Source organism: Lampetra fluviatilis, chromosome 24 (genome assembly GCF_964198595.1).
Source record: "Lampetra fluviatilis chromosome 24, kcLamFluv1.1, whole genome shotgun sequence".
In the NCBI taxonomy this organism is placed as follows: Eukaryota; Metazoa; Chordata; class Hyperoartia; order Petromyzontiformes; family Petromyzontidae; genus Lampetra; species Lampetra fluviatilis.
This window is the reverse complement of record NC_136298.1, coordinates 6,115,517-6,187,605: the sequence shown is the minus strand read 5'-3', so window position 1 is coordinate 6,187,605 and position 72,089 is coordinate 6,115,517. Positions and strand designations below refer to the sequence as shown.

The window sequence follows — 72,089 nt, the reverse complement described above, 5'->3', positions numbered from 1 at the left end:
GTTGGGGTCGCCGCACGCTGTGGTTGTTGGGGGGCGCCGCAGGCTGCGATTGTTCAGAGCCGCCTCAGGCTGGGGTTTGTTCGGGGCCGCCGCAGGCTGTGGTTGTTGGGGAGCGCCATAGGCGCCCCCCAACAACCACAGCCTAGTTATGATATAGTTTGCATCGAACGACGACTCATATCTAATAGAGGGTCCTTGTCTATACTGTACGTATACATCTGGCAGATCACCAGCTTGGTTTAAGAAATCCTGGCTCTGCTGATGAGACCTTAAATGTCGAAACTGGTCCGGAGCTTGCGTGTATCAAACCAATGGTTCTGAAAAAAAAAACTCCAAGAAGGCTCTGTTGCTGTTGGACACACATTGGAGGGAGGCGTTATTTGTCTGCTGATTTATTTTACATGGCATGGGTGGCCACTAGGCCTCGGCAAGGTAAGGTAAACGTGAAAAGGTAAAAACGAGCCTACCTTTACCTTACCTTTTACCTTACCACAATACAATCACTCTATCCTACCCTTTAGCAGGTAAGGTAAAAGGTAAAAAGCAACGAGCCTACCTTTACCCTACCTTTTACCCTTACCCCATACAAATTACCCGATTACAGGGTAATTACTGGGGTACTACTACACATGAAAAAGGTTTATAACGGTAAATGCTAGGTAGAGCGCTTTATTCATATAGAATACTCTCTATTATTCCAATTTTACACGCTTTTTTTAACTCACTCTGTCTGTTGTTGTTGTCGTTGTTGTGTCCTCAAATCTTTTTTTTTTCAAATATTGTAACTCAATTTTAACGCACTTCCCAATGTGGTATCGACTGCAAACTTGGTATACTTATGTCATACTGATGACAACACTATGTTCTATCATAAAAAATAGAAAACATTTTAAAACATTACTTGTTTATATGTTATGTTTCGGCTTGGGTCTAATTGTCCACAGTCAACTGACGTTGGCTGTAATTGGCCACAGTCCCACACGTTATGGCAAGCTTCGGGGCCACTTCCTGGAGTCGTGGAGTTTTGCCACTACTCGTACATTTAATAAAAGCGTGTTTTTAAAAAGTTTTTTTTATATTACTTGTTAAATGGAGGCCACGGACTGCGCCATGGAGCTTTTAGCGGTGAACAAGGTACTGTAGTTACCGGGTAAAACTTCGCGCTACCTTTACCCTACCGGGTAATTCTTCCGAGTTACCTTTACCCTACCCTTTACCTTACCACTTGGCATGTCGACACCTTTATCCTTTACCCTTTTACCCGGTAAAAAGGGTAAATTACCTCACCTTGCCGAGGCCTAGTGGCCACAACGCAGCTCCAGAGTTGCATGCAGCTCCCGGGCAGTTCAAGTGTGGCTTTATGAAATCACAGCTTGATTTCTAACGTTTCAATGAAAAAAAATATGATGCATGGGAAAATAAATCTGCGGAAATGGCAGTAGCCATGGCCACTTACCCCTCACAGCAGAACCAGACATGTGGTACCTCCCGTGGTGCTGCCACTGTCGACGTGCAGTTTGCCAGGCAAGGCAAGTAAAAAAAATCTATGTAAAGTAATGAATATCATGTGTGCATTGTAGAATGCATTCTCAGCAGACATTGTTGATTCCTTCTGATGACTATATAACACATAACAAAATACAATTCTCAACATTTTGAATGAGCCTTTTTTTACACGAACAAAGACAAGATAAAACGCGTGATCATAATATTGGTCGTAAAATCTTACGTATAAACTAATTGATTTGGCTTGATAATCAGTACTGTTGCCTTTCCATGAATTTACAAGTCATTCAACGCAAACACTGGCCGCCAACAATTCCAATTAAATGATAAGGTGAACAAAACATCGATAGTATAGTACCAATGCATTCGCTCAACAAGCAGCTTCCATGGGGGTCTTAATTTTCCATTTGTTGGCAATGCCGACCACAACAAATTTATCGCATGAAGACTACAACAGGCTAAATGGCTGCGTTGGGGATTTCAAAACACACCACGTTGTTACACAAAAAAAACACAAGATCTATTGAGAATAAGAATGCATTTGGTTTTGAAATAAACCGAACATTTTTATTCCGCATGAAAAAAATTTAACTGTACACTTAGCAATCATCTCAGAACGATTCCGCATTCAAATAAATAATAGGCAATTGCGAATATATAAATACGCTTTAAAAATATCACTAATATATACCCCGAAATTAAATTCAACAACAAAGCCTCTCCGTTTTGGATAATAGACTGTCCATACGAGATCATCTCTCCACACACACATATATATCATACGAACCGACATACGCGCACTCCTGTTTACCATACACATCATATCACTTTAATCATACCTGGGGGCCAATTCCATTTTCTCCAGTTTCCTGCCACTGCTGTTTGTGCAGCGATGATGGAGATTTCAACCAAGAGCCCCAGCGAAATGCTGATTCCGTTGCCGCTCGCAAGTGCAATGACAGAAAACATTGCCTGCCACCGTGGCATCTCAGCAAACCGTTGAACAGCCATGAACTCGGCAAACCGAAGGTGAGAAGCGTCCCTTTTGTAGGAGCATACCACTCATAAAATATCTTCATCAAAAATAATTCTGCAAAATGTATTTTTTAATCGTAATATAGATACTGCAATCATTACATACTGTTCATCCCGCAGACACCGACCTCCAAGACCTGCCTTGCAGTTGCAGACCATGCAGCACTTGCATCTCTATAACAACTGACACACTTCATCAGAACACCCCAAAGGCATTGTTTGGCATATCATGAGTGTGTATGCTTTCACCAATCCGCATTGTACAATGTGGTGAAGTATGATCCCACGAGGCATCTGAAGCGAAGCAAGATTTGAGCCTGGATATTCCTCAGACTGGTGACCGCCATGCACACACCACAGGTGTGGTGGGCGTTGTGAGCAGCAGAGGACAGTGCAGACACATCCATTGCTGTTCTGTATTACCCCCACCCCACACACACACCAAATCACACGACCAGTATGGTGAAGAATGGTCAAATATCCAGCAATATAGTAAATGTCTTTTGAGAAAAAAAACGTGCTATGTATTCAGACATATATAGTATACTCATTTATATATAGGTTTGCACACAAATCAACGACGGTAATGTATTGCATCACCTTCAAATACTGTCATCTATTGCATTGGGCAGCGGGGGCTGGTAAACACCTTGGCGACAGATTTTCTCGATGTTTACCATTTGCTTACCAAGGTGGCTGTTTAAAGCAGTTGCTCGTCACTGCAACAGTGGTGGTCATGAACCCCCAAGGACGTGCCTGTGAACGGCGTTACACCGGTATCAGGTAGGAAGGGAGCTTGGCAAATTGTTGTGAGCATATTAATGCATACGATTCAAGCAAACAGGTTACTGACATCAATGCCGTAATTATAATATATATTGGGGGGGACACATCCTCCCCAAAATTCAAATATGCTCAAAATGTCCCCGCCCAATATATTGCTATAATTATTTTTGTAATGCTCTGCAAATTAAAACAACAATTGCTGAACCTTAGCTATGTAAATCAATGCACAGGTTTCTGTTTATATGATTGTGGTTATGGTTGTACTTTATTAATCCCTAATCTCTGCCATTACATATAATGAAACAAGAAATGGTAAAAAAAATAAAAACAGAGCAATGTAGTACAATACACCATTATACATTATTGTAAAAAATAAATAAAAAGTCCATCCCACGTGTTAGTGAATGTTTTTAATATTTTAGGCAGGAAATGAGTTTTCAAATGTAGATATTTTTTCTGGGTTGGAACCCCCAGACACCCTGGAAGATTTGGTCTCCCCCAGTGTTGACTCCATGGCTACAGCCTTGACTGACATGCTAATCCTTACCCAAAGGATGTGCATTCAAAACAACCGCGTTACTTTCTATGCATCTGTAATAAATGACTTCGTCAGGCACTGCTGGTCTCCGTTGGTCTTTTATTTAGTTACTTTCTCCGCACCCCGCTGGTCCTGACTGCGGACCAGCGTCTCCTCGCGTGCGCCCCGCACGCGCTCCCTCGTCAGCTTCTCTCCTCGCGCGTGCCCCGCACGCGCTACCTCGTCAACTCCTCCGCTCTTCCTCACACCCCGCTGGTCCTGACAGCGGACCAGCGTCTCCTCGCGCGTGCTCCCACGCGCTCTTCCAATAGCTCCTCCACTCCCTCACTCCGCACACCGCTGGCCGACGGCGTGCTGAAGGTCCTTCGGCCACGTGGTCGATGGCGCGGATCCCGTCCGGCCACCCAACGTGGCTCAGTCTCTTTACTCCCGCAACTGACCCCGATCCCTTCCGGGCTCCCCCTTATATCCTGTTTCCCACGTGATTTTGACTCCTCCCCTTCCGGATTGTCAGATCCGGCCTTCCCATACTGGCTCTGCTCCCCAATACCCCGGGCCGTGTGATTGGGCCAGAGCCCAGCAGCAAACCCCATTTACGCTCGCATTACACATCCTATGCCTCAATTAAATATTTTAAAAAAATTAAGGATACATAGCACGTTTGCTTTCTCAGGAAAATAGACGGTAAATACGAAATTATTTAAGGGTGAAGCTTCAACGGTAAAGGTGTAGCCCTGCAATTTCTCGCTCACGCCACTGCTGCTGGAAGGATCTCAAATAGAAGGGAGCTCTATAGAGCCCCTCTAGATGCCATCTTGGCTATCTCTGCCATGCTGTATAGACATCTCGGAAGAGGTTGGAGTACCTACACTTTACACCACCGCACGTAGCCAGGTAGCTTTTGAAAAATAAGTGAATACCTCAGTGGGCTTTACCTGAAAATAAAAAAGATGTTTCAATATATTTATAAGTGATTTGATTACCTTTCCCATACTTTGCACTCCAATTGTGGTTTTGTATTGTTTGTTCTTCTAACGTTCTGACGCGCCTCCAGTGTACATTTATACTGGAGGAAGCTGATCAGATTCCTCCAGTATAAATAGTCTGATTCTGATTCTGACTGCGGTGTACTCATTTATACTGCCGAGTGGACAAATTCCGTGGGGGGGGGGGGGGGCAGGGGGGGGGTTAATGAACTTTCACCATTGTTTCAACTGCCGTGCCAGGGAATAAACTGGCAATTGCTGCATTGCAAGTCCAGCGTGCTACCCATGACAACACGGCGGCTTAAGTGACTGCAAATAGACTAATCGATACCTCCAACAATTGTAACAATATGCGCAGCCGAACACAGTTTTCGTTTGTGCGGCGGTGTTGTGGTCCTTCGCGTGCAACTGTCAAAGCAGTTATTCAAATTTTCGTTTATGACGCCATACGTTATTATGCGTTATTACATTTTGTTTGAGGGATGCTGCCGTGGTGCCAACGATTAGCACACTAGAAAACCTCCACGCGTCTGTCCATCCGCCAGAATACATGGGGACATTATATGTGGTGGCTTGAGGTGTGGGTGCTCCCAACTCTTCAGAGATATATGGCCAGCGTTGAAGAGTCTGATAAATTACTACCCAGAGCAGGGGGTCGACAACCTGCGGCTCTGGAGCGGCTCTTTAAGGACTGCTTCGTGATGTTATTTAATAAGGACCAATGTCTCGTTTTCACATGCATCGCGGCTCTTGAAATATTGATGGGTTTTATTTTTACCGAATTCAAAAACTTGGCTCTTCTTGTTATTTTGGTTGCCGACCCCCTGATCTCGAGGGGCTCTTTTGAGCTCTCTCTTGTGGATGCTCGTCTTCTCCGCAGTGGCATGAGAAAGTAGTTGAAGGGCTGCGCCTTTTACTTTTTCTAAAATCATGTTCGAGTTAATTTAAATATGTGCCAGTGACTGCGACATGAAAGTTATGGGCAGCGAAGCAGGTGTGTGTTTTTTAATGAGTTGTTTGGGCAGATGCGGTCCAAGTATTTTCACGTAATTATGTTAATAAAATTGGTGTCCTGCTGCTTGTCTTTTGTAAACAAAATCACGTGTGTTTGTCAATCAGCGTAACGTTGGATATTTTGTAAATACCTCAATTTATTTGCTTGATAGTACTGTATTTAAGGCATCAAACACGTTTGCATCGCTCTACGTCAAAGGCAATGTGGAAAACATTCATATTGGGATGAAGTTGTTTTTATTACGATTGCAAGAGAATGCACACATATAAAATGTAAATTAATTACAATAACATTGCAATTAATTACAATAACATTGCAATTAATTCTTCATGAAAGCCACATTGTCACAATATCGGGTTTAATTTTTCACATCGAGATATATGCATGGTCAAAAGAAGACCTTACCATTTACGTTTCCATCAACAACTGTTATGTAATTTCATCGCAGGCACATGGAGTGTAAAATGCAAGTGTGTAGGCAATAATTAATGATTCATCTGAGAAATGTGGTCTTCTTGGTAATGTTCAATGCTTATTCTCATTCTCAAAGGTTACTGTGGATACTCTTGGTTGTGAACTTTGTAGGCACTCGCATTGCCTGAATGCTGTCACTTTAAGCTTAGCTCATTATAGCTACTGGACTTGAAATGAATAGCAATGAATGCAACCCATTCGAGAAAATGCTGAATTGACATAATTAACATAAACAGCATGTTGGAAATCGTTAATTAGTTTTATTATTTACAAAGATATGTCCTACATGTAGTGCTTAAAGTTGGGGTACAATTTATCAAGCGTTCAAATGTTTAATATAGACAGCTCGTCTCAGTAAGAATAATGAGAGAAAGAAAAGTTAGTCCTCTTGGACATGTCACGAGAAAACAAAAGACTGAATATAATGTTTTTAGTAGGATAGGTGCAAGAAGACGGGGAAGACAGCGAATTAAGTACACAAGCAATTTGAACAATCGGATCCAACTGGGAGTATCTTATGCTAAGTTTTCCCACCTGGTGACGGACGCTTGTGTTGCGCCCGAAACGTCGTGATTTATTTTATACCTACGTGATAATTACCGAAAGAACCAAAGAGTATGGATTCCTGCAGTCACGATAGCTTCAAATCAAGATTATGCTAAGTTGTTGAGTAAATATCAAGAGCATAGCCCAATTTGAGGACATTTTTTAATGTGCTTTGTAACCGTCATCATCATCGTTACCACTTACATTTCTAACAATAAAATATTGCCTGATTGAAAAAATATATATATAAAGCTAGAAGGGATGATAGCCTATGGACGAGGCTGTGACAGAATGGCAGGCAAAGGAGAGAGAGCGTACCCAAGAGGATGACCATCGCAGAAGATGGAGCGATGAGATCAGTTGATGTGCAGAAGTGAGAGGGACGATAGCAATACTGTGCCGTGAGAGATGGTAACAGCATGGGATGCCTTCATCCAGCAGCGTATCGACAATGGCTGTTCATAACGATCGTGGTTATTAAAGCTATGAAGCTCAAGTCGGTGTTAAGTCGAGAGGGAATTATTTGCCTATTTCTTCAAATATTGTAAAACTGTTCATTCATATGCAAATTCTTAGGTTTTTTTTTCTGACGGAGACTTGTGTTGCCTCCGAAACGTCGTGATTTTTGTTTTTATTTTATTTTATTTTCATTAATTTTGATGTTTTACCTACGTGACTTTACCGAAAAAACCTAAGAATATGATTCCTTGCAGTCACGAAAGCTTCAAATCTAGAATCATATGCAAATGTGTGAATGGAATTTTAAAGGGAATACTCTTGGTGTTTTAATTGTTATTATAACAATATGTGAGATATGGAAATAACATGATTCATAAACGTTGGGTTGGGAACATTTTAACACACTTTAATAAGTATTAATGTGGACATAATACAATGAAATGTAAATATGTTCATATCGCTGGTTTGGGTAAAGTGTGGCAAAGAAACAGATATACAAAACGCAAAGGGCACATATCTGTTCATATTCAACCCCTCATGTTATGGTTTCTTTACTTCATATCTACAGAATGTACATTTGCTATTCTACAACTTAGATCACAATTATAAAAAATAATAATTAAGCCATTATCAATCCACCAATGGATGAAGGTCTCCTTCCATGCGATGTGGGTCATGGGGTTTATTTGACCATACTTCACCATGATGGTCAGTGCATGAGATTGGTGGAGTGGAGGGGGTGCAGGATGCACTGATTCATTAAATGTAATCCTATTAGGTTTCACAGAGCTGCAACACTTCTGCTATCTATTTCAGGTCAACAAGTATCGTCATCAGCCATGCCCTATCCACTGCTGGAATGAAGGCCTCTGCACTCCATCACCATGCCTCAGTCCTACAATGCCATAAGCCATCTTGTTTCCACACGTGATTTAATCCCGTCACTCCATCTCTGCTCTCGTTGTCCCGTTTGCTGTGTGTCCTCCTTTTCGTCCCCTTATTTGTAAAATTCTTCGATGATTATTTAATATATTTGATACATAATTAACATTGAATATATTGATTGTTATTTATGTATTTTAGAGATTTCTAAAGCAAACCGCAGAGACGTTTCAAAGCGATGTACGGTAGAACAAAACAACTTTCAATGAACGTCACAAAGACACGTAAGCAAGAAATAACACAGTGTAAAATATCAATGATACGGAATATTAATGGTACCTTCTTCAACATGCTCAACATACATGCCAATCTCATCGCTCCCTAATTATACAGGATGGTTAATTGTACCGAGAATAGTAACAACTACTGCTTAGTCAACAAAGTGATTGATTGCTCAAATGAGCATTGAGGCGATGTTTACAGCCTTGAGCCAGTGGTAGAGTACCGTACGGTGCTTCAGCCTGGCCCAGAAAATCATGCACAACACCGCTAGATGCACAATTTTAAACAACGCGATTCACATCATAACCGGAATACTGGAACCGACGCCAGTCTCCTGGTTCCCTCTTCTGGTGAATATTCTGTCACCAAATGTCCGCAGAGACATGCAACCTGCAAAGACGTTGACACGAATTTTTGCAAACGAGTACCACAACCATCATCATCATCATCAACCAAGACCTCAACAATGTACATCGCTGCCAACTCAAGTCCCGATCCTCCTTCTGGGTTCATGCTGTCACCATTCTAGAATCTCACCTAGATCCGGAAGGAAAATTCTCTGGAACATACAACCCCATATAAGAGCCAAACATCGCACCTCCTGGGTTTGACATTTCCCAAAGACACTGGTGTAAACATCAACCACATCAGAACATCAACAATCTGATGCGCATGCCTCCTTTATATAAATATAAAACGTTAAAGCAAGCCACAGTAGTGCGACTGTGGCCATGCAACCCAACCTATGGACCATGCAGTAATCCACTTTAGTCTGCACTCCTTCAATTGTGTAATAGCAAAATAAAATCAAACACTCCCCTGAAGCCCTCTTGCGACTAGCAGACATTCGCATTTAGCTCCTGAATAAATTGCCAAACTCGAGAATAAAATGGAATGGCTTATTAAGCTCTATTTTTTAAATTGGAATTACATTGATTAAAATTAATAAGTTTTCAGTATATATGTAATATATTTAATATCAATTATATAAATAGCGTGCATGAATCACAACACTGGTCAACAAAAAAAAATCTCTGGCCTGGACTTTTGCAGCTGTTTTAGACTCATTTCAGTTGCGAGTCAGTGACTGCTTTAGTGTTAAAATATGGTGCTGTATTTTTAGGATAGTGTGTTTATAATATAATTTTATGTAGATATCCACATTTATTTAATATTTTTCTTCTGCAGGGCGTGATTTAACAATGGCTATAACATCCAAAAGAAGGAAATGCAGTAATGACCCAGATATCTTGTGCTACATCTGTGGCAGCTTCACTTTGCAGGATCAAAGGCGCAACTTCAATACATTTGTCAAGAAGGTTTATCTTGCCTACTTTAAAGTACGACTTGGAGACCAAGACAAAAATTGGGCTCCTCACAAAGTGTGTAAAATCTGTATTGAAACTTTGCGATCATGGTCTAAAGGAAAGAATGCTAAGCTGAAGTTTGGTGTGCCAATGGTTTGGAGAGAACCTACAAACCATTTGGATAACTGCTACTTCTGCCTTGTCAATGTAAAATGTTTCAATAAGAAAAACAAACAACACTTACAATACCCAGATATCCCATCTGCCAGACGACCAGTTGAGCACTGTGAGGAAATACCTGTGCCTGTATTTACTGATCTACCAGATATTGATGTTGAATCCCTCAGTTTACCTGCTTCTACAGATGATGATGATGATGATGCTCAGATCGAATATACGCCATCTGATGCAGATTCTGATAAAATGTCTCTGTTTAGTCAGCCTGAATTGAATGATCTTGTAAGAGATTTGTATTTGCCAAAGCAGTCTGCTGAATTGTTGGCTTCCAGGCTGCAAGAGAAAGGACTACTCAGACCTGGCACTAGTGTATCCTTTTATCGTAACAGAGAAGCAGCACTGCAAAAGTACTTCCATTCAGATGGTCAGCTTGTTTATTGTAATGATGTTGAAGGGCTTCTTCTCAATATGGGACTGCCCGCATATGATTCAAGTGAATGGAGACTTTTTATTTACAGTAGTAAAAGGAGTTTGAAATGTGTGTTACTTCACTACAAAAATATATATGGTTCAAAACCAATAGGACACTCTGTAAAAATAAATGAAGAGTATGCCAACATCAAGTTTGTTCTGGATAGATTGGAATACCATGTTAATGGATGGCTAATTTGTGTTGATTTGAAAATGGTTAATTTTCTGCTGGGTCAGCAAGGAGGTCACACCAAATACCCTTGTTTCCTGTGCTACTGGGACATTAGGGCTACATTAGAACACTGGGTTAAAAAGAAATGGCCACCAAGAATCAGTTTGATGCCTGGTGACAAGAACATCAAGAATGAGTATCTGGTTGATAGGAATAAAATTGTATTTCCCCCACTGCACATAATACTTGGGTTTATGAAGCAATTCGTCAAAGCTCTTGATCACACTGGAGACTGCTTCAGCTATATATGTTCAACCTTTTCAAGTCTCAGTGCCGAGAAGAAAAAGGCAGGAATATTTGATGGCCCTCAAATAAGAATAATCATCAGGGATTCACACTTTGTTACAACAATGATTGCGGCCGAGGCTAGAGCTTGGAATGCATTATCTGATGTGGTGCATAATTTCCTTGGGAACAGGAAAGAGGACAACTATCGAGAGTACTAATAGGGATTTTCCCCTTTTTTCTGGCAACAAAACTGACACCTTTTGCAAGGAATCATGCTTACATTAACCACAATACTTGCAGTCAAATGCAAACAAAAATCAATACTCTGATAATTTATGCATTGTCTTAGAAACTGATTGGTCCACACCAGAGACAGCTTTCTTTAGAGCCTAGTCTCATATGGTGTTCGACCAGATGACGCCAAAAGGCGCACAGTTCAAAGACAACGCACTACCAGAGTAATGAGAGCTCGGGGTGAGCAGCTACATCATGGGACCTCCTTTGCCAGTACCAAAATAAACTAGTAGGGTTTTCCCCTTTTTCTGGCAACAAAACTGACACCTTTTGCAAGGTATCATATTTACATTAACCACAGTATTGTTTATTGTTTGCATTTGACTGCAAGTATTGTGGGGGTCGAGTACCTCACACGGTGGCCTATGGCATGGCCGCAAGCGGACCATTCGGCAGGATCGATCGTGGAGGCCTTCCTGCAGGGTTACGTTTTTGACAAAGGTGCCCCGGAGCACCTGCTTACGGACCAGGGTAAGAATTTTTCATCCCGCCTATTTAAGGAAGTGTGTGACGCATTGGGTACAAGGAAAATTCAGACATCCCCATACCACCCGCAAACCGACGGGATGGTCAAGCGTCTTCATCGAACATTGACGTCTATGTTGTGCCAACAGGTTAATTCGACTCAGACAGACTGGGATCTCGATATCCCGGCGGCCTTGGCTGCTTATAGATTAGCCCCACACGCTTCAACAGGGTATTCACCCTTCTATTTGATGTATGGTTGTGAACCAGAAGCCCCGGCCTTGGTCAGGCTGGGGGTGAAATCTAAAGGAAAGTCACCAACGGTGCCTGTCGCCATGCGTGAGGCATTGGATCGGTTGAAAGAGGCCAGGGAGGCCTCGCTGGGAAATACGGAACGAAGGCAGGCGGCTAATGAGTGCCTGCACGGTACACAGCCTCTACGTTAACCATGGCAGGTGGGGGACAAGGCCTGGTTACATTGTCCGATGGTGCCGATAGGCACATCACCGAAATTCCATCGGCCCTGGCAGGGGCCCGTTGAGATTGTGGAAGTTCGTCGGGATCAGAGTGTGAGGATTCGATACGGTCGCCGATTATGGCATATTCACCCGTCGCGCTTAAAGAGATATGTGGTGCCTTATGATGCGTCATCTCCTATCCCGGAACGGCCTGTATTGGATGTGTCCGACGAGCGCACTGTGCGGCGACGGAAGGACGCACCTCAGCAGTCTACCCCCCGTGTGTCTGCAGGATCGCCATTTTTGAGTCAGGGGACACACCGGGACACACGAGGCCACTTTGGGGTCTCATCGGGGAATGGCCGGTGTAACGACGAGGGGCGCACATTTCGGGCAGGACGCTGCCACGCACCCACGGACAGAGATGCCCTGCCCCCTGTTCAGTCGAGCCGGGGTGACGAACCGGCTGCGGGAACCTGCTCAAGACAATTGACTTTTTCTTAAAACTTTGGGAGTTGGGGATTGTGTACCTTCTGTTGTATATTGTGTTTTCCTTGTATGTTGTGGTTCCGCGCGACGCATTGCGTTTAGCTGGGATGGCTAACTTTTTTCAACAGGGGGGGGGTGATGTAGGACTTGAAATCACGCGCCACGCGTTCTGTTGCTAGGCAAGCGAGCAGAGTACAGTGGGAGCATCTGAGGACACGGTTGTTGTTGTCGTGGCATTAAGGGGGGGGGGGTCGTTAAGAGACACGACAGGTGTTAGGGGTGACTGAGGACGCAGGCCGGTGATTGGTCAGGAGGGTGAGTGGTTAATGACCGACGCCGGCCTGGCGGCAATAACATGGTCACGTGAGGCTGGGGGCCTCGGGGCGAGTAGCAAAGCGGGGGATGGAGTAATTGATTGGGACTGATTGGTGCGGGGATATAGGCCACAGCGTAACAGAGAGACGGGAGTCTTGGTTGGGATTGGAGCTGGAGCGGTTGGTGCCCGGGAGAGAGACGGAGCAGCAGTGAGCAGGGATAGGTACGATAAGGATAGAGAGGACACAGTGTACGGTAGAGTAGATAGAGAGAACACAGTGTACGGTAGCAGTGGATAGAGAGAACGCAGTGTACGGTAGTAGTGGATAGAGAGAACGCAGTGTTGTTAATGGCGAGTTGTGCATCGGAGCGAACGGAGAGACACGGGGCGATGATGAGGAGGTGTGAGCTCTACACGTGAATAAACGAGACGAGAAAGACAACGAGAGTACGAGTCCTACACTTGCTAAAGGTGTCAGTTTTGTTGCCAGAAAAACGGGGAAAACCCCTATTAGTATATTTTGGTACTGGCAAAGGAGGTCCCATGATGAACTATCGAGAGATTGTGGAGGAGCTGCTCTTGAGTTTCCAAGCACTTGGATGTAGAATGAGCATCAAGGTTCACTACTTACATAGTCACTTGGCCCAGTTTCCAGAGAACATGGGTCACGTGAGCGAAGAGCCAGGTGAACGCTTTCATCAAGACATTAAAGTTATGGAAGAACGTTACCAAGGCCAATGGGACTCAAACATGATGACAGATTACTGATGAGAAACATTCCACAAGCTGTACATCGGAGATCGTCAAAGAAGAGGTCGTTTATGCAGATGTAACATCACTATTGTGAATGACTTTTTGCACATATTGTTCTTATCTTCACAATTCAATTCTTACACGGTAATATGCATTCACTCACATTGATATGCAGTCACTCTCACAACTTTGTGCTACGGCTCATTAAATGTTTGTTTCATTATTATTGTATATTGTATCTTATCTTATTCTTGTATGGATGTCTGTTTAGCTATTCGTATATGAGCATAAATGTGCTGTTTTTATTGAAAATGCAATATTTGATATCTCAAAAACCTGATGTGATCGACAAAAACTGATGCCAGATTTGGAATCAGCTCGGCAAGATGACCTTAAAACCGTTGGAATACCTTATGCAAAAAAAGTGTGTTGGCCAGTGCAATCAACAAAAGAATATTAAATAAATTTTCTTCATATTTTCTTTGAAAAAAATCACACGTGAAAATAAAGATGAGTGTAATATCGGCGGTGCACCTTTTGTCCCTTATATTGCACGACTATTTTATGTAAATGACTCCTCAAAAACAAAGGCCACTTTGTTACGTTGGAACAGATCGTTAAGACCAGTGTTAGTTTTCGTTGCAGGTATGGAGGACGACGCTCTGGTACACAACACGTGCCCTGCCTCGATTCTTTCAGCCCAAGAGCGGAACTCCACCGTCTCCGTCACAGCACCGTCCGGTCCGCCGTCCCAGGGACTCGTGGCTTGGTCAGATCTGTCGTGACACCGCCCTTGCCTTGCAGATGACGCCCTCTACAATACGGTGGAACGTGGACATTCTGTTTGGTCCAAAAGAGCCTTGGTTGTCTGCACGTTTCTGATTATGATGAACAATAGCATTATTAAGTACGTCCCTCTTCTGGTATTTATACGCCTCAAAAAAAGCCTGCAAGGCAGAAATATATTTTATCCATGTTGTAGTTTTCAATCTGTTATTTCCCCCTGCTGGGCGAATGCCTCCCTCATGTTATTCCATTCCTATCCTTAGTTGCTTCTGTCCAGTAGTGGTCAATGAACACTGTGATTTTGTGTAACTGCTGTCTCCTCCGATCTCTTCCTCTGCTTTTTTTTCCTTCTCTCCCTATCCACTCTTTATCTTTCATCTCACGTCAGCTGTTCTTAGGACATAGCCTGCGCATTGCCACTTGATTTATTTTACTTTAAACGACTGGCTGCCTCAATATTTAGGTTAATATGCTGTTATTTTCCATACATTCTATTCCAAAATAAAGCAACTACAAAATGATGAATAATGAAGCATGCTTCATATTACTGTAATTTTCAGAATGCGTTTAATTTCTGCTGATTATGCCATGCTGTGACAATAGAAGAAGAATCATATGATTGATAATATAAGTATTCACTGATTTCTCAACAACTGATTGCATATTGTGAATACAATGGCTCCGTCAAAGTCAAAAGTCAAAAGTCACTTTATTGTCAAGTGTGTTACATGCATGACATACAACACAGATGAAATTACAGTCCTCTCTCTTGGTCCCACGGTGCAACCAAGCAATTAAAAAATGAATCACAATTAACAGACATAAATAAACAATAAACAATCGGCGATCAACACAAGATAAATAATCAAAAATGTAATAGACTTAAAATAAACAACAGTCAAGAATTATAAAATGTAAAATATTATTTAAATAAAATATTTAAAGAAATAAGATATTTAAACCGGTGTGGTAGTGCGATGTAGTGCAATGTGCAGTCCAGAGATCAGGATGTACGAGTGAATGTGTGTGTGGGGGTTGGGGTCAGGGGGCAAAGGGGGGAGGGTGGGCAGAGGGGGGGAGTGATGGTAGAGCAGGGAGGGAGTTGAGTCTCCTGATAGCCTGGTGAAAGAAACTGTCTTTGAGCCTGCTGGTCTTGGCCCGAAGACTCCGCAATCTCCTCCCTGACGGCAGCAGGCTGAAGAGGCTGTGAGATGGGTGGGTGGGATCACCTGCAATCTTGATTGCTTTGCTGGTGATGCGGGTGTTATAGATGTCCAGAAGAGGGGGGAGAGAGACACCAATGATCCTCTCAGCTGCTCTCACTATGCGCTGCAGAGTCTTGCGGCAGGACACGGTGCAGGTGCCGTACCACACGGTGATGCAGGTCGTCAAGATGCTCTCAACGGTGCCTCTGTAGAAGGTGTGCATGATGGGGGGCGGGGCTCCTGCTCTTCTCAGTTTGCGGAGAAAGTACAGGCGCTGTTGGGCTTTTTTGGCCAGTGATGCAGTGTTGTGACTCCACGACAGGTCTTCAGAGATGTGCACACCCAGGAACTTGGTGCATCTCACCCTCTCCACTGCAGCACCGTTGATGGTTAGCGGAGTATGCTGGGTGTGCACTCTCCTGAAGTCCACAACAATCTCCTTCGTCTTCTCAACATTCAAGTGGAGATTGTTGTCCTTGCACCACGTGGCCAGCCTGCTCACCTCACTCCTGTAGTTTGTCTCATCCCCGTTTTTGATGGCACCCACCACAGTTGTGTCATCCGCAAACTTAATGAAGAGGTTGGAGCTGAATGATGGTGTGCAGTCGTGGGTCAGCAAAGTGAAGAGGAGGGGGCTCAGCACACATCCTTGGGGGACCCCTGTGTTCAGTGTGATGGTGCCGGAGGTGTTGCTGCCAACTCGAACTGCCTGTGGTCTCCCTGTCAGGAAGTCCAACAGCCAGTTGCACAGGGAGGTGTTGAGCCCCAGGTGGTCTAGTTTGTGGATGAGCTGCTGGGGGATGATTGTGTTGAATGCTGAGCTAAAGTCGATGAACAGCATTCTGACGTAGGAGTCTTTAGTCTCCAGATGGGTGAGAGCTGAGTGGAGGGTAGCGGAGATGGCGTCATCGGTCGAGCGGTTAGACCGATACGCAAACTGGAACGGGTCCAGGGCGGGGGGAAGGACATACTTGATGTGTTGTAGGACTAGCCGCTCGAAGCACTTCATAAGGATTGGAGTGAGTGCGACCGGGCGGTAGTCATTGTTGCAGGAGGGTGATGACTTCTTCGGGACCGGGATGATGGTGGTAGCTTTGAGGCACGTAGGTACAACAGCCTGTCTCAGCGAGGTGTTAAAGATGTCGGTGAAGACATCTGTGAGCTCCTCCGCACAGTCTCTCAGGACACGACCCGGAATGTTGTCAGGGCCCTGGGCTTTCCTTGGGTTCGTCCTTCTGAGGGATCCCCTCACGCTATCTGGGGATAGCGTCAGCACCTGGTCGCCGGGAGGTGGTGGAGTCTTCTGTGCTGGGGTGCTGTTGTCTGCCTCAAAGCGAGCGAAGAAATCCTTCAGCTGGTTCAGCAGAGAGGTGGAGCTGTCACAGGTCTGCGGAGAGGGTTTAGTCCGTGATGGTCTGCATCCCTCGCCACAGGTTCCGGGTGTCTCTGCTGTCATTGAAGCGGTCGGCGATCCTCCTGGAGTACTGCCTCTTGGCCAATCTGATGCCTCGCGACAGGTTGGCCCTGGCTGTCTTCAGGCCCATCTCCTCGCCAGCTTTGAAGGCGGCGTTCCGAGCCCTCAGGAGCCTATGGACTTCCCCTGTCAGCCATGGCTTCTGGTTGGCCCGAATGGAGATGGTTCTGGTGACCGTGACATCCTCCATGCACTTCCTCATGTAGGAAGTGACGGTCTCCGTGTACTCCTGGAGGTCTACGGTGTTGTTGTAGGTGGCTGCCTTTCTGAACATGTTCCAGTCGGTGGTGGAGAAGCAGTCCTGGAGTGCCTCTGAAGACCCCTCAGGCCACACGCAGATCCGCTTTATAACTGGTTTGGTGACTTTAACCAGCGGCCTGTATGCTGACGTTAGCAGAACAGTGGTGTGATCTGAGGCCCCAAGGTGGGGGAGGAGACGGGCTTTGTAGGCACCTTTGTGTGTAGTGTAGACATTGTCCAGGATATTGTTTCCTCGTGTGGGAAAGTTGATGTGTCCCTGGAGTTGTGGAAACACGCTCTTGGGGTTGGCATGGTTGAAATCCCCAGCCAGAATGAGGAAGGCATCTGGGTGGGCTGTCTGCTGGTCACCGATGTGCTGATGGAGTTCATACAGTGCCTCGTTCCTGTTGTTTTCGGAGCCAGGGGGGATGTATAGTGCCACCAGCAATATGGCACTAAATTCCCTCGGCAGGTAGAATGGCCGGCATTTAATTACCATAAACTCCACCAATGATGAGCAGTGTTGGCAGACCACAACAGCGTCGCGGCACCAGGCATCGGTGATGTAAACACAGAGTCCCCCGCCGCGAGTCTTCCCCCCCTCGACGAGCGCTCTGTCCGCCCGGTAACATGTTAGCCCGGCTAGCTGAATGGCATGGTCCGGGACGTTATCGTTAAGCCATGTTTCCACAAACACAAGGACACAGCACTCACAGTCCTGGAAGTTGTACGAAGAAGGCGGATATAGTCCAGTTTGTTTTCCAGCGAGCGTACGTTGGCCAGTGTGATGGTAGGGATAGCTGGCCGGTGAGGGCTAGCCGCTCGCCTTGCCTCGATACCTCCGCGCTTTCCCCTCTTCTGCTTTCTCATACACCGCCTGTGGCGCTTCCACTGTCGGCTGGTTGCAGTAGTGGGGGTCGGTGGTAGAGCAGGCCTCTGGAGCAGACCGCAGTCGCGTAGCTCTTCCGCGTCTGCTGGGTTTATATCCATGAGTGTGGTTCTGCCAATGGCGAGCAGAAATTCGCGAGAGTATGTGCGCCTTACGTTAAATCGACGTGATGATGACGAACAAATGCACGTAGATGGATAACACAAAAAACATAAAAACACCGATCTGATGGGAGAGAGAGGAGCCGCTGCATGTGTACGCGCCGCCATCTTTAAGAACCGTGTCTTACATATGAGATTGTTCAAAGGTTAAATAAGTGGGAGATATGCAGAGGCACTGCAATAAAATGGTGTTCATTTAGAATGTCTCCATGTTTAGTGTGGTTTCTACAAATGTGTGGCCCTGGATATAAAATGGTGAAATCAATGGGCAGATGAGAGTCCATATTTTTATTTTAAAATTTAAAAGCAACATACCAACGTGTGTAAATGAGAATATTTCGAATTAATGCTAAATACCTGCTATTATATTTGAATCTGAACAATGGACAGTGACGAAGAAGATGGAAAATAAAGCCGAAAATTAGGCCAAGACACACGGAGAGACGCATACTTGGAATTACAATGAGTGACGTAAAGAGGAACACGTGGTTGAGAGAATGTCCACAGCTTAAAGAAAAAAATGTGACCGTCAAGAAATGCAAGTGGGCTTGGGCCAGAACATCAGATGATGACCAACAGGCACCCAAGAGGATGCCCACTGCGGAGATGGAGTGATAACATTGGCCTTTTTTACAGGCACTGGGTGTATATGAGAGATCGTAACATCTTGAGAATGCCTTCATCCAGTCGTGGATTAGTCATGACTTAACGGTACATGCTTCAATGTTGTATAGAAATGAATCTACAAAACAAAAGATTGTGTCAAACGCGAGGTGAAAGCGAGGGAAATAAAATAAAATTGGGATCTTACATTTTCTGATAGGCCAGGATGAGACGATTAACGAAATGGTCGCCCTTGAATATTTTCTAAAAGAGTGGGAGCGACACTGTGGGAAGATTGCTCGCTTGGTTTAGTATTCTCCGAGTGAAGATTGAGGGCTGATCAATCACGTGATAGTGAAACATATTAGACACCCTCAAGGGGATCAGAGTCACTGAATGTGAGAGGTTGGGATGAGCTGCAGGACACTTGTAATTGGAAATATTGTTTGACTGATATTTATAGGAACAATAAAGTTAGGGTAAAGGTGGAACCATTACAATTGTTTGGTCACGCTATGGCTGGCGAAAGGGCCTTCACGATTGGGAGCTATAAAAAACTGATCTAAGAGGGTATTTGGCCTCCTCTTCCACGGTGACTCGATGTCTTAGAAGAGGTGGGGCTATGCACACTTTACCCCACAGTACACGACCTGCTGATCAACTATTCACTTACTAAAGCCTGCGTGAGTCTCAGAACTCTTATACGCGAGGGTCCTGCATTGGGATGTTTGGTCAACTCAAATGAATGGGTCATATCTTGCCAGGATCAAAATACGAGTAGGTTTTTACTCTTTCTGCCAATAAAACCGATGTTAAGATGTTAAAACACCAAACAGAAACCTTTTGCAAGGAATCATTTCTGCATTAACCACAATAGTTGTGTTGAACATCAAACAAAAATGCTCTGGTAATATATGCATTGTCTTTGAAAGTGATTGGTCCACACCAGATACAGCTTTCTTGAGAGCCTAGTCTCAAGCAATGTTAGACCAGAGGACGCCAAACGGCAAACAGGCGTTCGCCTTTTTGCGAACAGCTGAATGCCAGAAAGGGTAAAAACAATTCTTATATTTCAATGAATGATGTTTTGCTTCCTGTGGGAATAAATCGCAGAAAAGCTGGAGAAAACCCACAGATGCAAGAGGACACACTCAGGGCTGTCAACTCCTCGCCACCCTGCATCCCCTCGTCCACAACCCGTGGCAAGTCCTGGTGGGTCGCCCATATCCAAAGTACTCGCCGGCTCAATGCTGCTCAGCATCTGAGACCCGACGAGGTCGGGGTGCATACAGGGAGCAAGCATTTTCGAAGTCACAAAACCACATTCGGTAACCAGCATTCCCTTGTGATCTCCCCACTTCCTCTTGTGCTTCTGCACTGCTAAATTAAATTTAAGGAGATGGTGTACTGCAGATCATTTATGCCATTATTTTCAAACAAAGTTGTGCTGTATACATGTAGTAAGTCAAAGTTATGTATATGTATACACACATACAGAGATCCCCCATATATACATGTAGACGAATGGGGCAAGTGCTGTTAACGAGCACATATTAAGGACAGCATGGCACACTGGACACTCCATCACTAGAATATTTAACGTTGTGATGATAAATAGATGATGTTGCAACTGTTAGTTGTACGCGGAAAATGTATTTCTAAATAAAGCCTTCAGTATCCCAAACAAGTTTCGTCACTACAAAAAAATACTTTGTAAAAGAAAATGTAATGGACTTGCCAACAAGTCCAGGAATTAATCAAATCGAAAATTTAAGCCTTAACAGCAGCTAATAGAAACTGTCACCTGCCCGGCAATCCCTTGTTAATGGTTAAGTTGTGAAAAATCTTTTCTACACTGAGACCCATTAAAATGTTTTATGTATTTGTATAAATTCGGTTATTTTGTATTTAACCATTCAAGTGAGGTCTGGATCGCCCTACTCAACACGCTGCCGCCGCGACCCTCACAATGACCAAGCCGGTTGAGAAACGAACGAACGCACTCGGTTATGCAAACCAGTCAGCAAAATATATTAACATTCAATAATGATTGAAGATGTACATGCATTTGTTTTTACCTTCATGTTGACACTTGTGTTATCTTTTCGTCGCATGGCTGGTGTGGATGCAGAGTAACAAATAGAATTTCACATTCAAGTGGTCAAGCCAGACAACCGCATCAGGAGCGGTCGCGGAGTGTCAGGAGCGGTCATTCTATCCCAATCTACCGAGATATTGTAAATGCTGCAACTTGTGGATGTTTGCTGCCCTCTTTTGGACGACTGAGAGAAGCTGTGCATACATTTGAATTGAAGTCAGAGAACAGCGCTAGCAAAAGCGTTTTCATTCCACGCGGCACTCTGAAACAAACACCCACCGTGGACCTTTCATCCAGCAGTGGGTTGATCATGGCTGATTATGTGTGTATGTGTGTATGTCTGCGCACGCGTCTCTTTCTCAAGTGGTACGCCACGACGGATGGACTTGGGGCCGTCATGGAAATGTGGAATTTCCAAGATCGCTTTCCCCTCGGCCACCGCGAGTCAACCGCGTGGACTCAATTAGAAGCGCAGGTATCATTTAAGTGTCTAAATTGTTCAGCTACCAATACCACATGTACGTGATCACTAGATGACAAGTGTTCCACATTATGCAGATTTAATGGCATGGCTTAATGTCAAACACAGCTGTAATTGAGACGTGGAGTGTAATCTCTCACACACAATTCAAGTGATTCATACTTTCCAATAACTACGCGTAACACTCTGCCTCCGCATGAAGTAGGATTACGTTTGTAAATTATGTATTACTTATGGATACGCTGATAAAGGGGTGCTGCCCATGTTAATGGTTAAACACTGGCCTTCACATTCAGAGGTCGGTGTGCGTTAATACCCACGTGGGTAATTCTAATGATAGCTATTATCAACTCATGAATGTGAAAATGTATCAACCACATATACATTTTCTTCTCAACCGGCCACAATTATTACGAGTAAAATTATTGTTTACAAAGGTCTGCTGAATACATGCACTTACATACAAGGAAATGCAGTCGTCCGAAATACAATTCAATGGTACATTTGCTGTCCATTGAATTATGCCACACAGCGTAATAACAATTTCACCTTGGATGACTCCATTGCTCAGCCAACGAATGACCGACTGTGTGTACTTAGCAAATATGCGGCAAATATTGAGAATGCGAATTCGCAGGCAGTGACTATTTGTAAACCGTGTGCAAAGATTTACACGAACAGTTGCTCTATGATATAAAAAAATAAGTTGGAGGAGCAAATGTTTTCGACATGGTATGTCCAGTAAAATGTGTTGTTTCATCCAGGTATTTACCAAACTGAGGTTTATTCACAGCCACATAATAAAATATGAGAAGATATGTATAGTTCTATATAAGAAAGAACTGTAAATGAAAAACTAACATTTTTCCAATAACTGGATTGGAGATCAATGGCATTAATATATTATCCGTGTTAGATTTCCTGATGAACAGTGGTGGCACGAAGCAAACCAAGCAAAATCTAAGGCCCCAAGGAGCAAAAGAGTGCATTAAATAAAAGCTCAATTTCAAATCTTCATAAACATAGCATGCGAATTAACATAACCGACCAATTCATATATTTCACCTTTATCTTGTCTGCATCATTCTTCTGCCACCTCATTATAAATTGCAAAAGGAGATTCCCCCCCAAAAAACATTTGTATGTAGGGTAACCATTGGGCGAGCACCACCATTGCTGATGGCACTCATAATGACAACCAGTGAGAAATGGAAGTATAGGAAATTATTGAAGAACTTCAGAAAGAAGGTTGCAAAATTGGACTCAAGATAATTACAAGTTTGGTAAAACATTTAAACATATATATATGAAGTGTTGGAGAAACAGTTGAATATGTATATTTTCAAATTATCTCAGGTGTCCATCCTTCACCAACCGGCACTGATCCTCACGTGGCGTAGTATGGTCAAATGATCGACACGGCATGGGGAGGCATTCATCCAGCAGTGTATTAAAACATTAAATTGAAGTATTACTCCAATGGAGATGGCTAGAAGCATACCTTATGATGATGATAATAATAATGATAATTTTTCATCCAGGAAAGCATATGTGGAGTCCAAGGATTTTCTTTGCAGGATGGTCCAGCATTGGGTTTTAATTATAAGATGGGGGGATTTTTTCAGCCAAAGTATGAATGTTTATATGTGTGGGATGAAACCCAAGCATCCGGAGAAACCCCACACGTGCGAGGGGGCAACGCTCTATCCCTGTACAGATGGAAACAGGAAGCGGATTAGTCCACTCTACTGTGCGACCTTCTCCTGGCGAGCCGGGGTATGCCACCTCGATTCCCACGGGCAGGGATTTTCACAACCTTTGTACCAACCACCAACCCTCGCCTCCACAGTGCCGGTTTACATGCGTGCATTCACACCACCCAGCTTATATAAGCACCGTTTTGATATGAGCAACATGTACTTACACGATACTGATGGCGTTGAAGGCGAAGGGCAATTTGAGAAAAGCACAGTTCTTGGGATATATGAATACACATTGGTGTTTACGCCCAAGGGATGGGCTTACAATCCAGCTTATCTCGTGTCCATTAAAGGCCATACGCACAAAAGCATACACACGAATGAATAGCTCCTGATGGCTTTTCAGCAGTGCTAAAAGGCTGTATTTTTTACACGTTTCTGTGTTGTTTGCAACTTGTGAATTCATAATACTCATTCTTTCAGCCGAATAAAAAAAATACCTTAATTCTCCATTTCTTCATGAAATTATTGTTTAAGAAGAAAACATGTTTACAAAATGGCTCGATACAGGTGGAGGGTGGGGGGAAGAACCAATTCTCTTTGGAGTCAATGCAAGCATCTGTTGACGTTTGAATGGTCAGACGTATCTCCTATAGGACACAAGGCTCCGTGTCTCGGTGCATGAATGAAGAGTCGTTGCGCAAGAGTTTATTTTATTCGCCACCTGAACATTCAATGAATCGCTCGCTCGTCAGCAACAAGATAGGCGCCTCAATGGCAATGGAGTGTGAGTATCTGGAGACTGCAAGGAAACGCATCAATCGTTAGGCATTTGCATTCTCACCGTTGACGTGGGTAAAGCTATACTTAGAGACGTGGGTATTGCACCGAGCTAGAATGCGCCAGTTAGATAACAAGCGATGCGATAGCAATGGATTTTCAGACCGTGAATAGCGTTGTTGGTGCTGTCGTCAGCATGTAATCTTCCACTGCTAGGTACAGAGCTCCCCAATGTTTTTTCTTCTATTAGTCTCTTTCTCTTGTTGCCCTTTTGCGTTGTTCTTTTAGCCCACAAATACAAACACCGGGCCACGTGTGCCCTCCACTCCCTCGCCCCTGTTTCGAGTCCAGACTCAACACCATCCTCTTCAAGATTCCCCACGTGACACAGTTGTTGTTGTTGTTGACCTGGTTTCTATTTGCTTCAGTGGTGCTCTACTTTTTGTTTTGCATTGTCGTTTTGGTGGCCTAGATCCAGGCCCCGGACTTTGACAAAAGCCATTTCGGGCAAATTGCCGTGTGGGCCGGTCCATTCTGAGGGCCTGGGAGGGGGGTGGGGGTTGCTGGTCTGTGTGGGGAAATTGCAAATGTAATCAGAGTAAAATATATATGCGTGTAATATTAAGAGATGTTATTACCTCGAATATGTACGCTTCATTAAGTCCCCATATATTCGGCAGCCCAAAAGATTCTTCCTCACACCCCCCCCCCATTTGTTTTTGGACCAGCCCAAGTGGAAAATTAGCTCGCAGGGCAAAAGCACGATTAAACATATAAAAAAAATGTGCTACTATGTACACCGTTTCTCGCACAAAGTAATTTTAAAATAAATAAATAGATAATCACCCACGAGCCAGAATTTGGGCCGGTGGATTTCCAAATGCCTCGGCTGATTATAATTTTTTTGTGTGCCAGCCCGTCACTGCCTCGGCCTGCAAAATGTTGACTATCATCGTGGTCTCTGGAGTTCTCATCTGGTTAAACAAATTAACTTGACTTGTCTGTCATTTGTAAAAGTGCTTTCAATCACACCCTACTTTAAACATATCGACGCCTCCCTTTCATTTCTGCGACGCGCATCTTTACGTACATTTTAAATGAAATGTTGCATCAACACAAAACTGTATTGGGTCTTATCGTGAGGGGACATGCACACGGTGAATGGGAGGTGACAGGGATGGCAACGGAAGGACGGAGAGGTGGGGAAACAAGAGGGTGGGTGTTATTGGAGGGCCAACTAGTCGAAGGGGGGAGGAGAAGGGGAAGGTATTATTAAGTCAGTGATTTCCTGTTCTGTATGTAAGTTGATCTTCTTTCGCGCCGTACGTAGCCAACCGTGCTAATCGGAGGTGCGGGGGAAGGACAAGACACTGAACACAACAAGTTGTTCTATAGAAATGAGTTTTTAATCTTGATTTAAACGTGCATTGCTCCGGTGGCTTCCGAATGTCGGAAGGAAGAGCATTCCAGACGGCTGCAGAAGTGCAGTGCTCAGCTCCTGTTTACAGCCCTGAGCCAGTGGTGGAAATTCCACATTCATATGGCGGGGGCAAATAATCCGAAAAGACATTCATTGTTGACTTCCCCACAAAAAGTGGTTATAATTGTATCGACCCCAGTGGGATCATGGGAAGAGTCATCCTCCCAACTACGATTTTAACCCGCAACCTTTCTACAATGACCCCTCTCTGTCGCTGAACCACCAGGCTTAGACAGTGCAAGGGAGAAGCAGCGAACGTAACAGATCGGAGTCCGTGGGTTTCACAAAGTCACATTTCATGCTGAAGTAGAGCGTATAAGTAAGGAGACTAGAACAAGATACGAGGGGAAGGGTTTGGCTGAAGGAAGACTGACAAACGATCTTAAGAGCAGCGAAGATTCTTGTATTATTGATTCTAGTTTGAACTGAGAGCCGGTGAAGGAATTTGAGAATTGGTGAAATGTGGTCGAATTTGCTGGTGCGAGTCACAGGTGTTGCGGCAGATAATTCTGGAACATCTCGGGATTTACAGTGAAGCGTTTGTTGAGGCCACAGAGATTGCAGTGATCAATACAAGAAGTGACACATGCATGGATTAGGGACTCAATAGCTGATGGGATAAAATAAAACGTGGAAATTAAAGAATATGTGCAGGTAAGAGGTCCGAGGTCCTGCAAAGTTGAGATATGAGCAGAAAAATTGATATCTGGATCAATAATAATAACAACCAGGTTACAGACATTGCAAGCCAGTGTAATATCATGATTCAGAAAAGCGGATACAGGACGAGATGGATCAAGCACGCCTTATATGAGCACAGTTCTGACATAAGCATCACATGCTTACATTAGACTGTGAGTGGGAAGGCGAAATGCGATTTCTAATATGAGCACAACACTGTGAATATAAAAAAAAACTCGACACATTCGCCAATAACACTGTGGCCTCATATGTAAAAAATATAGACAGTTAATAGGCAGCGCGTTTGGATATGGCCCTCCTTCATAGCCCATGTGTAGTGACATCGCGGATGTCACTGTGTAATGCCGGCCCTAGAGAGGCACAGCGTGCGATGTAGCGACATCGCGGACACCACGTGTATGTGGGTGCAGTACCAGCCCTAGAGGGGCTCGGTGAGCGCTGACTGACAGTGCTGGGTGGCACCACGCTCTGCGTGCAGTGTCGACCCCTATAGGATAGGGTGTGAGAATGCCAGCCACGGGAATTGGGTTACTCTCGGCCGTGGCACTCTGGTTGACCCCAAAGGACACGTGACCGGTTAAGCCTACACAGGTCCCCAAGTGGGGGCTAGGGGTGAGTCACGTGTCAGGGTCGAGATCCTGCTCGAGGATTCTAGAAGGTGGTCGTGGCCAGCCACGCCACAGAGGACATAAGCCGGGTCCCCGAGTAAGACGTTGTTCATCCTGAAGAATCTAGGTTCTACGTCCTATAGAGTAACCAACACGTGGACCGGGACCCAAGCGGTGGTCTGGTCCGTTGTAGCCAGTTACAGTGTAATTAGTGTAGTTAGCCTGGTGGTCACCACCATAGGTTGTTATCTTGTTAAGGGGCAGTTACCCCTTGTGTTGGTATTAATAATTGTGTTGCCTCCAAGACGTACGTCTCTTCTCAGTTGAACTCACTACACATGCATGAAGGAGGGCCGTTGCTGGAAATGCCATTGATTACACCGTTTTTAAATTGAGGCAGTGGCATTGATGAATGTGTAAAGTTGTTTTGTTTGTGCAAAGCTGCCGCATCATTGACTTATTTGTTTTTTTTAATATAAGCGGTCTTAGTCCCAAGGGGTGTGCTCATGTCCAGCTTCGACTGGAATCGTATGTGGATTATGGACACGGACATAATAATTGCCATGGAGGACCTCAGGTGGAATCAGATTGAACCCACTTAGGGTAATCTGATTGTAGCCAAATGGACTCTTTCATGTTGGGAGATGATGACTGTAATCTCCTGTGGAGTGACTCAAGGGGAATACCGACTATTTTTAGTTGTCATTATATTGCTTTGGGTACATTTGCTTTGTTATTTGAACCTAAATGTTTTTTTATATTTTTATTTTAAGTGCGAGTCATTCGGGGTACATTTTAAGTCATGTCAGCAGCACCGTTAATTACGTGAAGTGCACTACATATAAATAAATAAGGAATTATTGATTTACAGAAATGTGGGGCCACGGGGGTATGCATGGGTAAATGTGACAGAAATAAACGAGATTCCAATTCTGATTGTGTCAGCGGGTGTGATGTAGTTCAAACCGTACGCGTTAATTACGCCTTTGATGGAAAATTTCGGTTTTTGAATGTTTCTAATCATCAAGAAATGTATATTTATAGTCTTAGAATATCACAAGAATATAGTCACAGATTCAGGTACTCTCTATTTTAGAGCGATATTTTATATTACACGGAAATTTCATGCAGCCTTCTGGCTGTCAAGTCTAATTTTGTTCAGAAATATATATATATAAATGAACACTTGTTAACAATCAATGCAAATTCAGCTTAATTAAATTGCCTGTCTAATGACTGCAAATAGAAAGCAAGTAAATTATATGCATCGCGTTATAAGAAATTACGCATACATTTAATACCAAAAATAAGTTAGTCCCATAAAAAATAGAATGCTATGCAATGGACCATGCTAGGATATTTATTAAAGAATACATTATGAAGGATTATGCTTATAAACGTCACATCGTGTCTTTAACAACATTAACACACAATTAGCATAATGTATAAACCTGCACATTAGCAACAGCATTACGAATGAAATGCATTATAAATACACCGGCAACGATAATTAGTTATTTCAGGGCATTTAGTCTGTGCGGTGTATAATTGAGAACACTAATTTCTGCATAAACATTGAATCGTAACATAAGGCTTTTACAACCAGGCTACTAATTTCTCTTAATTTACAAAACGAGAATGTGTGTACGTATTTTGAACTTATTTTTGCACCGTACTGTGTTAAGCGGAGGTGCAGGGTCATGCAAGCATTTTCAGATTTTTGCTGATTGCAGCTGTAGCATGGAGATGGCTTCAAATTGAAGGGTGATCATCTCACCCCGCCTCCAATGCAGTTTAATCTCACATCGGCATTCAGTCCTCCACACTATAATCTATATTAATTCCCCGAATTATGTGCTAAATCCTAGATTTCCCCCTTTCTCTACATTAAAAATTCATAAGACCTGCATCCATAAGGAAAACGCATCAACGAGGATTTATTGGAATCTGACTTAAAGAGTTGTAAACGATAGTAAGAATGCAGTCCTTTTTTGTGTTCCGCTAGATGATGAAAGCTTCTACAAACTATTGGTCAAAGGGTTTGACCATGCTTCACTCTACTACGTGTGATAAAGCACCATGGACCCCTCTCACTCATACTTATCCTAGGTTAATTATGTTGCCTTTGACAGCACAGACCATTCCACCTCCAAAGCCGCCATGAACATGTCTCTGTCACACTCCCCGGTTCCACTTTTACCCCTAAAACCGTTCGTGTTTTTGTTTCCATACAAACGGGTTGTCTTCTTTTCAGAAAGCCAAGTGCTGTGGTGTGCCAGAAGGTTGCATCGTTTGGCCATTGCTCTTCTCAATATCTCAATATACCCCACACCTCTGATTAGCGTGGTTGGCTACATACAGTGTGAAATAAATACTCTTTGGTTCTTTCGGTAAAGTCACGTAGGTGAAAATAAAAAATGAAAATAAAAATAAATAACATTTATTTTTAAAAACAATAAAATTAAATTCTCACGACGTTTCGGCCACAACGCAAACAGCTCTGTTTCTTCACCTGAGGACGGCTGCTTGCGTTGTGACCGAAACGTCATGAGCATTTCATTTCATTATGTTCTATTTTATTTTTATTTCCCTTCTACGTGACTTCACCGAAAGAACCAAGAATATAAGTTCAATACACATACATACAAAACCTTGGAGTGGTTATTGGTACTGAACTCTCATTATTTTCCTATATAACGCAACTCTTCCGCACAGGGAGATCGGAACGAACCGCTGTATTGAACGTCCAGTGTGCTAAACATTAGACCACGGCAGCATCTATCACTCTGTGGGATGAAGGAAGATGCAGTTTATATTTCATAAATTGATTTGATGCTGTGAAGGTTCCACAGCGGCATGTGCCCATGTCTGTCCATGCACCAACGGCGCTCATTCGCGATTACAGGAACAATTACCTGGAACGCAATTCCAGGGAAATTGAAGGCTGTCAGTTCCTACACGACAGATATTATAATAGAAATGTTTGTGTGAGTGAATGAAAAAATATAACACGGGCAAAATATAACAACCTTGCTTTCACATTTCCCATGATAAAATCATTATTTCCCAGCCTCTGCCATATGATGATAAAGCGATTATTGCCTTAGAGGTGTTTGCTCACTTAACAATCCCTTTGTAAACCCAACGTTCAATAAAAGCCTCCCTCTACCATATCAGTCGTGGATATGTTTTGACCATACTTCACCCCGCTGGTCAGGGCGAGACGATAACGGTGATCGTGCTGGGTGTGGAGGTGGTGGAAAAAGGACCGGTTCAGATATTGGACAAGTGCTCAATACTAAGATCGACGATTGCATAGCTCAACGTGGGAAGTGAGAAACAACTGCGCCACTGCTATTGCACTCGTCAGACGGACATCGGACACACCAAACTCCCACAGTGTGGCTGCAACTCTGGTCTAGGCATCTCGTAAGTGCATGAACGTCACCTAAAACGAGTAACCTGTGTGCTGCAGAACAGTAGACCAATATCCATACCGGAGATCCGTAGTTCAGGAAAGCCGTATCCAATGCTGACCTACAACGTAAATACCATAATGCGTTGTCCTACACTTGAGTGGATGTGCAAAAGCAATGTGCAATGGTGGATCACAATGTGTACGTATGTTGAACTTATTTCGCACCGTACGTACCCAACCATGTTAATCGGAGGTGCAAGGAAAGGATAACGAACTACATTCCAAAATGTGTTCTAAAATAAATGAGTTCCTAATCTTGATTTAAAAGTGCATAGCTTCAGTGGCATGCTAATATCGGAAGACCGATCCAGACGGCCGCAGAAGCGCATCTGAAGAATATTCCAGAATCAGAATCTTTATGTAGATTTCAGGAGGAATCCGATGAGCGATGGAGTTCTTTTTCACATGTGGCCAGTAGGGGTGGGTCAGCAAGCTCCAACATTAAAAATACAAAACAAAATAAAAGTACAAAATCGAGAAAATGGTAAGCAAGTCACGAAGCACAATCAATTATTTATTTGTTCAGGTTCAATTGATCGAGATTGGGCAACGCAGCAGGAACGACAACAAAACAGTCCCAGCGCACACCAAGATAACACCACTCAGGAGTAGTCCCTCAATAAAATGGCACGTTAACATTGAACTATGGATGTGTAATAAAGGTCGTTGAGACAACGTCTGGAATTCAGTATTCTTTATTAAGTTTCTTTCACAGCTCTCACTATACTCGTTCCTCTGCCCTATGGCTCCTTCACGCTGTTGGCAGACAGAGGGAGAGAGAGACTGCCGCGGCCCGCAACGTGGCAGACTCCGGACCTCCGCACCCACGTGGGTTCCACCTTCGTTCCTTCCAGCTCTGACCACGTGCTGTCCGTCTCCACCCCTTTTAATCCCTGGCCCACGTGATGCCTCGCAGCCAATCCTCGGCCACATCCCTGGAACCTTCCAGAGCCCATTCTACAGCCCCAGGGCCACGCCCCTAGCTCGCCTCCCCATTGGTTGTGGGCTGAAGCCAGCAGAGCCAATCATCCTCTTCCAGGTGTAACCTTCGCATTCCATCAGGGCCACGCCCCTGGCTCGACTTCCCATTGGTTGTGGGCTGAGGCCGGCAGAGTCAATCATTATCATCCAGGTGTAACCAATTAATCATCCAGGTGTAACCCGTTTATCATTCAGGTGTAACCTCACATTACCGATGCACAGGCAATGATCAACGTTACGCTTCACATTTGCAAATGTTACTGAAAGCGCGCGATGCAGTGCCCGTCTTTGTTCGATGGCTAGCCAAGAGCCGCTGCGAGGATGACCGGAGTTCGCTTGATGGTTTACGCTCTTTAACGAGATCAGTGAGGTACTGCGGTTTATTTGTGGCAAGCAAACGTCACGTTCGTCGCTGTTACCACGAGCCACCTTCGCCATCAATAGCAGTCATGGTCAATCCACTGCTGGATGAAGGCCTCTTGAAGCCTTCGCCATCGCTCGTCGTCCAGCAAAGCGAAATGTATACGTGTCGATGTTTTACAACCAGCGATGCCAATTCAAAAAAACATAACGGACCGACGCGACGCGTCTCGCGTTATATTCAAACGCCATTCACTCAACCAACGATGACATCTACCTTTCTAACGTACGCCGCACAAATTCCGCGTCGATTCGCCAATAGGCACGGACGTCTGAATGATTTACAAACTCCACAACCATTTACAGATAGATACAAGGCGGTAGGTGGCGTGGGAAGCAAATGCGACAATGATGGAGGGGGCAGACAAAAGGCTCTCCCAAAGTAAGCATAGACTCGAAAGACGATTTCATAAAAGGACCGTGTCCGAAACTGTGTTCTATTCTACAGGTAAAGCCCACTGAACGATGAGGCATTTTTAAATCCTTTATATTAAGTTCGCTTGCTTGCTTGCTTGTGTGCTTGCGTGTTTGCTTGCTTGCTTACGACCGTGCAAATCTTTCGGTCGTTTTTTAACCCACTTCCCGTGATCCAATCGAGCTGACATTTTCCACACAGACTCGTTGTGCGTGACAATTAATTTTCGTGAAATTTTTTTTCCTAAATTTTACACTGTTTAGGGGAAGAAAAAAAATATTTAATTACCAATTGCTTAATGCTGGCAGACAATCATCTGACCCATAGGTGGCAGCCATCTCAAGCCAGAGGACGAGAGGACTCTAGCCGCCACGCATATAAAGGATTTAGAGTGAAAAACGTTGTTTTTACGGGTTAATTTTTTCAGAAGTGGGCTGGCCACACAGACAAGCTCATCTTAGTGACCCATCTCATAATCACACGTGGGAATCTATAGTTGCAGCCACGTGACCACCACAGGGAGACAGCGAGCACGGATAACTGCAAATATACAAAAGGCATCGTCGGGGTCCTGATCGAACCCACGACCCTCCTGCACAGCAGGCGAGGCAGAAGACAACTTCGAACCACCCTATCCACGGTTTACCCCCACTGGTCCGTGCGCAGAAGCAACCTAGGGACATTGAATGCGCAAGCAGCGTGCGTGCGTTTGGCGTGCGCATTCGGTACGATGACAAAGCGTCCGCAAACGGAGGAGGTCAACCACGGGGCGATTCGTTCATTGGCTCGGCACCGAGCCCACGCGGGCGGTTAGCTCGTGACCGAGTTTTCGCACAGTTCACTTACTCACAGTGAGCCACAGTCACGCACGCTCACTCACATTTGCCACAAAGGCAACGATTCCCCCGTATAGCCTTCACCAGACTGTAGGAGCAAGTGCTGGTAGCGAGCACCTATGAAGACCGGCACGGTACGTGAGTGGGTGTGTGGCCAGCACCCTAGTGGCGCTGTTTACACACCGCACCAGATACTCATTTGAGACTGAGTCGACCTAGGGGAGGTCCAGGACAGGTTCAGATAATCACTACTGGTGTTGACCGTGAGCGGCAATCGAACCCGGGTCGCACGGGATCGTTGCGCAGCGCGCTAAATGCGACACGTCCGCTCACACCAGCGCGCACACACACACTCTCACAAAACACGCTCACTCACAGTCAACGACGCACCCTTTATACGAGGTCACACTCTCTCACACTTAAGTCACGCAGGCGCTTAATCATACTAAGTGTCACGCTTATACCAAGTGACACACACACATGGTCACACTGAGTCACACGCACTCGCACACGCAGCGCGCACACGCGTTCACACGCAGTTACCCTCGCGGTGAGAATCACACACTCACACTGAATCACGCACGCACACACACATTAAGTCACGCACGCTCACACCAAGTCACACATACACACACACATTAAGTCACACACATACACGCCTCACACTAAGTTACACACACACGCTCACACTAAGTTACACACACGCGCGCGCGCTTCCACGTACATACACACACGCCTCACATTACTAAGTCACGCTCACGCGGGAGAGGGACAACTGGTTTGCGACGCAGCGCGCATCAATGGATTGCAACATTCGCGCTTTCTTCCTGAGCGCCGAGCGCTACTGCGCTCCCTACAATGGGACCCCGAGCAGCGGGAACCCGGCCATGCCCGGCTTCGTTTGCCCTCGATCGGGGGACTCAGCCGACGACATCTTCTGCTGCGGCTTCAGCGACGCCAAATACTGCTGCTCGGAAATCGGTCGCTACTTCGATGAGAACTACGACTACATGTGGCGGCTTGGGTGAGTCCGAGAGTCTTCTACCCTAAAGCAGCATCATTATAATCAGCCACGCTCGATCCACTGCTGGATGAAACGCCTCTCCAAGCCGTTGCGAATGTCTCGCGGGACCGCGAGACGCCGAAAACTCGCACCGAGTACTTTGCGTGCGAGATGATTTCACCGCTCCGTCTCTTCCCCCGGTTGTGCGCCCTCTCGGATGCGTTCCATCACCTCGGCTGCCATCACGTCATTATTCTTTACCACGAGCCATCGTCCCCGTGACAAACCCGGGGTGAAATCATACGGCGAGAGAGTGTTGGTGGTTCGTTTTCCGTTTGGGCGTTTCGATTCAACGCTGGATGAAGGCCTCCTCACACCGCATGGGGTCGTGGTGGTTATTTGGCCATACTTCACCACGTGGCTTAGTGTGAGTTGGTGAAGGCGGGGAGCGTAGTACATGTGGTTGTAAAATTGTAGAGTACAACGTTTAAATTGTCTGCACTGACTTGTGCTATGTAGCTCCGCAGCAGCAAATAACACCTGCTTTTTTTTGTTCGTGAATGATAAATATAATTCTTCTTGGTTCTTTCGGTAAAGTCACGTAGAAGGGAAGTAATAAAATAATAAAAAAAATAAAAATAAAACATAATTATTATTTTATTACTTCCCTTCTACGTGACTTTACCGAAAGAACCAAGAAGATGAATCCCTGCAGTCACGAAAGCTTTAAATCGAAATAAATATAATTGGCAATTCTAACACTATCCAGGCTCAGTGCTGCTTAGCTTGCGAGAACTGTCGAGAACGGGCTCGTTCTGAGCGATGTAATCTGGAGGCTTCGTTTCATTAGACACAGCCGTCTAATTTAGTCCATGTTTCAGCCGGCTGGTATTTCTAAGAAAATATATAGGCAATGCAACATCTGTACTGAATGAGGCGAGATGATCATCCGAACTATTAAATTTCGATTTAAAGCTTTCGTGACTGCAGGGATTCATCTTCTTGGTTCTTTCGGTAAAGTCACGTAGAAGGGCTGCTTGCGTTGTAGCCGAAACGTCGTGAGAATTATTTTATTTTATTATGTTTCATTTTTATTATTTTATTACTTCCCTTCTACGTGACTTTACCGAAAGAACCAAGAAGATCCGAACTATTCTTAAGGAATACCTTGTAATGTTTTTTTCCTTTCCCGGTCACGGCTACCATCAGTGGCAAGTAATATCTGAACCGCTTCCTGCCAATACCCCTTGACCAACATGCCTCTGACCAACGGGGTGAAGTATGGTCGAAACAATCCCTACGACGAAAGCATTAAATGAACAGCTTTACATGTATTTCTCAGCGAGAGATATGTGCGTTATTGTTTTTCCTTAAATCAGCTCGGCCGTGATATATGCGAATCGATATGCAGTGAGGTCCTCTAGGGGGGGGACATACGCACGTGCTGTGCGATGGAAGACAACATCTGTTTTAATATTCACGTACTAAATGGTACGTGCATGTTAAACAAACACTTTCGCTCGCGAGTTTCCGCTCCTCACTCAAAACTCACTTATTTTCCCGAGCTCATCCGACGACCCCCTTAATCTCCCCCTCATAACCACCACCGCTACTGCCTCCTCTTCGTGCTTTCATTGTATGGCTATCACTCAATCCCCATTCATTCATTCGTCATCATTTACTGTCATCAATTTCGCTTTCACCGAATTCACGCATCATCATCACAGATTTGCCACCATTGCTTCCTCTCATCAATTCCATGCACCTCATCTCCACCATTACATTCACACCGTTCTTAATTATTTGTAAAAGCGTCTTCGTTTAGGCGCTATACGAGTTCCGTTAAGATAAGATACTGCATAGCCAACATGTTACGTTTGTTAAGCCTCGATTGCAAACATGGCTTCGTCGCTCTTGAAATGTGTCACCCTCACCCCCTCCGCAGAGATCTCCAGACTAAAATGAAACATTGATTGTAAAGTTTTTTTCACAATAAAATAAATTAATTCCAGCCATTCTTATATCGTTTGTTAATGAAGGACACCCCCACCTCCCACCGACTTCCCCACGCAATGCCGGTCATGGGGGTTTGACTTACTGTATTGACCATACTTTACCACGCTGGTTAATGAGGACCGGTGAAGGGAGGTAGGGCAGGACTCGTTTGTAATTATCACTTGCCACTGACGTTATCCCAGGCAGAGAATCGATATAGGGTCGCCAGGTTCATAGCGCAGCACGCTAACCACTGTGACATCACATCACTGCATGCTGTATAGGTACGCAATACAAAAAAAGGCCAAAATATACTTGAAGCCACGAGGTACATTGATAATAATCTACGTGTATTTTAAAGAGCAATTTGGGCAGGGTTTAATATGTTAGCAAGAGGCCGAACTTCAGAAATGATCACGTGGTAAGTTAAGCCCTCGTTCGAGGGATCGATTGGGATAGGGGAGAAGCAATCGCAAACTTGAGTTCGATTCCCGCCCACGGCTCACATCAGTGACGAGTGATATCTGAACCAGATTGGACTCCCCATCCCCCTCCTTTCAACAACGCGCTCCAACTCGCATGGTGTGGCATGGTGTGGCATGGTCGAAAAACCTCCACGGCGTGGGTCGACTGTCATTCAGGAAGCGATTGCAAACGGCTGCAATTTACTTTCACGTCATTGTTTTAAATACGTTGCATGGCTCTTTAAAGTAAAACGTACACGTATAGTAGTCAAATAAAGGGATTATAAGATGGATATTACTCCAATTACATCACGGAGGATGTTCCAACCAACATCAATATATTTTTTAATAAATAACCATGCGATTTAAGATGAGGTTAACTTGGCGATAACGTTCGCTTTCTTCACACTTTTGTATTATGTGCATTGTTGTTTGCCACCAGATTATCCATTGTAGACGGAATCAATAAACCAACTAAACATTCAAAATTGTTACGACCAAATAACCAAGAATGGGTCATATCTCCGTCATACTCTAAAGCTAAGTAGGTTGGAGCCTGGGTATTGCTTGGATGGGCCACCCCCATGCATACCACAGGTATTGTAGGCGTTGTGGGCAGCAGAGGATTGTGAAGCAGCATCGATGCGTTGTTCTTTCGTCCCCCGCTCTCTCAGTCTTCACCAACTCTCACTGACAAGCGAAGTCTGGTCACATGGCCCACACGGTGTGGGGAGGCCCTCATCCAGCAGTGGATTGACAATACGGCTGTGTATGTGTAGTAACGCTTATGACTCGTTGACACCGGAGTTGGAGGCACACTTGTTTATTTGAATACCAACTTTGTGACATACACAATTGAGGGGGTATCGGCCCCCTCACCCGTCTATCTGAGGACACACCTCTAGGCTAACCTTAGCCTGCCTCTGAGTCCTCCACTAATGGGCTAGGGGAGGCTATCTTGGCCCGACACTGGTCAGTCGGGCCCGGTACCCAGAGTCCAGACCAGCACTGGCTCTGGCTCTGGTACCACGCCACTGGCTCGAGCCTGCGCGGTCCTGATAAGGACGGCGTACCAGGGGGAGTCCAGGGCTCTATCTCAGACGTCTTCCGCCTCCTCTTCTTTAGCTAAACATCACTCCCGAGCCCCCCGATACATTCCCCTTTTATACACCCCCCTCCCTGAGGGGTGGGGCCCCGGGGGATCGTAACGTCCGAAGCGCGGACGTCGTAGAGGGCACCTGCCCGTGCACTGACGTAGCCCCGCCCACTGTGCTTGTTTACCATAGGCTGCCATGCATAACGGGCTCTCTGTAACAGCCCTACATCACTCCCCCCCACATAGCATGCAGCCGTCCCGGCTGCCAACATACAAAATTTGACAATAAAGGTGCCTTCACCCCCTGACGTGTGCCTCACTATTTTTGAACCATAACAGGAACCAGAACGAGACACAACAACAAGATGAGAAACAACCCGTCGCACCCCCCCGAATAAATACGAATTCCGTAAAAAAAACAGCTTATATACAACCAGCAGGGAACCCACCCCGCACACACAACAAACGGTGAACCCAACATATGTACATCCGAGGAGCGGGAAACACACCATCCACACAACAGCCAATAAACACAACAGCTATGTACACATTTTCCGGCCTCACAACAGTTTGCGCATTTTAGCGCGCGTCCTTGCAGCGGGCCCCTCACACGGGGTAACCCCGCGTGGCGGACCATCAGGTGGCGACTGTCCGTCTTGAGGTGAGCATTCCTCTGACTCCGCGTGACCCTCGGTATCCGCAGGAGGGGTGATCGGGCGTGAGCCCGTCACTCCTGATGCCCCTGAAGGTGGCACAGCCGGCAAGGCATTAGGTGAGAGCGACAGAGACGGACCCAGCAAGTCGGCCGACCCCCCACACGTTTGGCCACGCGCGTGTGAAGTGGGGTTGTGTACCGCAGCGAAGGGTTTTAATCTGGAGGGGTGCACGAACCATCGCCGCTTCCCCCACTTGATGCGCACGCACTGCGGACGTAACACCTCCACCACTTCCACAGGGCCCCGCCACGGCCGCACAAGTTTAGAGGAGGTTGCCAGTGGCACCTGGGGGCAGTGCAACCATGCCTTGTCCCCCGGCTTCCACTGCAGCATGTGCGCTCGACTCAATCTGAGGCGCTCATTTGCCTTCTGACGGAGGTCAGAGTTTTGCATTGCAGCATCCCGTGCCTCGGTCAATTTGTCCAGATTAAATTTAACGTGGTCAGCCAGATTAGTTTTTCCCTGCGGCACGGGGATCCGCAACTGGGCACGAACAGGCGGGTCTGGTTCTCGGCCGTACATGAGGTAAAAGGGAGAAAACCCCGTAGCCGCATGGGGTGCCATCCGGTACGCCGCCAAGACCCCCTGAATTTGTAGGTCCCAATCCGTTTGCGAGTCCGAAACTTGTTGTGATAACATGGACGAGATGGTGCGATGCAAACGTTCGACCATCCCGTCAGTTTGTGGGTGATATGGGGAGGTCCGAATTTTCTTTGTGCCCAGGAGATCGCAGACTTGTCTGAGTAGTTTACCGGAAAAATTTCTGCCCTGGTCGGTCAGCAGCCTCTCCGGAGCACCTTTGTCCAGGACATAACCCTGAACAAAGGCCTCCACGATGGCTGCTGCCGACTGGTTGGCCAAAGGCCAGGCCATAGTCCAGCGTGTAAAATACTCGACACCCGTCAACAAATATCTATTCCCTCTGGGGGTGGCGGGGAATGGTCCCAAAATGTCCAGAGCGACCAGCTCGTTTATCCTGGACACTTTGATCGATTGCAAGGGCGGGTTAGACTCCCGTGCCGGCGGTTTGCGTTGTGCACATTGAGGGCACGATCCCAACAAATCCCCCACATCCCTCGTCATGCCAGGCCAGTAAAAATCAAGTTGCAGCAAGGCGAGAGTCTTTTGGGTCCCCAGGTGTAGGAGGCGCTCATGAGCGGCCCATACCACCCTACCCCGCAACCCAGTAGGGACAACCAGCCGATGTCGACGTGACTTCCCGTCCCAATGCATTAGCAGACCTTGGCACATTTCCCATGCGTCGGAACCACCTCTTTTTCCCCCCGCCGCACCGCCAACGCGACGTCGCCACCCGAGGAGGGAGACATCCTCCATCTGGAGGCGCCCCCATTCAATGACGGGCAACCCCAACAGGGAATCTTTGCCCTGTTGTTCGATCGAATTAGGAACCATTGCATCGTCGTCGTTGGCGGCCGCCAAGACAGGTACCGATGTGTCCCCTGGAGGCCTGCAACGTCCAGACCCCAGGAGGCATGCACACTCGGAGGTGGTTGGCAAGCGTGACAGAGCGTCCGCGTTGGTGTGGCGAACGCCCTTACGGTATGTGGTTTGGAAATCGTAATCCTGGAGGACCTCCAACCATCGGGACAATTGTCCCGATGGCTGTTGAACCCTCAGGGCGTACTGCAGTGCCGCATGATCTGTGCGGACGGTGAAATGCCGACCGTACAGATATGGGCGATACTGTTGGACGAAATGGACAATTGCCAACAGTTCCCTACGGGTGACACAATACCGTTGCTCCGCTGGAGACAACACCCGACTGCCGTACGCAACCACATGTTCCACGCCGTCAACCACCTGGGAGAGCACGCCCCCAATACCCGTGTTGCTCGCATCGGTGTCGAGCAAGAACGGTTTTGAAAAATCAGGGTAAATCAGGGGAGGAGCGTTTACCAAAGCATCCCGAAGGGAGCAAAAAGCAGCCTCCTCCTCCTGACCCCAGCAAAACCGAACCCCTTTAGATGTTAAAGCATGTAGGGGTTTGGCGATAGTCGCAAAATTAGCGACGAAGCGTCTATAATACGACGCAAACCCAATAAAACTCCTAACCTCTCCCACTGAGGTGGGAGTCGGCCAGGAGCTTACACACTGCGTTTTGGCGGGATCGGTAGAAATACCTGAGCGCCCCACGATGTGCCCCAAATAACGCACCGACTCGCGTAACAAATGGCATTTTTGGGGCTTAAATTTCAAATTAGCAGCCCGCATCTTTAGGAAAACCGCCCGCAACCTCTGGAGATGTTCCTCAAAAGTTTTGCCAAAGACAATGACGTCATCCAAATAAATCAGGCACGACTCCCATTGCAATCCAGCCAAAACCAATTCCATCAACCGCTGGAAAGTTGCCGGCGCTGAGTGTAAGCCCATCGGCAACCGGTTGAATTGAAACAGGCCGTGCGGAGTACGGAAAGCAGTTTTAGGCTTTGAATCATCGTCCAGAGGAAGCTGCCAGAATCCCGAAAGTAAGTCCAATGTGGAGAAGAATCGCGCTCCCGCCAAGGCGTCAAGCGATTCGTCCATCCGTGGGAGCGGGTATGCGTCGGCAACCGTAATTTTATTAAGGCGCCGAAAGTCAACGCAAAACCGCAACGAACCGTCCTGCTTCTTAACCAGGACGATCGGCGCTCCCCAAGGGCTGTTGGAGGGAGAAATTATGTCGGCGGCTAGCATGTCATCAACAGCCGATTTGACATGGTCCTTTTCGGCGGGACTCAACCGAAAAGGATTTTGGCGTATTGGCGCGCTGTCACCCGTATCAATATGGTGACGCAGCAGATGAGTGCAGCCCAAATCGTATTTATCCCGACTGAAAACGTCGGAAAATTCCCTCAGTAGTGTCTTAAGACGTTGGCGCTCTAAATTTGACAGGTCCGTCGATCCCGCGCAAAGCGCCTCGAGCCACCCTTCATCGCTGTCTGAATGTGGTCGCGGTGCAGGGGCAGCGCCGACATGACTCGCGACGGGTTCCTCACAGGGCACCGGCGTTGCGTGAGCAAGCACGGTCCCCTGTGGGACCACCACCGTCTGCGAGCCCACATTGAGGACCGCGATGAAGGGTTCTCCATCCCCTCTCACTATGGTCTGGGCCGGGAGTAAATTAGGTCCACTGACCCCGGCCCTAGACGGTCCCAGCAAAACCCCTTGAGCCCCAATGCCCTTAGCGAAGGGCCGCCGAAGTCTCAAAGGAATTAACATTTGCGCCCCCGGAGGAACGCGCACCGTTCTATCTACGAACGCCGGCACCGTCGCGAACGCCGTCCGGCTCGTAGCGGGGGATGGCAAAAACGCCATGCGTCGGCCCGATGGGAGCTCAATGCATCCCTGGTCGATTAATATCCTAATCGGCATTTTGGCCAGGAAATCCGTCCCCAGCAGGCACGGAACCGCCAGCGAGGAGGAAACAAAAATCGGCCCAGATAATTTAATATCCCCGACACAAATTTGGGCTCGAATTTGTCCGATGATGCCAAGTGAACCCCCGTTAGCAGCAAAGAATGGCACATTAACAGGCATCAAAGGACGGCTCTGGGCAGGGAGAATGTTATAAATCAACTCCGAAATAATGGTCGCCGATGCTCCTGTATCGACCAAGATGCGAACCTCCACCCCATCGATGTGACCCACAACGGCCGACGACCCCGACGACGCGGCTACAACCCGATGGGCCAACACGGACCACTGGCTGGGTTCAATGTGAGTACCCAGAGCGGTGCGTGTTGGTGCCATGGTACGCGATATTGGCCCCCCCTTCGCTGCGGTGTTTAAGTGTGCGACGGGCGTGTGCGTGGGCCAAACGTGAGGGGTGCCGCGACTCGCCGGATTATGATGGTGGAGCTTGTGACGAGGGCCGGCGTCCCGTTGAGGTGTCGTCCCGCGCTGCCGAGGAGAGCGGCACCCCGAGGCGACGTGGCCCCGGATGCCGCAGTTGTAGCAGCGTGGAAGCGCTGGTGGCGACGATGGACGTTGTAGATGGCTTGAACCGGCCCGGTCCCCCCGCGCTCCCGCTCCGTGCTGCCGTCGATGGTTGATGGCGCAAACCTCTTCCGCCGGGAGGGTGGCCGCAGCGACGGCGCGCCCGCTCGCCGCCTTGCTGGCCTTCCGTCGTTGAGAGGACAGGTTTGCGTGGAGGAGACGGGCCGCTTGGAGGGAGCACATTTCTGCATCGTCCTGTGCGACAATGACGATGTCTAAGTCGTCCGCCAGCAAAAGTATCTTTTCTGTCACCATGGCGTCGATCCCCTCGTCGTCCATTCGTGGAAAGGCTTCCTTTGCCAGCGCCAGGAGGCTTGTACGGTACGCCAGGGGCGACTCCTTCGTCCCCCGCTGGCGATCGTAAAAGAGTTGACGACAGTCCGATGGTGGCCCATACACAGCGGACAGCACTTGCATCGCCTCCCGCAGCGTGGAACGCCTCTCCTTCGTTGCCGATGTTAGTGTGGCGAGGGCGTCGCTGTCGAGGAGTGCTGGCAGTGCTCGGAGAGCCTCGGCGTCTGTCCACTGTGCCATCTCCTGGTGAGCGAGGAAGCGCCGCTGGAAGCCGCCCCAGTCGCCCTCCTCGCCCACAAATTCTTTGAGCGGCGGCAGTCGCTGATGTAAGGCAGCGGCTGCAGAGGACGATCGCGCTCCCTCGTCTCCCTCACTCGACTCAGCGTCGGCCCGAAGCAGCGATGGCATCGCCGGTCGCACCCGTGGTGACGCGGCAGGTACTGTACTCCCGCCGTTGGACGCGATGCTTAGAGCGGCCACGCCCTCAACAGCAGCTGCGGCGATGGCGGGAGTTTCAAAATGTTGCTCCGTTGAAATGGCGGGAAGGCGCTGTGGTCGTTGGCTGCTGTCGCCTCGTGGCGGTCCCGCAGCCCCCAGCCGTGTGATGTTATCGAGCATGGCGGCTGCGGCGTACAGCAGCTCGGCCAGCTTCGCGTGCGCCTGCCTCAGCCCCTCCGTCGACGGCTCCCCTTCCTCCAGCTGCTGTGGCGTGGATGCACCCAGCCCCGGCTGCTCGATGGCATCTTCAGCCGTCTCGGGCTCTCCAACTGCAGCGGTGTCCTCCGCTCCTGGTACTCCGACTCGAGTCGTCCGGCGTGTATCCATGTTCGTACTTTGTTTCACTTCTGACGCCAGATGTAGTAACGCTTATGACTCGTTGACACCGGAGTTGGAGGCACACTTGTTTATTTGAATACCAACTTTGTGACATACACAATTGAGGGGGTATCGGCCCCCTCACCCGTCTATCTGAGGACACACCTCTAGGCTAACCTTAGCCTGCCTCTGAGTCCTCCACTAATGGGCTAGGGGAGGCTATCTTGGCCCGACACTGGTCAGTCGGGCCCGGTACCCAGAGTCCAGACCAGCACTGGCTCTGGCTCTGGTACCACGCCACTGGCTCGAGCCTGCGCGGTCCTGATAAGGACGGCGTACCAGGGGGAGTCCAGGGCTCTATCTCAGACGTCTTCCGCCTCCTCTTCTTTAGCTAAACATCACTCCCGAGCCCCCCGATACATTCCCCTTTTATACACCCCCCTCCCTGAGGGGTGGGGCCCCGGGGGATCGTAACGTCCGAAGCGCGGACGTCGTAGAGGGCACCTGCCCGTGCACTGACGTAGCCCCGCCCACTGTGCTTGTTTACCATAGGCTGCCATGCATAACGGGCTCTCTGTAACAGCCCTACATATGTACAAGGACAAGCATTGTAACTGCCAAATTGATGTTTAAATTCCTGGTGCTTTTTGCATTGCATTAATCGTAACCTGTACCCTTCGCCCACTTCATTGTATATTGCACTTGAAAGCAACCCCACCTTGACTTGAGCTATAACCATCATGCATCAATGAGTGGGTATTGACCTACAGCGGAGATCGTATTATGAATAACAGAAAGCATACAAAGATCAGATGTAATTGAATTGTATCACTGCCTAAATATTTAGTTGAATACAAACATGATTGCTTGGGTGACCAACGTATCAAGTATGCTCCTGTACTGAGCCAACACAGGTCATTCCACTGCTGGATAAGGGCCTCCCCATGCCATGCCAGTCATGGGGGCTGTTTGGCTATACTTCACCACGCTGGTCAGTGCGTATTTGAAACCACAGATGTGGGAGCATTAGAAGTGGAGTGGCTGTGGGGTGTGCAGCCGTTGTGACTGCACTGGGACCTACAGGCCAGAGGAGCTCGGGTATCGGGTTACAAAGAGCGAGGGAAATTGACAGGGGCCCCCCATTCAACTCCTGACACCAGGGCCCGTGCTGCCCAAGATACGCAGCTGCTGTTCAGAAATTCAGTACAACGGTGGATGTTGCTTCAAGATAATACGTTGAGAGAAATTCTTCACACGTGTTCGCTTACAGCCACATTAAAAGTAATATACTCGCTGGTAATACCTAAACTGTTCATCTTTCCCATGAGGGCTGTGTTCCAAAATTTTGGATTGATCATAAAATCCTAAAATCAGATGCAGCTACGACGTATGAGATGATCTGGAATTTTTGCTTTGATTCATTTAAATCAAGATGACTTTTCTTTTATTGCATCACTCAACCGTTACAGTTTATATCAGTTTCACATGACTCCTGCAAAGATGAATAAATAACGCTAAATGTAAACACCGTGACCATGTGCCCTATAGGAAAAACAACCTCACATTAGTCAATAAATCTGCCTTTAAAATACTAACATATATAATAGGTGACGTTTCAGGTAATGGCCCTTCTTCATGACACAGAAAGACCAAGGAGGAAGAGTGGGTTGTGCTTGTGCACCACAGCCAAGGCAGCAACATCACCAAATAATTTATTGAATTTAAAGTGACCAATTTTTAAGTGCCCCTAAATACACAAACAGTTGGCTCATTCTGAGTCAGCATTAACATTCACAGAAAACTAACAAAGGATTAAGGTATTATTTTGTAAATGTCATGTAAATAAAAACACGTGCATTTTATATTTCGCTTATTTGACACAGTAATTGAAATTCCAGCACTGCTAGGTTTTTAAGGGCTTCATTATGAATTTGCTGCATTAATGGCATATTTAAAATAAAATAAAAACCTAAGCAAATTATTCTCTTCTCTGTATATGAAAACGTAATTCCTGGCAGCAGTTTGCAGTCAAATATGTGTCACGAGAAATTGTAGCTTTAACTCTCTTTGAAACATGTGACCGCTGTAGGACATGTTTGAGTTCATGTGATGCATTATTGAATGTTCCTCATTGTCAATTGAGAGTTGGAAATAAGGCTGGATTGTTGTAAATTACTGTCAGTCAGATAATAATTTTCTTTTTTGCCAAATTTTCTCCTGTATTTACAGTCGTGAATATAATACCATGTATTTTTATTTGGCGTGTTTGAGTGACCTGCCAATTGCACTGCAATCTTAAAGGATGTATGTTCAACTTCTTTCGCACCGCACGTCGCCAACCGTGCTGATGTAAGATCAAGGAAATCGGCTATCCACCCTGGGCTGTCCCAGAGGGTACAGCCACTGTGGGTGTCATGAGGGTCCGAACACCTCCGGCATAAAAACATACAACATTCCTGGCATTTCCCTTATAACAAAGGTGAGAAATACTGATTATTATGATGACAAGATCTTTGAATACAGTAGCACACAGACTCAGTACTGAGTTAGAATCCAGTAGTTGCTTAAATTTAAAATGCGGTCATTAAAGTATATGGAAATACTCCTATAAATAACAATAGCAAACTTCACAGATTATCTCTGTAATGTAACCGAAAACCACCGAGAGCCACGCCCGAATGGTACACCCTCAACTTCTAGAGTCTGGCTGCATCCCTGGTCTGGGCATCTCATGTGTGCATGCACGTCACCTAAAACGAGTAACCTATGTGCTGCAGCACAGTAGGCCAATATCCATATCAGAGATACATAGTTAGGCAAACTGTGTCCAATACTGGCATTCACGCCTACAATACAACACAGAATAAAATAGTGTCTAAATGTAAGCGCACCTCTAAGATGCTGCACAAAACAGTGGGGCATGGTAATCATGGAGATGACAGCTTAGATGACAGGGGGAAGAAAAGGTTAGACCACAAGAGCAGCAGATGGGTAAGTCCGATTGGCCATTGAGTGAAGGTCGACTGAACTCCTCGACAGAAAGTCTCAGTTTTCAGAGAAGTGCAGTGAGGAAAGCAGAGGGAAACGATAGAGTATCCTTAAAATACTCTGAGGGTGATCTTATAGTGGATGCTGTATATTTATGAACAACACTTTCCCAAGCTGTGGGAGGTGCGATGCGTAATAATAATATAGTGAGGGGAAGTGGGGTGCCGTGGTGGCCATGTTATCTCCCTTACCTGGTATTGAGGCTTGAAGTTTGGGGCTTGAGGCTTGGGGCTTGAGGGTTGAGGCTTGAAGTTTGGGGCTTGATGTGTGGGGCTTGCGGCTTGGGATTTTGGGCTTGAGGCTTGGAGCTTGGGGTTTGGGGCTTGGTGCTTAGTGCTTGAGGCATGGAGCTTGTGATTGGTGGTTTTGGGCTTGAGGCATGGTGCTTGAGGTTTGGGGTTTGGGGCTTGACGCTTGATGCTGGATGTTTGGGGCTTGAGATTTGGGCTGGGGACTTGGAGCTTGAGGCTTGGGGCTTAGGATTTGTGGCTTAAGGCTTTGGCCTTGGGGTTTGGGGCTTATGGCTTGTGGCTTGGAGCTTGGGGTTTGGGGCTTGGAGTTTGTAACTTGCAGCTGGGGTTTTGGGCTTGAAGCTTGGAGCTTGAGGTTTGTTGATGTGGTTTGTGACTTGATGATGGAGGTTTGGGGCTTGAGGCTTGTGGCTTGCGGCGTGAGGCTTGGGGCTGGGATATGGGGCTTGGAGTTTGAGGCTTGTGGCTTGATACTTTATGCTGGAAGTTTGTGGCTTAGGGCTTGAGGCTTGGGGCTTGAGGCTTGGGGCTTGAGATTTAGGCTGAGGACTTGGGGCTTGAGGCTTGGGGCTTGAGGCTTGGGCCTTGGGGCTTGAGGCTTGGGCCTTGGGGCTTGAAACTTGAGGCTTGGGGCTTGGAGTTTGAGGCTTGGGCTTAGGGTTTGTGGCTTAAGGTTTTGGGCTTGAGGCTTGGGGTTTATTCTTGTGGCTTGGAGCTTGGGGTTTGGGGCTTGCAGTTTGTGGCTTGCAGCTGGGGGTATTGGGCTTGAGGCTTGGGGCTTGAGATTTGGGACTTGGGGCTTGAGTCTTGGGGCTTGAGGTTTGGGGCTGGGGGCTGGGGGCTTGAGGCTTGATGCTGGAGGTTTGTGGCTTAGGGCTTGAGGCTTGGGGTTGAGGGCTTGAGGCTTGGGGCTGGGGGATTGGGACTTTGGGCTTGCTCATTTCAGAAGGAATTGACTGACTTTCGTGGTGCACGTGTGTGAGATTTCTTAATAATTGGCGGTATTGTGCAGCAAAGTCAAATTATCATTAAAAACAACTTATATTAGTGGTGGTCCTTGCTATGCCAGTGCTCTTTGGTGAATACGTCTGTAACTATCCACAAAGCCATTGGATAAGTAATGACTAATTTTCTAAAAATATATGGTTTTACCATATGTATAAGACAATGATATTTTTTTGTAAAGGGTCAAGAAGCCCCAGTGATTGCAGTTTCAAACCGCAAGCAATTTGGTTGTGTTGCACATGTGTGCACACATATGGAATGAAAACTTAAAAGTTGAGCCAAGAAGGCTGCAGAGATGCATGGTTGAAGTTTACATTAAGAGGTAAAGAGAGGGAAACACGTGCAAGCAGCCTTGTGCAGGACATGTCTCAGTGAGAAGATGGTCAAGAAACTACTGGACATCTATCGAAAAGAGCTTCATAGCGCATCGGATTCCTCCAGTATAAGTATTCAGATTTTTAATAGTGACAGAGGGGCCGTCCATAAATGACGTCATGCACCTATGGGGGGGGGGGGGTCAGACATTTGTGACGATGTGTGACGAGGGTCGGGGGGGTCGGGGTGAGGAATGTGACGTCACATCAAAATGCGCAACTTTAAATAAATATAAACAACACGTTCTACTTAATTAAATAGACCTTTAATAAATGTTTCTCCTACAACATCAGAGTGCAGCACCACATTAAATACGCACTACGATGACAATAGTTTAAAGCGATTTGAAGCATGTTTTATTTTTTTTGGGGGGGGAGGAGCTTTGTGACGTCATATTTGAGGGGGGTCTGACTTTGTGTGACGCCGTGTGACGAAGGGGGGGGGGAGAATAAAAAATCGTCCAAAATCACGTGGCGTCATTAATGGACGGCCCCAGAGTGGCAGCTAAGGGCAGGAACGCTTACAATACGTTGTCCACTGAGGAGATGGAGCAATCAAATCTGCTCTGTGCAGTTGCCAGGGTGAATTGCTACTTCGCAGATCTGTACGAGATGGCGATGACTAAGGAGGGCCTTTATCCAGCAGTCGATTGATCACGGCTTCCAATGATTGTTGTACGAGTGTGGTGGGCCATGCGCGTGAGCGCGTGCATGCATAGCTCTATGTGCATATCCTGCTTTTGTGTGTCCTACACCCACCCCCTGGACTCTGGGCTACGTTCGTGGCCATGACAGGCTAGGCGCAGTGGTGGTGCTGGTGGGGGCAGCTGCCGTGTTCATCGCATTCGTCGTCTGCATTGCACTCTTCTGCTTCATTTTCTTTTGCCACAAGGCAAAGTGCATCAAGCATGACGCAGGCCTCCTTGTCAACGTGAACCTCGTCGGTAAGCAGATGGACGTACACAGGCCTCAGATGCTCACTCTGTTTTTTCCCCAATGTTCCCAGTCTGGCATGGAATAGGGGTTATCAGCATAAGGCACGACAATTAGAGTACCGAGGTAGGCCTTTCCATAATAATGTTCTATTATTGTACGCTATATTTACTCACCACTGTGCACACACACTACGGCCGCATCATCGGGACAACATCGTTGCGACTAAACTATAAACTAAACTATTTTTTTTATTTTACCAGGTAAGGCCCACTGAGCTATACAGCTGTTTTTCAGAAGCAAGCTGGAAAGAAATGATAGCTCAACGAAGTGGCTTATCGTCATGTGTAAATTGATAGCAGCCAAATTTTCTAAATGCATGTTTGTAAATGTAGAGGGAAAAACCGGAGAACACGGAGAACAATTCATGCCTCCACGAGGAGAACAAGCAAACTTCAAATATACAGGCGTCAGGGTTGGGATTGAACCCACGACCTGTGTACCAGGCGACATAGTTAACATCTCGCCACTGTGGCAGATGTGGCCTGCTCAGAAATTCTCGGATCAGTGTTCTGGATTGTTCTGACAGGAATCAAGCAACGACGCATGCCACCATAGAGGTGACTGGAGAGCACAGGAGGTCTGATCAATGCATGGGAACAGCGTCAGATCCACACTTTGTAAGTCGGGGGTGTCCTCCTGTCGTGTGCGGCACGTGTGTCTATGCCGACTGGTTTTGATAGTCTATGTGTGATAACCGTGTCAATGTGTGTGTGTACTGACAAATACAAAATATTGCGGGAGTCTCTTAGCCCATATCTAAAAACACATGTTGGGTGGGTATCTGGACAGCCATAGCAGCTACATCCCTGTTTGGGGGGGAGGGGAGCGTGAGAGAAGGGTGGGGGGGGCACATAAAGCTACCAATTTTCTGGGAGCCTCAACAATGAATCAGAATGTAGGAATCCGATGAGCTATAAAGCTCTCTTCAACAAGTGTCCACAAGAACAAACAATACAAAAGCACGATTGGAGTGGAAAGTATAGTCCAGTCGTAATGACACATTGTGAGTTGGCAGCTCTTCCCTCCACCAGCTCTGCTTTTACATAGCCACGTCCACTCAGCCACGAGCCCCGCCCACGGTGAATGCCTTTTTCTCACATTGGCCCATGACCCTAAGGGTCATGGAAACAAAAGCACTAGCATCCCAATCCCATTGGCTACAAAATCTCTCTAGTTTAACGCGTAGGTTTTCGCGACCAATATCATATCCATAATATAGGTTTTTGGGGGGTTATGGAGCAACTCTCTACTGAGTGATACTAAGCCAGCTAGTTCCACTCAAACATGGCGCCTGTGTCAATCTAATCCGCCATTTATTATAAAGATGTTGAAGTGTCGCAAGTTGATGATTTTAATTAGTCGCTGATGATTGAGCACGTGTGCACGCACATGCAAATTATCACTCTGAATTAGCATTGAATGCGTTCCGTTCCTGAAGATTACATTTTCAAAAAGATCAACTTTGACTATCACTCTATCCGTTATGGAGTTACAGTCATTCGTGTATCATGCTAACATCAGCTGCATATAGAAACGCAATTTTGACTAATGCAATTAAAAATAATTAAGCGGAATGCTATCCGATGAACTTTACCTGACCTTAAACATCAATAGGAAATCTTTCAAGTGGATCAGGGAAATGTCAACCAGTGGTCAAAGTAATTAGATGGCTTTCAGTTGTCAAAATTATAGTTCCTATCTTAAATAAAGCCACTCCAACTCTCTGGTTTCTATGCGTTGTGAAGAAGGATTATTGCCCAAAACGTCACCCAATTTTAATACTTTTTTACGACAGTGTTATGATCAAATGTGTTGAGATTAAGAAATAATTCATCAACCAAGGTGGCTCAGCGGGAGAGCAAGCAGCTCTAAATCCTGGTTGGGGGTTGACTCAGCCCATCATCCCTCCGGTGTCGATAAAGTGAGTACCACCCTGTGGATGAATCAACATTGGTCGTTCTGCGGGAAAAAAACTTCCCCACCCCCCCAAAACAGGAATGTGGAATTTCCACCACTGCCTCAGGGCTGTAAATAAGATGAGCTCATTCGAGCAATAGATTTCTCCACACTTTTTGGAAGGTGAGCCATGACCTAACCAAGTAGGCCAAGAGAAAACAACGCCAGAGGCCAGAGAGAGGCAGAGTGGATAAGAGTTGGATACTTCACCCTTGCTTGTTTGTGCACCGCTTACAACGGCAGCACCGCCAAGTACGTGTTTACCGAATAGGTCGTACAAGGCTATGTGTCAATGCTATATGTTACAACAGCCTTAAATGTGTTTTTCTTTCATGTGCAATTGCCTTAATTAACCTTAATTTCTGCTACAGACGCAGCCAAAACCCCCGGCGAAGCCTCTGGCTGTGTCGGAAGGTCACCACCGGTGCTCGACAGATCACAGGAGAACGGAGTTTCGAGCAGCAACAATCACGCTCATCAAAGGGCACCCAGAGAGGCGTGGGTCCCAGTGCTCATCACACATACCGCACAAGTGGTGACTCACGAAGCCATCAGCACGCCCATCGCCATACCTTAGTGATATCCCGTAGTGATTATGGGGGGCTGAGCCCCACCCCCGTGCAATATTCATCACCAGTGGCTATCTTTCCACGTACGTCGGGCCTGACAGCCGGAGCAGAGTGCATGATAGACAAAAGCAGATCGTATCGTTAATTGTCCTGTCTGGCGTTTCAAATTTGTTTAAGGTTTGTTTAATCCTGGCGGTGTCACCCCCCACCCCCTAACTTATGCATGCTCCCTCCAGTCCCCCCCTCCAATTGAACCGGAGCATGCTACTTGGTAATTTACACACTGTTTTTCATTTACTGCTTCTGAAAGGGGTTGTACCCTCGTGGAAATTGGGCCTGCCCCCATACCTGCCCTACAAAATGTAATATTTATGGTCCAGCCATTGGTCCCAAGCCCTGGGCTAAAACTGCATTGTATTACAGCACCAGGCTGTCGATGGTCAGATTGCCCGTCTCTCTTCGTGTCAACAGTCACCGCATCTAATGCAGTGGGAGCCACATGGGGATAACCAATGTTGAGTCACCCCAGATCAGTGTTAATGCAGTCTGCACGCGTTTATTTAATTTCAGTCAGTCGAGTCGATGGACATTCTGCGGAAAGTTTAGTCAAATCCCAGTCTGTGGATTTAATTTAGTCACGGCATTTTATGCACCCCCCATATTATAAGGTGACTCGATCGGTGAAGCGCAGAGTATTCACTCGCTCCCGAAGAGAGAGAAACGACGAAAACGCCATGTGTAATAACGTCACTACATTCTTTTAGTTTTTCCTCTTCATTCAGACTTGGATAATTCCGTCTCGTCATCGTGGTGCTCTGGTCGGTAGCATAGACGTGATTCTTGATGTTTTTCGTCCACGGATTGCCATAATTGACTGAAATTAAATTAAAACTATGAGTTGATCGATACACTCATGGTGCAGTGGCAGCTGTGGAGAATGTAACGTTTTATTGGGCCACCTGAGACACGTTTTTGAAAAACAAGGTCTTGCACCTGTAGTGACAGAGAAAGGTCACTACTGTGTCGGCCCGTACGAAGGCTGGGGGCCCCAAGGGGGTGCCTGGGGGGTCACGTGGTGGAGGGATCCGGACCCTCCCAGAGGTTTGGGAAGTGAGGCGTGTCCGGGGAAGGGAGGCGTGGCCTGAAGAGAGCCAGCCACGCCGGGGCGGAGCCAGCCACGCCAAACCAAATATAAGCGTGGTGTGAACGCAGAGCGAGGCTGCTGTTGTACTGTACTCCAAGGTGAAGACATCTTCGGTCGTCAAGTCCCGAGTCGTCGTCCTGGGCCAGGCAGGCCGTTGCCTGCCTGGTCCAGTCTGTGTCGCGTTCCAGAGTGTTAGTGAGTTGAGGAAGGTGGTCACCACCTCATGTACAGCGTTATATTATTTACCGTTTAATAAATAGTGTTGCCTCCAAGCTGCGTGTGTGTGCACCTAATTTGAACCTACTACATTTGGTGTAGAAGTGGTCATCGAACTTTCGCTGATTAATTTGAAGAAGCTGTACCCTTCGCTGCCATGGTGTAAAAGCTGGCAGCGAAGTGCAAGACCCAACCGGAGGTGCGGATGGACGGTGTGGGTTGCACCTGGCCTCTCCCTGCGACGACCCCGGAGTCCGGGGCCCCGGTGATGTGCCCCGGGGGATGGGCAACTGCAGCCTGCATGGGAGGAGGCTGCGGGCCCGGGCTGGTCGCCATCGACGGCGAGTTGGAGCGACGTCGCTCGTCAACTCGACCAGCTGCTGGTGGCAAGGGAGTGGCCGGGTGTTGGTGAGTGATGGCGAAATTGCAAGATGACGCAGCTGTGGCGTTCGCGCCGTTTCGGCGGTGCCGGCGTTCCTGCCATTCACTGCGGCGGCGTTCCCGCCAGTTTCACAGCGCCGGCGTTCCCGCCATTTGCAACGTGCCGCCGTTCCCGCCATTTTTTTACGTGCCAGCGTTCCCGCGGCGGCGGCGTTCCCGCCATTTCAACGTGTTGGCGTTCCCGCACTTCCCACAGCCGCGTTCCCGCCATTTTCACCGCGGCAGTGGTTTCGCGGTGGCGGCGTTCCCGCCTTTTGCGCTTTGGGTGCTGCGCCGGCCTGGCGGCGCGCCGCTGCAGCCCTGTGATTACAGGCCTCCCTCCCCACATTGAAGTAAGAAGAGCGGGGGAGGGCATCGGTGGTGAGAGCGAGAGGGGCCCGTGATTGAAGAGAGGGTTTCGACGTTGGAGACACTGCTGGGAGGGACTTTTTCAGTTTGACTCTCCGGTTTTGTGTTCCTCGCGGACGGTTTTTCCCTCTGTTCTTTTTGCATTTTGGCTTGTGCGAGTGTTATTTGGTGTTATATTGTTGTTGTGATGTTGTGGCCAGGAAGAGGTTGGCTTAAGGCTTTTGGTTTGCTATTCATAGGGATGTTAGTTGGGTGCTTGGTGTTGTGGTGTGTTGCTGTGTGGCGTTTTTGATGCTTGGCGTAGGGGTTTAGGATTGGTTTGTTGTTGCGGTTGTCTAGGATTGTTGTTGTTTATATGTGGGGACTGGATGGAGCATTGCGCCAAATGATTGACTGTAAGAACTTCGTATACTGCATATACTGTATTAATCAATTCGGCGATTTTGGACGTTTGTGTCTAGTTTTTTTTTGCTCTCAAAATTCGAATGCCCTGAGTCCCATGGTTAATGTTGAAGGGGATTTTGAAATGACAGGTTCGGTTTGTTTCAAACTCACTGGTTGGTTCCTGTCCGTTGTTGCACAGATGATGTCTTTTGTGCGGGAATGCTCCTTGTGTTCTACGTGGATCGGGGGTGCGTTTCCGTTAATTGCCATCAAATTGCGTTGCTCTCTCCACTCGGTTGGTACAGCTGCATGCTGCAATGCGAGTCTCGGAGATGATGTGTACGGATACGGGATGTGAGGTGTATTGTTGTGACCATTGAATATTCGGGATCGTCACAAATTGTGCGTACCTGTTCGGCATTGGATCAGTTCTGTGGGGGATCATAATTCAAATTGTATGTGTTGTGATGGTGTTAAATTGCGATGGTGACATGCTGCCAGGGATTTGGAATTGTGCTGCTGGCTGTCACTTATCTTGGGGCGCAGGTCCTGACCAGGATGGCCCAGTGAGTGTTGCGTGTCTAACATGAACGTTGTGGTCCCGTCATGCTATGGCTGACGGCTTGACCTGACAGCCCGGAGATTGAAACACTCCGTGGTATGTCTAGCCTAGCGGGCTGTGCGCTCACAGGGCTCGGAGAGTGTGGTCCCGTCATGCAATGGCTGACGGCTTGACCTGACAGCCCGGAGATTGAAACACTCCGTGGCATGTCTAGCCTAGTGGGCTGTGCGCTCACATGGCTCGGAGAGTGTGGTCCCGTCATGCTATGGCTGACGGCTTGACCTGACAGCCCGGAGATTGAAACACTCCGTGGTATGTCTAGCCTAGTGGGCTGTGCGCTCACAGGGCTCGGAGAGTGTGGTCCCGTCATGCAATGGCTGACGGCTTGACCTGACAGCCCGGAGATTGAAACACTCCGTGGCATGTCTAGCCTAGTGGGCTGTGCGCTCACATGGCTCGGAGAGTGTGGTCCCGTCATGCAATGGCTGACGGCTTGACCTGACAGCCCGGAGATCGAGACACTCCGTGGCTTGTCTAGCCTAGTGGGCTATGCGCTCACATGGCTCGGAGTGTGGTCCCGTCATGCTGTGTCTGATGGCTTGACCTGACAGCCCGGAGATCGAGACACTCTGTGGCTTGTCTAGCCTTGTGGGCTGTGCGCTCACATGGCTCGGGGAGTGTGGTCCCGTCATGCTATGGCTGACAGCTTGACCTGACGGCTCGGAGGTTGAGACCCTCCGAGGCGCGTTGAAACAGTGGGCTGGAGATTCGTAAGGTTCAGGTGGAGTTGTCCTGTTACGTTGGGACTGTATCCCTCAGTTGTTAGGGTGCATGTTGTGCAATGAGTGAACGATGGGTCGTCTCAGCTCGGTCGGTACAGTTATATGCTGCGATGCGAGTCTTGGAGAGAGACTGGGTGGTCTCAGCTCGGTCGGTACAGCTATATGCTGCGATGCGAGTCTTGGGGAGAGACTGGGTCGTCTCAGCTCGGTCGGTACAGCTTTATGCTGCGATGCGAGTCTTGGAGAGAGACTGGGTCTCAGCTCGGTCGGTACAGCTATATGCTGCGATGCGAGTCTTGGAGAGAGACTGGGTTAAAATCCCACCGATATGGCCGAAGTGTGCTACTGGTTGTGACGCCGCGTCGGAAAGGCGGTGGGGTGGTAACATGGAAATTCCCCCCCCCGATATGGCCGACGCGTGCTACTGGTTGTGACGCCGCGTCGGAAAGGCGGTGGGGTGGTAACATGGAAATTCCCCCCCCGATATGGCCGACGCGTGCTACTAGTTGTGACGCCACGTCGGAAAGGCGGGGGGGTGCTAACGGGTGACTGTCATTGCATGCGTGATTCTAACGGGGGGGGGGGGGGGGGGGGGCTGTGCTGGAGCGTAAGTGGGTTAGCCAGTTTTCATGTATAATTGTTGTTAATTCCCCGTTTTCTATGCGGTTCCCTTTTACCCTCGTCGATTCTGTATATATTACGTGATTGTATTTCTTATCGGTCGCCGGTCATTTATTGATGTTGTTGGTTCGGAGGCACACCTTTTCGATGTTTCACAGTTGTGTTACAGCCGGGGACGGCTGTGTGTTTATACAGGGGGGGTGATGTAGTGACAGAGAAAGGTCACTACTGTGTCGGCCCGTACGAAGGCTGGGGGCCCCAAGGGGGTGCCTGGGGGGTCACGTGGTGGAGGGATCCGGACCCTCCCAGAGGTGGGGGAAGTGAGGCGTGTCCGGGGAAGGGAGGCGTGGCCTGAAGAGAGTCAGCCACGCTGGGGCGGAGCCAGCCACGCCAAACCAAATATAAGCGTGGTGTGAACGCAGAGCGAGGCTGCTGTTGTACTGTACTCCAAGGTGAAGACATCTTCGGTCGTCAAGTCCCGAGTCGTCGTCCTGGGCCAGGCAGGCCGTTGCCTGCCTGGTCCAGTCTGTGTCGCGTTCCAGAGTGTTAGTGAGTTGAGGAAGGTGGTCACCACCTCATGTACAGCGTTATATTATTTACCGTTTAATAAATAGTGTTGCCTCCAAGCTGCGTGTGTGTGCACCTAATTTGAACCTACTACACACCTTTGGCTGCCTCCACATCCAGACGCGTTAGTGCCGGTCACTGCTTCTGAATGTGGTTGTACCCTCCATGAAATCTGACCTGCTCTCATATGACTGCCCTGGCCAATGTCATATTTTGGGCGGTTGGTTAGTCTCAAGCCCCAGGCTAATGCTTATACAATTTAGAGCTGCAACGTTATATCTTGCATCTCATAAATCTACAATTGTATGCGCTCTATCTGCCCATCTCTCTTATCTCTATCTCTGGGTGCTTCGAGGAAATACAAAGGCAGTAAAGTACAACATCAGACATGCGACTCCCAAAGGCACTGACTTATGAGCGGATATGTGAACATCTGTAGAAACTGACAGTTACACTGCACAAATAGGAAAATGGACCAAGCGCAAACTGTTTTCGGTATGTTTCATCCAGTACACCCAATACCAAGTCAACTCTTTAGGACTCTCACACTCTTAAGCGGGCTTGAGTCTGCATAGTGCTCACATGGGTGACATCCATTCGTAAACATGTGTTACTGGCAGGCTGCGATGCTACGTGGTGGCGAGATGTTAACTGCCTCACCTGGTATACAGGAGGACATGGGTTCCATCCCAACCCTGGCGCCTGCTGTATTTTTGGAGTTCTCGTTGTGGTCGCGTGGATGTTTCCCCAGTCTGGTTTTTCCCCTCCACAGTTAGAAACGTGCGTTTCGAGTATTGGGCTGCTATTAATGTCCTACATGATAAGCCACTTCGTTGAGTTCTCACTTGTTGTGGCCAGGTCGCTTCTGAAAAAGAGCTATGTAGCTCAGTGGGCCTTACCTGGTAAAATAAAATAAATTGTTTAGTTTACGGTAGCAAACAGCAGTGGAGGACATCTACACCTTCACATCTATGCTTCACACCATCAACAACCCACATTGACCGGCGTGGTGAAGTACAGCCAAATAACCCCCATGACCAACACAGCATGGGTAGGCCTTCATTCAACAGTAGAGTGACAATGGGCCGTACATGCACACACACACTATCTAGCACATAAATTAAGTCATTGATTATGGTCTAACTTCACAAAAGCACTCATTAATTCTCCTTTTCAGTCTCGTAATATGTACAATCGTAATGCCGAGCTATTTTTCGCGCCCACAAACACGAAGATATAGGAAGTAACGCTATAGAGCAGGGGTCCTCAAACTACGGCCCGCGGGCCACATGCGGCCCACCGAGGGCATTTATCCGGCCCATGGTCACTAATTGGGCTGCGTTTGTGAGCACTAATTGGGCTGCGCTGGTGAGCACTAATTGGGCTGCGCTGGTGACCACTCATTGGGCTGCGGTGGTGGGCACTGATTGGGCTGCGGTGGCGAGCACTGATTTGGCTGTGCTGGTGAGCACTGATTGAGCTGCGGCGGTGGGCACTCATTGGGCTGCGCTGGTGAATGGTTCAATGGGCCAATTGACTGGACTTGCCCCCCAGGCCTAAGGCTGCCAGCCCTCCCCTGGCTGCGCTTGACTGGCTCTTCCTCTCTCAGCTCCCTCACTTGTCCCTCGGCTCCACTCCCAGTGATATTCCTGTGTGCTGAGTAAATGATAGAGGGGTAATAACAGAGTGATCTCTGATCTCTGGAGGGGCTGCCTGCTGTTTTCCCGTGCTGGTCAGTGACAGACAGCCGAGGAGTAGGAAACCCAATTTAAATGACAGTAAGTGCATTTATATTCTGATTGCTATTCAATTATATGAGGTTATATGTTGTATGTTGTGTAAGCCCCGGTTCATACTGTTGCGATCTCTGAGCAGTGCGAGTTCAGCCATATGCTTGTATGGCTGAACTTGCATTAGATTCGGAAGAAAAAAGGCACATGTGCCTTATTTTTTCCTGCAGTGGAATCGGATTGCATGGGTCTTCTCCCCATGCGATCAGATTCCTATGCGAGTTCGCAGATCGCACTGCAGGTGTAATTAACTTTTTAATGGCACCCGCACCAGTGTGAGCCTGGGGTAAAAGCGGAGTTCCCCCAATCAGACTGCATTGATGGGCAGTGCAGTCTGTATGTCTGTGTGGGCAAAGTTATTGCTGGTATATTGTTTTTGTAGCGCTGTATATATATTGGTATTTTACTAATAGCAATTTTGACTCCCTAGGAAACAATGATGTCAAGAAAGAGAAAAATTGACTCGGAGTGTAGGATATTCAAAAAACAGTGGACTTATGATTACTTTTTCATGCAGTACAAGGAAAGAGCTGTGTGTCTGATATGCCAGAATATAGTGTCTGTGTTCAAAGAATACAATTTACGTCGACACTATGAAACTCAACATAAAGATAAATATGATTGTTTGGTCGGAGAAGTGAGAAAAGATGTGTCCAGAGAAGGCCGATTTATTTAGTACAGTGAGTCTTTCAGGACCTACAATTACACGGAGGATTGAAGAAATGGGAGACAATTTCCATCAGCATTTGCAAAACTCCACAAAAAAACTTTCCTATTTTTCCTTGGCACTCGACGAAAGCAATGATGTTCGTGATTCTGCACAACTTCTAATTTTTATTCGTGGGACGAATGACTATTTCGAAGTCACAGAAGAGCTTGCTGCACTGCAAAGCATCAAAGGAACAACTACAGGAGAAGATATCTATGAAAAGGTTTGCCAAACTGTGAATGGTTTGGAGCTGAACTGGGCTAAACTAGCCAGTGTGACAACTGATGGTGCTCCTAGCATGGTGGGGTCTAAGAAATGAGTAATTGCTCGCATTAACCAAGAGATGGACAAACATAACCATTCTCATCCAATAGCCATACACGGCCTTATCCACCAACAAGCGCTGTGTAGTAAATCACTGAAGTGGGACTCTGTTAACTTCATTAGAGCTCATGCACTAAACCACAGACAATTTCAGGCATTTCTGTCTGAGCTGTACCACACTGAAGTCCGTTGGCTGAGTCGAGGGAGAGTTTTGAAACGTTTCTATGACTTACTTCCACAGATTACAGCTTTTCTGCTTTCAAAAAACAAAGAAGTACCAGAGCTCAATGATGCAGAATGGAAATGGCACCTTGCCTTTCTGACAGATGTAACAGAGCTACTCAACAGTTTCAATGTGCAACTTCAAGGAAAGGGGAAGCTCATCTGTGATATGCAATCACATGTCAAAGCATTTGAAGTAAAATTAGGCCTCCTCATCAAACAAGTGAAGGAGGAAAACGTCTGCCATCTCCCCACAACTTAAAATCTGTTAGCGGAAAAACCATTGGTTGCATTCTCAAACAAAACATATGTGGATTCACTGTAAAAATTGCAAAAGGAGTTCCAATTTAGATTTAAAGAGCTTCATCTCCATGAACAGGACATACAGCTTTTCCGTAACCCATTTTCTATTGACATTGAAAATGTGGATACAATTTACCAAATGGAACTGGCTGAACTGCAGAATTGTGACTCTCTGAAAGACGCATTCAAGTCAAGCAGCCTTCATAATTTCTATGCATTTCTCCCCTCTGAGACATATCCTCATCTCAGAAACCATGCACTCAAAATGGCAACCATCTTTGGCAGCGCTTATGTCTGTGAACAAACTTTTTCCAGAATGAAACATTTGAAATCTCCAACCAGATCTAGACTAACGGATGTCTTGCATCACTTGTTACGACTAGCAGTGACAAATATGGAACCGGACATTGACCATCTCATTAGCCAAAAGCAGGCCCATAGTTCCCATTGAAATACTGGCAAGTTTGTTGATTTAACTTTACTGTTCTTCATTTTAAATATTGTATTTGTTCCTGTTTTGTTTCTTCACTTCAAAATAAGATATATGCAGTGTGCACAGGAATTTGTTCATAGTTTTTTTTAACTATAGTCCGGCCCTCCAACGGTCTGAGGGACAGTGAACTGGCCCCCTGTTTAAAAAGTTTGAGGACCCCAGCTATAGAGTAATGCCTTGATAAATCCAGGTGAAATCGAACAGGAGCAAATGTAATACCTGGTTGTAGATTTGACACGGTTTGGAGGTTTTGGTGTAGGAGAGGCTTTCTTGCAACAGAAGCAGATCCTACACATTTCATCAAGTAATCGTTTTGTTTCGATTTAAAGCTTTCGTGACTGCAGGGATTCATCTTCTTGGTTCTTTCGGTAAAGTCACGTAGAAGGGAAGTAATAAAATAATAAAAATAAAACATAATAAAATAATTCTCATGATGTTTCGGCCACAACGCAAGCAGCCGTCTTCAGGTGGAGAACAGATCTGTCAAGTAGACAGAGTCTGAATGGCACGCTCCAGGCTTGGAGCGACTATTTATGCTGGGATGGAGGGGCGAAGAGCGTCTTGACAAAATAATTTGCATATCAAGAGGAATTTAGCATATTTATGGGAAATGCAGATATGCGATTAGTACTACTTGTGAAATGCGTAGAAGGTTTGGCGAGGGGTTTAAAGTCATTATGCCCATGCATTATGCAGGATTAGCAGTATCAAAGGGAGGGAGTAAGGTTAGAATTAATAAAGGGAAGGAATGTTAATAATATGGCGCCGCAGCAACTAATATGCTTATTGACTATCGTTTTGTCCCAACTGGCAAAGACTATAGCTCAGGGGCCGTCCATAAATGACGTCACGCATTTGTGACGATGTGTGATGAGGGGGGAGGGGTGAAAAATGTGACGTTACATCAAAATGCGCAACTTTAAATACATATAGACAACACGTTCTACTTAATTAAATATACTTTTTCATAAATGTTTTCTCCTACAACATCAGAGTGCAGCGCCACATTAAATACGCACTACCATGAAAATGGTTTAAAGCGATTTGAAGCATGTTTTATTTGGGGGGGGGCAGAGCTTTATGATGTCATATTTGAGGGGGGGTCTGACTTTTTGTGACGCTGTGTGACGAGGGAGGGGGGTCAAAAATCGTCCAAAATCGCGTGACGTCATTTATGGACGGCCCCTCAACGAAGTGGCTTATGTAGAAATGCATATGCAACCAAATCTTCCAAACGCATGTTTCTAAACGCACGTCTTTGGAATGAAAAACTGGAGGGCCCAGAGACAAATCGACGTAACCACAGGCAGAGCATGCAAACTCCAAATATACAGCAGGCGTAATGGTCGGGATCGAACCCACGACCTCCTGTATACCAGTCGAGGTAGTTAACATCTCGCCACCGTTTCTAACTATCTGGCCTCTCTGTGTGAGGGGAAGAAGAGACATTGCTCGAAACGTCACCTTTTAGAAACGTTTCCTTTTGCGGCAGTGCCAGTGATGAATGCGTTCAGTTTTTTTGTTCGAAATTTATACACCATTGTCACATGCAGTCTCACAAAATAATAATATGTCTATTTCAACATTCCCATTACTTGGTACACATAATTCGAATGATGTGCTTTATTGTGTGGTTTCCCTGGTACTTGCATTACACCGTGCATGCATGGGGGAATTTAATTGGAGAAGTCATACCATTTCATACAAGAGGGGTGACAATGTGAAAAAATATATATATAATTTTGGTGTATATTAGCCATCACAGCGACCCCCCAAAGTAAATGTGATGTGGCCAATGACAATACATGCTTTCTTGTATTCAATATTTTTGACAGCTATTAAAAAACGTACTGTGAATTATGTTTTTTTTACGTAATTACATTTGCTGTGTTGTAACAATACTGTATTGTGATTCAGTGTATAAAGTTTAAATTGATGCATGAATATCGTTGTACTTTCAGTAATCTTGAACACAAGCTCCATCAACTTGAAGTAGTATGCAGAGATACTGACATAACTGGTACAATGCACATGTCTAGAGTGTAAATCAAGTTATCTATATCCATATCAGACAACAAGTATCATTTCTTTATCCCTCTAATCAACTGTACACCTCATGTCTCTGCTGGCTGCTAAAATAATTGACATCCCTTTGCTGTATGAAGGCCACCCCACACACCGTGTTGGATATGGGGTTGTTTAACCATACTTCACCATGATGGCCAGTGCAAGTTGTAGAAGTTAGGGGTAGGGTGGCGAGGTGTTAATTACGTCGCCTGGTCATGGATTCAATCCCGATCCCGACCCTGACGCTTGTATATTTGGAGTTTGTATGTTCTCCCCGTGGTAAGGATTTTTCCCTGGGTCCTCCGGTTTTTCCCTCCACATTTAGAATCAACATACATTTAGAGTATTTGGATGCTATATGTTGCCACATGATAAGCCACTTCGTTGAGCTATCGTTTGTGGCCAGGTCGCTTTTGAAAAAGACCTACAGTACATAGCTCAGTGGGCCTTACCTGGTCATTTAATACAATTAATGTATTGTGGTCAGGAATTTAATTCCCAGGGATGGGTTCCACAGTGCAGTGCACAAATGGTTGCTTTACTGCTTGACTGGGCAATGAAGGTTTATAAATCATTATTCATCTTTAACCATGCAGCTCGAATTATTGTTTCTCATAAAAGATTTGCATTCATGGTGTCGCTCAAGTTCACAGTTAAGTGCAAAGTCAATGTGAACAATAAAGCAACTCACGAAGCATGAAATGACCGAGATGCTAAATTATGTATGATGCCATATTGTTGGTGTAATTATTTTGTGGAAATAAAATATTCATAGTTAAACATCACTTCGAGCCATTTATGTATGGATCTTAATAACATTTGCACAAAAGCACAATCCCGTTTTGATTATCGTGACTAAACCCGTGACCTTTTTCACGTCAACTCTTAGAATTTCAACCGTCAGATGGGTGGACAGGTGCCTCACTAGTAGCACGTGGAGATACAAGTCTTTCTTACAGTAACGGAGCTATCGAGTGCGCAGGTAATTGCAACTGCATCGGGGCAAATGGACCAGCCAGGCCCTGATACCATGCTACAAAGGGAATGGAAATTGGACAGCCCCCCCCCGCCCCCCCACCCAATTTAATTCCTTGCACCAGGGTGCATACCTCAATACGCCGCTGGGTATACATATATAGTTGTATGAACGAATCCATTAAAAAATTAAAAAAAGCAAGGAGAGGTCACATATTTCGGTACATTAGGTGAAGAGCAATATAGAGATGTGCACTTTTTATTTTTAGATATGTAATGATTTTCATGATTCTATTTATAGTGATTAACGGTCCAACCTTTCTTGCAAAGGGTCACCATTTGTGAATTCGCAATCTTCAACCTCTTTTTTTCATGATGCAATTACTTGCAATGATATATTAAATTGTTTATTTCCGTCTTCTGAATACTCATTATTTTCCTAATCGTTTTACGCAGTTTTGTGTCTTCTGCCTTTAAAATCACTGTTGGTAACGATTTCAACCATATTTGTAAAAATTAGTGCTCACAACGTTTAAACTAGGCAATTAGTCTATATGCTGTAGTGACGCATGAAATGATCTAGGACTAAATTTATCTCATTAGATATTGGAAGCTAAGTAAGTTTGAGCCTGAACATTGCTATGATTGGCACTCACCATGCATAACACAGGTGCACAGTGCATCCCCCCGTAAGTGTAACGTTTTAGGTGTTAATGTGTTATTTTCCACGATGCTACATGTACCGGCAAAAGCGTATCGATAACTTTTGTCTTTCAGAAAAAAATCCATGATTGTGTGGCATTTTTATGCTTTAGTGGTGCAGCGTAGTTGGCATGGGCTCTGGTGCAACAAATGGGGGTCCCCTGTTCAATTTCACTCTCCCTTTACATCGTCTGGCCAGACAGCCCGGTGCAGTCGTACCGCCTGTACACTCGATTGCTACATCACTGATATGCTCCAACGTCTACGCTTCCCCCGCCTTCACCCAATGTGCACAGACCAACACGGTGAAGTATGGTGAAATTACCCCCACCACCCCCCTACGACCCACACAGCGTGTTGAGGCCCTCAACTAGCGGTGAAATGGCACAGTGGCGATACATGTTATGTGCACACGCACGGAAGGACATGTAAACACGAGATTATTTCACGCAGAGAAAATATTGTGACGACTCAATTACTCCCATTTAACTTGAATACCTCCCACTTTCCACCTCACGTTGCTACATTCCAAACCCCCCCCCCACTCCCAAACACAAAAAATTCCCCGCAAATTTACATCTGTACCAGACCTAGATTTTCCATTTTTTATTTTAAACATAGACTTCAAATGAAGATTCATCTTTCCATGTTTCCTTGGTAAAAATTGTGGTTTATGTACTTATATGTATTTATATATAAACATTCGAGCTGTTATTTCCCAGAAAAATATGACAGAAAACTGGCATCCATTAAATCCACTTATGAGCCCAATTTTCGTGTCAAAGAAAAGGTTTCACCCTTGATGAAAAATGCCTCGCTTGCCGAGATTTATAAGAACGTGCATTGCCCTTGACGTTTTGGTGTTAGGATGCAGCAATCAATATTCCTCACTGTATTGAGCACCGTGGATGCATGCTGCTCTGGTGTAATGGACAGCACGCTGGACTCGTTCCAGAGGTCCACGGTTCAAGTTGATTTGTTTCACCAGGTGATAACTCAAACGATCAGGAGGAGGTCCCATTGTCCAAGAATGACCTGGGAATCCAGCGGCTGGCCTGATTTAGAATTCAGCGGCCATCCTGTTTTATACAACACCGTCTGCTTCACCACGTTCAATATTCTGTGACGTTATTCGCAAGAGGTCATTGTGTGCTGGCGTCATGATTGCGACTAAGCACAGGCCCAAAGGCCCAATGTTCCAAGCGGCCATCAATAAATATCACTATTTATGGTTTAATAGATAAACGGTGTTTGTTTTGTTTATTATATTAAACACCTCATTTGAGACCCAAACATCGTACATTGTGGCTTTGGCATTCTTCGAAGACATTCGTGTAACCATCATCCGCCTCAGGTCATCAACAGGCCACTGAATACATCTTCCTAAGTGTAAAATTAAAGACAAACGCCCGTGGGACTGTGACCATGCAACCAAAACTACGGATCATATAGTAATCCATTGCAGTCTGCACTCCTTCAACGGAGAAGGAACAGTAAAACTACACGAATTCTCTCCAAAAGCCCTCTCGTGCCTAGCAGACATTGGCCTTTAGCTCCTGAAAATATCGTCTTCGTACTCAAGTATAGAATCGATAAAAGTAAAATACTTTCTTGAGTTGAACAAGTTTTTTAAAAATTCGCGTACAGTATTGACTAGGGACTGCGAAATAACTGTTTTATAGACATATAGTGTAACTTGACTTTACCGAAAAAACCTAAGAATATGATTCCTTGCAGTCACGAAAGCTTCAAATCTAGAATAGTGTAACAAACAAACAAATGTTCCTGGGTAGTAAGTGTTATTTTCAAAAGCAAAGTTTGTAGGGGGAAAATAGCAATTTTCTATACTTTTGAGGCATAAGCAATTAGAAAATAACACTTTTGACCCAGGAACAAAAATCGTGTTACATAGTGAATTATTAATCATTTTGCCCATCCAACGTTCAATAGATTTTTGTTAACGCAGAAATGTTGTGCATTTTATCCAAGCAAAATAAGTTAGGGTTTTTCTTTTCTGTATAATCTCCAATTGCATTAGGTTGTTAAGTGCACAGATGCCATACAAGCTAAACGAGCAGATGCTAAACTTCTGCTCATAAAGAGCTATTTTATAACTGTGAATTCAGACAATTTAAACAAATGAAAAATTCCCCCAAAGCATCACAATGATTATGATAAATATAATGGCTCAGAAACTGTCCGTTTGCCTCGAGACAGATGCCATACTTGGCACAGACATCATTAGAGCACTCCTGCTAGAATAATTAGCACCACACCGCACCATCGTTGATGATTCTTGCAAAATCACGGCCGATCTGGCAGCAGACAGAAGCTGAATGAATAGTTGTACAATAGTTGTATGGATGCTATTAGCCCAAACGTTTGCAATAGACAATATGCGAATGGAGGCACTTGCAGGATTATGTAGCCAGGGGCGTTTCTGATAGAATTGCTGTATAATCGCCGACAGTTCCACTGCTGGATGAATGCCTCCCCATATCTGTCACGAGGGTTGATTGAGGATAACACTATGTAACACAATTTTTGTTCCTGGGTAGTAAGTGTTATTTCGTAATTGCTTATGGCTAAAAAGTACAGAAAATTGCTGTTATTCCCCACAAACTTTTCTTTTGTGACCAGTACAGTGATATTTTGAAATGTACCTATTTTCAATGAGAAACGGGCGAATTTGTTTCTTTTCGTTCACGTAAAGTCAGAAAACAACAACATATGAATCAAACTTAACCTGTATTTATACTTAAGCAAAAAGCAAAGTTTGTCGGGAATAATATCCATTTTCTGTACTTTTTAGGCATAAGCAATTAGAAAATAACATTTACGACCGAGGAACAAAAAACATTGTTACACAGGGTAATAATTAACCACAGTTGTGAGTGCAAGTTGGTGAAGGGCTACACTATGAGCCTGCAGCATAACAAAAGGCGACTTATCTACTTCCACCATCTACATTACAAAGCCTCAGTTTGAACTCCAATCGTTGCTCGGGGTACACAACGCTACCTCCCAGCCCACACGCCGCCCCCACACTCACCATGCCCCCTCCCCCCATCCCCCCCAGCGACGATATAATTACTCGTCACAGCTACCTCTGAGACACACTTAAGCGGTGTGCTTTCGCGAAGTTGTCCCCAACTGAAGAATGACGCTTGTGTTGCGCCTGAAACGTCGTGATTTAATTTATTTTATTTTTTTACCTACGTGACTTTACCGAAAAAAACAAAGTATGAATCGTTGCAGTCACGAAAACTTCAAATCTAGAACTATGAGCCTGGTGACCTGAGTTCATTTCTGTCACGGCTAACATTAGTGAATAACATCTGAACCAGTCCAGTACTCTCCCTTTCCCAACCCATACTCACGAACATAAAGTATGGCCAAACAATCCCCATGATGGAGACTGCATGGGGAGCCTTTCATCCAGCTGTGGACTCAGGGCAGTAAATAAACACGTTTCTAGGGACATTATGTAAAAGCTATCGTTATTCAATATTTCCATATATCTCGCTAATGGGCTAATTGTAGCCAAATTAATTCTAAAGTTGGATATGCTGATGACCACGAAACAAATTATATGTATGACACACTCACCAACAAACAGGTGCCAGTAAGCAAGCATGACCCAAGATGGTGATTTCAGATAAACGACAATGTCCATCCATGCCACAAAAAAGATTCATGTGTGCGACTGTGGCCATGGGCCATTTAAATTCACATTGCCCGAATGACACATTTGAAGACGGTGGATGAGTGGGTATGTGAGTGAACGATTTTTCAATGCACTAAATCATAGACAAAGCAATTACACTAGTATTATACTATTTATATTTTACCAGGTAAAGCCCACTGAGGGAAACATATTTTTCATAAGTGACCTGGCCACAAATGGTAGTTGAACGAAGTGGCTTATAACGTGGTAATTTATAACAGCCAAATAAAGCATGTTTATAAATGTGGAGGGGAAAACTGGAGGACCCGAAGAAAAATGCACACGGAGAACATGCAAACTCCAAATATACAGGCACCAGGGTCGGGATCGAGAACCCACGACTTCGTTTATACCAGGCAAGGTAGTTTACATCTCGCCACCGATTAGTGATAACAATTACAATTGAATTTCTAACGGTTCTTCTTTCATATGCCATATGAAAGAACACAGGTTCAGATGACGTGAATTGTTTTGATCCAATATGGAAAGCAGGGCCAACTGGTATCTCGAACAAGCAGGACCCGACGTGATTAGTATTGCCTGCCCCACAACAAAGGCATATTATTTGCTTTGTACAAGTGGATCGGGTATTCGTTCCAGCTGTCTTTACAGTTAATTTACATTGCACATATTCTTAGGTTTTTTTTTCGGTAAAGTCACGTAGGTAAAAAAATTTAATTAATAAAAGTTAAATTAAAATAAAATAAAAATCACGACGTTTCGGAGGCAACACAAGCTTCCGTCTTCAGGTGGAACCGTCACAGCACGATAGCTGTATCAAGTGAGAGAAATTCCAAGAATACAGCATTTGTATATATACCGGTTGAGGGTGGGAGGAGCCAAGGTAGGCCCTGAATATGATTTTGTGAGGTTCGGTGCGGCTGAAGCACCCTGTTAGGAATGAGCCTTTGTTGTGTAAACTAGGTGTGGATGGTGTAAAGGTGCATGCAAAAGGAACTGAGCCTTTTTGTTATGTAGAGATGATGCGGCTGAAATCGCTGCCAGGAAATGAGTCTTTGTTGTGTAGAATGGTTGACTGAGCCTATTATTATGTAGAGGTGGTGCAGCTTAAATCGCTGCCAGGAAATGAGTCTTTGTTGTGTAGAATGGTTGACTGAGCCTATTGTTATGTATTGCACATGTAATACTGTATGATATTCATGGAACATCCAGCTGCGCTTTCAACATAGTTTTACACAATTTGAAAAATGTGTTCACTTAATAACATAATCGAACCTCTGCGAATTTAATTGAATCATTAAGGTAACATATTTTAAGCAGATAATATTGGTGTCTGTATATTATAAATGTTGTGCATTTGAGTAGCACATTTTTTTAAATGTAAAGCTCTTTGAGACGTATCTATTGATGTGAAGTTTGTGATTTCTATAAATATTGATTGAATTAAAGTGATGGTTTTCCAATTGAAATGTTGTCTTTCAATTGTCAAATATAAGTTGTATATATATTTACATATATAGTACACTAACGTTACAATTGCCATTAGCCATATAAACCACCTATCACTAGTGGTGCTATATACGTATCAGTTAAATAATAATAAGAATCTTGATTTGAAGCTTTTGTGACTGCAGGAATCCATACTCTTTGGTTCTTTCGGTAAAGTCACGTAGGTAGAAACATAAAATAAATCACGACGTTTGGGCTACACCCATTTCAAACCTTTTAAAACAGTCTGCCTCAGCAGCAGACCATGCTTTCCTACCTGATGACGGACGCTTGTGTTGCGCCCGAAACGTCGTGATTTATTTTATTTTATACCTACGTGACTTTACCGAAAGAACCAAAGAGTAATAATTAGAAGTTATGGAATTATAGTAATCAGTTATGCATAATTTTAACGCGTATCCCACAAGGTTTGCTTTAACAATACAGGAAAACAAAGTTCATCTTATACGAATCCGGCACTGCTAATCTACTCGAGGGTAAGTTCTGCAATGAGCATGGTGAGCAACATATGCATATATAAATTAATCTAAAGTCTGAAGGTCGTAGATCATTACATACGGTGAATCGCCAACCGGAGGAACCGGCCTTTCTGTTGTTTTTTACTCTGATTTCTATTTGCCGAGTTATTGTACTTTGTGGAAACGTTATTGTACTTTGTGTATATGGTATTATACTATTTGTGTATGTGTTTTTGTACTATTTGTGTATATGTTATTGTACTATTTGTGTATACGTTATTGTAGTATTTGTGTAAATGGTATTGTACTATTAGTGTATAAATGGAATTGCACTTTGTGTATATGTTATTGTACTCTTTGTGTAAATTTTATTGTACTATTTGTGTATATGTTGTTGTACTATTTGTCTAAATGTTTTTTTGTACTATTTGTGTAAATGTTATTGTACTATTTGTGTAAATGTTATTGTACTATTTGTGTATATGTTGTTGTACTATTTGTGTAAATGTTATTGCTTTTGTCATTTTGGTGACCCAGGCAACTCGTGAAAAGGGATTTTTGATTTCCTCACCTGGTTAAACAACATAGACTTGAAACTCAGTTTTTATTTTAAGTCAGCTCACTAATGAGTTAGTCTTACCAGCTTTGCTTAAAAGACACACACATACAATGTTTGTGTGTGTTTATGTTTCAATTTAACAATAAGGAGCGGGAGTGTAGCAGCTAGCATGGTTCGGCATGAACCTGACCACCCTGGTTCGATTCCTGCTCACGGCCAACACCAATGACGATTATCTGAACCGGTTGTGGGCCTCCCTTAGGTCGACTCAGCCTCAAATGAGTACCTGGTGCGGTGTAACATCTCCACTGGGGAGACAAAGGCGGCCGGGCGTGGTGTTGGCCACCCACCCCCTCGTGTGCCGTGCCGGCAATCGGTGCTCGCTAACGGAAAATGGCTCGCACAAACAAAATTAAATTATCGCTTATCACCATAAATGTATACAGTATATATGTTTTAAGTCGGCTCTGAATACGCACACCATTGGCAACAAAATGTGGAATGATATTGCCCCCTGCTGTTAACATTCAGCAGTTTCACAATAACCATGCCCCTGCGCAATACAGAATACACATTGGACTGCATGAAATACATAACACATTCCTGCGGAGGGAGCTGATAGGAACGTTGGGTTGCTCGGTCAATGGCCAGGGTCAACGGCGGCATGGTGTATTCCGCAAATATGCCCGACTGAGGGCGGGCACAAGCCGGCGTGAGTAGGTTAAACGTTGAGTTTTATAAGGGCACCACGGGGTGACCAGCCCCTCCCCACCCAGCCCCACCCCACCCTCTCCTCTCCACCCAGCCCCACCCCTCCCATTTTTTGATGCACGACGGACGGACACAATAATCCCCTGTGGGCTGGTGTAACCAGGTTCCTACCAGTATAAAGCACGGAGTAGTAGTGCAGTAATCATCTTTGTAGTTAGCGCACTGCACTGTGAACCCAAGCTTCCCGAGTTTGATTCCTGGCTATGGATAACGTCTGTGGCGAATGTCCCACCCGGTCCTGGGAACCCCCCCAAACCATTCATCATCGCACGTACCAGCGTGGTGAAGTAGTCAAACAACACCCATTATCGAAACGGTACGAAAAGGCCTTCTTCCAATGGTGGGTTGACAAGTGGCTGGAGATACATCTATATAAAATCGCAAATCTGTCTGTCTGTGTGTGTCTGTGTGTCGCCGGACCATACGCAGTTTCATTGGACGGCGGTTGCCCCTGGCAACGGGTAGTGACGCATTCGCTGCCGGGTGGACGCCATTTTTAATTCCCGTTAAAAATATGCGCACGCATTTGTGGTATAAACTCGATATACCCAGCGTTGCACGGGGGGAAAATACATTTAAAATCTTATGAAAATTTTCAAACATTACATACCAATGAAAAAACAACTGTGTAATTACTTTTAAACCCGACGCGCCAAGAATCGATTCTCTGAATACGCGCAAAGGAATCGAAGGTTGTAGATTCCTTTAGATTCGGACGATTCCCGTTTACTATAAGTTGTTTAAAGTCGATATAAACTGCTACGAACGGGAAATATCCGGCGTTGACCGGGGCAAAAATGTAATTAAAAACTCCTGAAAAAATAAAAAAATAACAGTGA

At 45.9% G+C, this 72,089-nt stretch overlaps 1 protein-coding gene across 1 annotated transcript; it reads right to left on the bottom strand.

The window, feature by feature from the left end:
• Nucleotides 1-37,796: 37,796 nt before the first annotated feature.
• On the bottom strand, nucleotides 37,797-46,810 carry LOC144941046 (uncharacterized). The gene is made up of 3 exons (XM_078867470.1): nucleotides 46,656-46,810; nucleotides 42,151-42,501; nucleotides 37,797-38,336 (listed from the first exon to the last, which is right to left on the bottom strand). Exons 1-3 carry the CDS (start codon nucleotides 46,808-46,810, stop codon nucleotides 38,231-38,233), a joined length of 612 nt encoding a protein of 203 aa, XP_078723596.1. The 3' UTR covers nucleotides 37,797-38,230.
• Nucleotides 46,811-72,089: the final 25,279 nt, after the last annotated feature.

Bases quoted from the DNA above. Each gene is read 5' to 3' on its own strand.
- LOC144941046 (XM_078867470.1), bottom strand. From the start codon at position 46,810: ATGCCTCAAGCACTAAGCACCAAGCCCCAAACCCCAAGCTCCAAGCCT. The intron at 42,502-46,655 runs GTAAGGGAGATA...ATTGTCGCACAG, and splicing joins ACTTCAAGCCTCAATACCAG to GACGATGCAGAAATGTGCTC. The intron at 38,337-42,150 runs GCGAGTCGCGGC...TGCCACCTTCAG, and splicing joins AGCTCCACCATCATAATCCG to GGGCATCAGGAGTGACGGGC.